The following is a 72089-nucleotide window of genomic DNA, read 5'->3' as shown; positions in this document are numbered from 1 at the left end:
AATGTAATGAGCGCTTTTCCCATGGAGTAAACGACAAAACCACTGAACCCAATCACACCAAATTTGGCCACAAAAGATATAGTCGTCCAAGCTATGTCTTTCAAACATAAAACCTAGATTAAAAAAAAGTGAAAGTACAAAGGACGAGGAAGAGCCGTTCTCCCCCGGCTGCCAGTGAGATAGGTAGACCCCAAACAACAAAACCACTGAACCCAATCACACCAAATTTGGCCACAAAAGATATAGTCGTCCAAGCTATGTCTTTCAAACATAAAACCTAGATTTAAAAAAAGTGAAATTACAAAGGACGAGGAAGAGCCGTTCTCCCCCGGCTGCCAGTGAGATGGGTAGACCCCAAACAACAAAACCACTGAACCCAATCACACCAAATTTGGCCACAAAAGATATAGTCATCCAAGCTATATCTTTCAAACATAAAACCTGGAAAATTACAAAGGACGAGGAAGAGCTGTTCTCCCCGGGCTGCCAGTCAGATGGGTAGACCCCGCCCACTTTGGGCCCCACCCCCTTCGTGTCATAGCAACCCCCTCAGCCAGAAGTTTGGGGAGAATTCACCACAATGTATAGGAGTTGTAGGGACTGAGATGTATAGTTCACCTGCAATCTAATAGCCCTCTGAACTCCCTTAACCCTTTCCTACCCTTTCCTATGGCACACAGCAATCAGCAACTGATCATACTAGAGAGAGAGGTTTCGGGAGAATTCACCACGATGTATAGGATTCGTAGGGACTGAGATGTATCGTTCACCTACAATCTAATAGCCCTCTGAACTCCCTTAACCCTTTCCTACCCTTTCCTATGGCACACAGCAATCAGCAATTGATCATCCTAGAGAGAGAGGTTTGGGGAGAATTCACCACAATGGATAGGAGTTGTAGGGACTGAGATGTATCGTTCACCTACAATCTAATAGCCCTCTGAACTCCCTTAACCCTTTCCTACCCTTTCCTATGGCACACAGCAATCAGCAACTGATCATCCTAGAGAGAGAGGTTTCGGGAGAATTCACCACGATATATAGGATTCGTAGGGACTGAGATGTATAGTTCACCTACAATCTAATAGCCCTCTGAACGCCCTTAACCCTTTCCTACCCTTTCCTATGGCACACAGCAATCAGCAACTGATCATCCTAGAGAGAGAGGTTTCGGGAGAATTCACCACAATGTATAGGATTCGTAGGGACTGAGATGTATCGTTCACCTACAATCTAATAGCCCTCTGAACTCCCTTAACCCTTTCCTACCCTTTCCTATGGCACACAGCAATCAGCAACTGATCATCCTAGAGAGAGAGGTTTGGGGAGAATTCACCACGATGTATAGGAGTTGTAGGGACTGAGATGTATAGTTCACCTGCACTCTAATAGCCCTCTGAACTCCCTTAACCCTTTCCTACCCTTTCCTATGGCACACAGAAATCAGCAACTGATCATATTAGAGAGAGAGGTTTGGGGAGAATTCACCACAATGTATAGGAGTTGTAGGGACTGAGATGTATCGTTCACCTACAATCTAATAGCCCTCTGAACTCCCTTAACCCTTTCCTACCCTTTCCTATGGCACACAGCAATCAGCAACTGATCATCCTAGAGAGAGAGGTTTGGGGAGAATTCACCACGATGTATAGGAGTTGTAGGGACTGAGATGTATAGTTCACCTGCACTCTAATAGCCCTCTGAACTCCCTTAACCCTTTCCTACCCTTTCCTATGGCACACAGAAATCAGCAACTGATCATATTAGAGAGAGAGGTTTGGGGAGAATTCACCACAATGTATAGGAGTTGTAGGGACTGAGATGTATCGTTCACCTACAATCTAATAGCCCTCTTAACTCCCTTAACCCTTTCCTACCCTTTTCTTATGGCACACAGCAATCAGCAACTGATCATATTAGAGAGAGAGGTTTGGGGAGAATTCACCACAATGGATAGGAGTTGTAGGGACTGAGATGTATCGTTCACCTACAATCTAATAGCCCTCTGAACTCCCTTAACCCTTTCCTACCCTTTCCTATGGCACACAGCAATCAGCAACTGATCATCCTAGAGAGAGAGGTTTGGGGAGAATTCACCACGATGTATAGGAGTTGTAGGGACTGAGATGTATCGTTCACCTACAATCTAATAGCCCTCTGAACTCCCTTAACCCTTTCCTACCCTTTCCTATGGCACACAGCAATCAGCAACTGATCATCCTAGAGAGAGAGGTTTGGGGAGAATTCACCACAATGTATAGGAGTTGTAGGGACTGAGATGTATAGTTCACCTGCACTCTAATAGCCCTCTGAACTCCCTTAACCCTTTCCTACCCTTTTCTTATGGCACACAGCAATCAGCAACTGATCATATTAGAGAGAGAGGTTTGGGGAGAATTCACCACAATGGATAGGAGTTGTAGGGACTGAGATGTATAGTTCACCTGCACTCTAATAGCCCTCTGAACTCCCTTAACCCTTTCCTACCCTTTCCTATGGCACACAGAAATCAGCAACTGATCATATTAGAGAGAGAGGTTTGGGGAGAATTCACCACGATGTATAGGAGTTGTAGGGACTGAGATGTATCGTTCACCTACAATCTAATAGCCCTCTGAACTCCCTTAACCCTTTCCTACCCTTTCCTATGGCACACAGCAATCAGCAACTGATCATCCTAGAGAGAGAGGTTTGGGGAGAATTCACCACAATGTATAGGAGTTGTAGGGACTGAGATGTATAGTTCACCTGCACTCTAATAGCCCTCTGAACTCCCTTAACCCTTTCCTACCCTTTTCTTATGGCACACAGCAATCAGCAACTGATCATATTAGAGAGAGAGGTTTGGGGAGAATTCACCACAATGGATAGGAGTTGTAGGGACTGAGATGTATAGTTCACCTGCACTCTAATAGCCCTCTGAACTCCCTTAACCCTTTCCTACCCTTTCCTATGGCACACAGCAATCAGTAACTGATCATCCTAGAGAGATCTTATTATTATTATTATTATTATTATTATTATTATTATTATTATTATTTATATATTACATGATTGTTGTTTATGTACAACCTATTCACAAAAGTAATCATTAAGCTATTCACAAAATAAATTCCAAAAATAGTTACCAAAAGGATTCACCAAATTATTCGCAAAAAATATATATATTCCCAAAAACATTTTTAGAAAATCACAAAAATATTCACATAAAATATTTACAGAAAATATCCCAAATATCAGGTGAGAAAGGCGGGTATAAAAATGTTGTAAATAAATAAATAAAAATAATTGTGAAACTATGCACAATGAAATGCATTTACAAAAAATAACCATGGAAATATTCACAAAAATATTCACAGAAATATAAATATATATATACACACACACAAAAAAATACTTTTCTCCACGAAGAGACACAAAGAGATTATGTATCCATTATTAGTATTACATTGCATTATTATCATTATTATATAATGTATACATAATAATTATATAATATATTATATAATTATATAATAATTATACATTATTATTATTATTATTATTATTATTATTATTATTATTATTATTATTATTATTATTATTGAGCCGCTGCTTCTCCTTTCCGCAAGGGAGACTCAGAAGGCATTTCAATACAATTTAAAAATATGTAAATATATTAAATATGTAAACAAAACAAAAAAACAACAACTCAGTTTAAACCCATGTTAAATTCCAACAAAGATATATTTTGGAATCACAAATATCATTACTATTTTCTATATATATGTATATATAATCATTCAGCTATTCACAAAATAAATTACAAAAATATTCAGCAAAAGGATTCACAAGTTTATTCGCAAAAGATATGCCCAAAAATATTCAAAATATTCCCAAATATATTCACAAAAATATTCCCAAATATATTCCCAAAAACGTTAAAAAAAATAATCACAAAAATATTCCCATAAAACATTTACAGAAAAACATTCCCAAAAAATATATTCACAAAAATAATCATACATACAAAAATATTTTTCTCCACAAAGACTGTGTATTCATTATTAATATTACTATGAATTATTATCATTATTATATATTAATAATATATTATATTATATATAATATAATATATTAAATATTATTATATTATATATTTTTGGGAATATTTTTGGGAATATATTTTGCAAATAATTTGTTTTTGTTATAATATAATTGGTTATATTATAACAATACAAATTATTTGCAAAATATATTCCCAAAAATATTCCCAAAAATCTTTTTTTAAATCACAAAAATATTCACATAAAATATTTACAGGAAAGCATTCCCAAAATATATATTCACAAAAATAATCACGAAACTATGCACAATGAAATACATTCACAAAAACAACCATGGAAATATTCACAAAAATATTCCCAAATATATTCACAAAAATATTCCCAAATATATTCCCAAAAACATTTTTTTAAAAATCACTAAAATAATTACAGAAAAACATTCCCATATATATATATATTTGCATTGCATTGCCTAAGAGACACAAAGAGACTATGTATCCATTATTAGCATTACATTGCATTATCATCATCATTATATGTATACATAATAATTATATAACATACACACACACACAAACACACATACAAATATTTGCATTGCATTGCATTTTTTGCATTGCATGGCATTTTTGGCATGGCATGTTTTGCATTTTTTTTGGCATGGCATTTATTGCATTGCATTTTTTGCATTGCATTTTTTTTGCATCGTATTTTTTTACATTGGATTTTCTGCACTGCATTTTTTGCATTGCATTTTTTTGCATCGTATTTTTTTTACATTGCATTTTCTGCACTGCATTTTTTGCATTGCATTTTTTGAATGGCATTTCTTTGCATTGTATTTTTTTGGCATTGCATTTTTTGCATTGCCTTTTTTGCATTGTATTTTTTTGCATTGCATTTTTTACGTTGTATTTTTTTGGCATGGATTTTTTTTTTCATTGCAGTTTTTGCATGGCATTTTTTTGCATTGCATTTTTTGCATTGTATTTTTTTTTTGGCATTGCATTTTTTTTGCATGGCATTTTTTGCATTGCATTTTTTGCATTGTATTTTTTTTGGCATTGCATTTTTTTTGCATGGCATTTTTTTGCATTGCATTTTTTGCATTGCATTTGTTGCATGTGCATGCTGCCCCTCCCTCCCTCCCTCCCTCCCTCGCTCACTCACTCACTCCCTGGCTCACTCACACTCACCTGCAGCCCCCTCCTCCTGAGGATGCTGGGCTCGTCCATGGCCTGGGCATTGCCCATCCAGCCCTGCAAAAAATAAGAAGAAGGGGGCACATCATATCCGGGTCTATTTGGGAAAAAGGGATGCAAAAGGGGGGAGAGAGGGAGTTCCCCTCCGCCATTGGCCGGCTGGGGAGTCAGCTGACGCCGCCTGTCAATCACAGGGAGGCGGGGGGGGGCGTGGAGGCATTTCCTGCAAAAGGAAATGGGAAAGAGGGGGGAATCCTGAAGGGCATCTAGTCTGACCCTCTCACACCCCTCCTTGAGTTAGAAATAGATAGAGATAATAGGGAAAGATGCATAGAGAGGAATCATAGATTGATTAAGTGATGATAGTACAGTAATAATAATAATAATCTACAACAAACAAATCTCAGCTATCAAGCATCTAAGAAATCGCACAAAATTTCGCATCTGATGTACATGGATGACCTGAAGCTGTATGGGAAAACAGAAACTGAAACACTGTCCGAATTTTTAGCACTGATTTCAGCATGGAGTTTGGTTTGGACAAATGTTTGACAGTGGCATTGAAGAAGGGAAAAATCATGGAAAGTGAGGGCATAAATATGCCCAATGGCCAAACAATAAAGTGTCACCAGCCAGAAGCAGTCAAAGAAGAACATGCCCTGGCAGAATATGTAAAGCAAAGTGAAGAACCTGCTTGGATTGAAGTCAAAAATCAGAAACTCCTCAAAGCACAGCAGACAAAAAACCAGTACAAGAAAACCGCACTACAAACTAGAGCTGACAGCAGACACAACAAAACATTGCATGGAAATAATAATAAAGAATCCTGGCAGAAGATGGAAAGCAAAGTGAAGAACCTGCTTGGATTGAAGTCAAAAATCAGAAACTCCTCAAAGCACAGCAGACAAAAAACCAGTACAAGAAAGCGGCACTACAAACTAGAGCTGACAGCTGGCACCACAAAACATTGCATGGAAAGGGTTGTTGTATGTTTTCCGGGCTGGGGCTAACAGTGGAGGCTCTCTCCGCTCCCCCAATTCAAACCTGCGGCCTTTCGGTCCAGAAGTTCAGCAGCTCAGCGTTTTAACGCGCTGAGCCATCAGGGGATATTATTTCCTAAAGGTTGTGAATATACAATATTTCTGATTGTGTTTTTTTTTTTTTGTCTGTTGGAGGCAAGTATGAATGCTGCAATTAGGAAAAATGATTAGGATGTAATGGCCTTACAGCTGTAAAGCCTGGCTGTTTCCTCCCTGAGTGAATTTTTTTGTTGGGAGGTGTTAGCTGGCCCTGATTGTTTCCTGTGTGGAATTCCCTTGTTTTCAGAGTGGTGTTGTTTGCGATATTGTATGTGCTTCTACTGTCTGTGGCCCTGAGAAAACAGAGGATTTTCCAGACTTTGATGATGGGAATCCTTTGTTGGGAGGTGTTAGCTGGCCCTGATTGTTTCCTGTGTGGAATTCCCCTGTTTTCAGAGTGTTGTTCTTTATTTGGTGTTCTGATTTTAGAGATTGTATTGTTCTGTTTTATTATACCAGAGTAATTTTTATATATTCTGATTTTAGTGTTTTTGAATACTTGGAGCCAGATTGTATTCATTTTCACAGTTCACAGCAACACAATAATAATAATAATAATAATAATAATAATAATAATAATAATAATAATAATAATAATGACTTTGGTAATACACAGTGCTTCACTCCCTTCTCAGCTTCCTTTCTGGAAGAATCCTTTCTTGGGAGGTGTTAGCTGGCTCTGATTGTTTCCTTTGTGGAATTCCCAATTTCCCTGCTTTCAGAGTGTTGCTCTTCCTGGTTTTAGATATTATATTGTTCTGTATTATTCTACCACAGTAATTATTTCATATTACAGTAGAATCTCACTTATCCAACATTCGCTTATCCAATATTCTGGATTATCCCACACTTTGCCTTTTAGTAGTGAGTGTTTTTGTAGTCAGTATTTTAAATTCATCGTGATATTTTGGTGGTAAAATTGTAAATACAGTAATTACTACATAGCATTACTGCACATGGAACGACTTTTTCTGTCCAATTTGTTGTATAACATGATGTTTTGGTGCTTAATTTGTATAATGATTACCTAATTTAATGTTTAATCAGCTTTTCCTGAATCCCTTCTTATTATCCAACATATTCACTTATCCAGCGTTCTGCCAGCCTGTTTATGTTGGATAAGTGAGACTCTATTGTATATTTATAATCTTATATTATCTGCTTAGAAGTGGATTATATGAGGCCCCTTCTTCACAGCCGTATAAAATGCACACTGAAGTGGATTATATGGCAGTGTGGACTCAAGATAATCCAGTTCAAAGCAGATTATATAAGATTATAAATGGGTAATATAGCTGTGTGGAAGGGCCTTGAGTCTACACTGCCATATAATCCAGTGCAAATCAGATAATCTGTATTTTATAGGCAGTGTGGAAGAGGCCTAAGTGAGGCCTAACTCTGCCTGTCCCCTGGGCTGAGTGGGTTGCTAGGAGACCAAGTGGGCGGAGCTTAGCCTTCTAACTGGCAGCAATTGGATAAAAACAATTATTCATCTCCCTCTAATTAGGAATTTATTTTTCTTTTCTTTTTGTTGTATGAACGTAGAGGCATGGATGAGGGGTTGTGCTGCCCAAGTTTAGTGTTTCTGGGATGTGTAGTTTTGTTGTTTTGTCCTAGGCTGAAATTTTGTTGTTTTGTCGGTCGCCGGGACTCCACAACTCTTTTATATATATAGATATATAGTATGTATTAGGCATGTCTGATTGATGGAAAAAATGTTTCAGTTCTCGTTTCTAAAGTAGAGGATGCCAGCGCTTCGATATAGAAAGTATTTCCGAATTTTTCACCCAAAAATTTCGGATATTTCTGAAAATTCGTAATGATTCTAAATGTTTCTAAAATGGCGGACGCGCATGTGCAGTCGCCAAAAAAAAAAAAAAAAGGAAACTGGGGGGGACTTATACCGGGCTCTCCCGCCCTCATTTCTTGAGCTATCCTTATCAAATTTGGTACAGTGGGAGATCACAATCAACACTGTTTGCTCAACAAATTGCAGAACATTTCCTGACTTTTTGGGGGAAAAAATTTAACGAAATATTAAGACACATTTAGAGAATGGGCCAACGATGGTTCAAATTACATTGCTGGTTGCGCCCAGGGACAACGTCTCGGAACTCGATTCAAAAAGCGAGAACAATCCGAAATAATTCCGATATAAGAATCAAAATGATTTTTTGGACAACCCTAATATGTATATATAACTTGTAAGCCGCCCTGAGTCCCCTTCGGATGGCATATCAATGTCGCTAATAAATAAATAAATAAATAAATATAGGCCATCTGATGATGATGGGCCTGGGGGAGGACGGACCCCGGATGATGGGATCTGCAGTACCTTCTGGGGCGGCAGTGGAGACGGTGCAGGCCGGCCCCTTTGTGTCCCTCTTTGTTTTCCTTCTCTGGGGACAAAGGGCCCCATTGATCCTGATCCAAATGTGACTCATGCCGAGAGCGAGAGCGAGAACGAGAGAGAGCGAGAGAGAGAGAGAAGAAGGGGATGAGGAACAAACGAGGCCTCTGTCCTTGCCAGGCCTTTGTTGTGCTTGGGCGGGAGTCGTAGTTCCTGCAAGGCCTACATGCCGCAAGGGGGGTGGGCTGGAAAACTACAACTCCCATTGCAATGTGGAGCAAGCAGAGCATCCTGGAGAGACCCTTGGGACGAGGATCCATCCCGGAAAGAGATGATAGATAGATAGATAGATAGATAGATAGATAGTAGATGATAGATAGATAGATAGATAGATAGATAGATAGATAGATAGTAGATGATAGATAGATAGATAGATAGATAGATAGATAGATAGATAGATAGATAGATAGATAGATGATAGATATATGATAGATCAGGGATAGATAGATAGTAGATGATAGATCAATAGATAGATAGATAGATAGATAGATAGATAGATAGATGATAGATAGATAGATAGATAGATAGATGATAGATAGATAGATAGATAGATAGATAGATAGATAGATAGATAGATGATAGATAGATAGATAGATAGATAGATAGATAGATAGATGATAGATATATGATAGATCAGGGATAGATAGATAGTAGATGATAGATCAATAGATAGATAGATAGATAGATAGATAGATGATAGATAGATAGATAGATAGATAGATGATAGATAGATAGATAGATAGATAGATGATAGATAGATAGATAGATAGATAGATAGATAGATAGATAGATAGATAGATGATAGATATATGATAGATCAGGGATAGATAGATAGTAGATGATAGATCAATAGATAGGTAGATAGATAGATAGATAGATGATAGATAGATAGATAGATAGATAGATAGATAGATAGATAGATAGATGATAGATATATGATAGATCAGGGATAGATAGATAGTAGATGATAGATCAATAGATAGATAGATAGATAGATAGATAGATAGATGATAGATAGATAGATAGATAGATAGATGATAGATAGATAGATAGATAGATAGATGATAGATAGATAGATAGATAGATAGATAGATAGATAGATAGATAGATGATAGATATATGATAGATCAGGGATAGATAGATAGTAGATGATAGATCAATAGATAGGTAGATAGATAGATAGATAGATGATAGATAGATAGATAGATAGATAGATAGATAGATAGATAGATAGATAGATGATAGATATATGATAGATCAGGGATAGATAGATAGTAGATGATAGATCAATAGATAGATAGATAGATAGATAGATAGATGATAGATAGATAGATAGATAGATAGATAGATGATAGATAGATAGATAGATAGATAGATAGATAGATAGATAGATAGATGATAGATAGATAGATAGATAGATAGATAGATAGATAGATGATAGATATATGATAGATCAGGGATAGATAGATAGTAGATGATAGATCAATAGATAGGTAGATGGATAGATGGATGGATGATAGATACGTGATAGATGAGGGATAGATAGAGAGATAGATAGACAGACAATAAGATAGATGGATGATAGATACATGACATGAGGGATAGATAGATAGATCAATGGATGATAGATGGATGGATGATAGATACGTGATAGATGAGGGATAGATAGAGAGATAGATAGACAGACAATAAGATAGATGGATGATAGATACATGACATGAGGGATAGATAGATAGATCAATGGATGATAGATGGATGGATGATAGATACGTGATAGATGAGGAATAGGTGACAGATAGATAGATGATACATAGATAGATGATAGATAGATAGATGATAGATAAATAGATGATTGATAGATAGATGATAGATGATAGATAGATAGATAGATAGATAGATGATACATAGATATATAGATGATAGATAAATAGATGATAGATGAGAGATAGATAGATAGAGGGTAGATAGATGATAGATCAATTGATGATTGATAGATAGATGATAGATAAATAGATGATAGATAGATGATAAATAGATGATAGATAGATGATAGATAGATAGATAGATAGATAGATAGATAGAGGGTAGATAGATGATAGATCAATTGATGATTGATAGATAGATGCTACATACATAGATAGATGATAGATGATTGATAGATAGATGATACATAGATAGATGATTGATTGATTGATAGATAGATGATAGATACATAGATAGATGATAGATAGATGATAGATAGATGGTAGATAGGTAGATAGTTGATAGATAGATAGATAGATAGATAGATAGATAGATAGATAGATAGATGATACATAGATATATAGATGATAGATAAATAGATGATAGATGATAGATAGATAGATGGTAGATAGATGGTAGATAGATGATAGATAGATGATTGATTGATAGGTAGATAGATAGATAAATAATACGTAGATAGATAAATGATAGACAGACAGATAGATGATAGATAAATAGATGATAGATAGATGCCTTTTATGTGTTTTTAATGTAATTTTTTATCCTGTATTGTTGTTTTAATTGATATATTGCATTACTGTTTTATCTGTTTTATATTGTGATAGTATTATGTTGCTTACATTTTGTCCTTGTGTTGTTTGGGCCTCTGCCCCATGTAAGCCGCCCCGAGTCCCCACGGGGAGATGGTGGCGGGGTATAAATAAAGTTTTATTATTATTATTATTATTATTATTATTATTATTATTATTATTATTATTATTATTATTTTATTATGACACAGCAAACAAGATAGATATGCTGGATTTCGTATCACAAAATCACAAGTCGAACACTTCCCAAGCGTCTAGGACTGTGTGATGTATTTTCGGATGATGCTGCAGATCCCAGTAGGGTGGCCTTTTGCAGTTGGCAGATGGTGATTTTGTGAATGTCTATTGTTTCCAAATGCCAGCTGAGATCTTTTGGCACGGCACCCAGTGTGCCCATCACCACCGGGACCACCTGCACTGGTTTCTGCCAGAGTCTTTGAAGTTCCATCTTGAGGTCCTGAGAGCGGCTGAGTTTTTCCTGTTGTTTTTCATCAATGCGACTGTCACCTGGGATGGCAACATCTATGATCCAAACCTTGTTCTTTTCCACAACTGTGATGTCTGGTGTGTTGTGTTCCAGAACTTTGTCAGTCTGGATTCGGAAGTCCCACAGGATCTTTGCGTGCTCATTTTCCAAGACTTTTGCAGGTTTGTGATCCCACCAGTTCTTTGCTGCTGGGAGGTGGGACTTGAGGCATAAGTTCCAATGAATCATTTGGGCCACATAGTTGTGCCTCTGTTTGTAGTCTGTCTGTGCGATTTTCTTACAGCAGCTGAGGATAGGATCAATGGTTTCATCAGTTTCCTTGCAGAATCTGCATTTTGGGTCATCAGCTGATTTTTCGATCTTGGCCTTAATGGCCTTTGTCCTGATGTCTTGCTCCTGGGCTGCAAGGATCAGGCCTTCTGTCTCCTTCTTCAGGGTCCCATTCGTGAGCCAGAGCCAGGTTTTCTCCTTATCAGCTTTTCCTTCAATTTTGTCAAGGAACTTTCCATGCAGTGTTTTGTTGTGCCAGCTGTCAGCTCTAGTTTGTAGTGCGGTTTTCTTGTACTGGTTTTTTGTCTGCTGTGCTTTGAGGAGTTTCTGATTTTTGACTTCACTCAAAGCAGGTTCTTCACTTTGCTTGACATCTTCTGCCAGGGCATGTTCTTCTTCTTTGACTGCTTGTTTTACTTGTAAGAGTCCTCTGCCCCCTGATCTTCTAGGCAGATATAGCCGGTCAACATCACTGCGAGGGTGCAGTGAATGATGAATGGTCATGAGTTTTCTTGTTTTTCTGTCCAAATTGTCCAGTTCCGTCTGTGTCCAGTTTATGATGCCAGCAGTATATCTTATGACAGGTATGGCCCAGGTGTTTATGGCCTTGATGGTGTTGCCTCCATTGAGCTTGCTTTTGAGAATTTTTCTGACCCTTTGTGTGTATTCTTTGCTGACCACAGTCTTCACATGTTCATGCTTGATGTTGTCCAGATGTAGTACGCCCAGATATTTATAGGCCTCTGGCCTTATTGTTTGGCCATTGGGCATATTTATGCCCTCACTTTCAATGATTTTCCCCTTCTTCAATGCCACTTCAATTATTATTATTATTATTATTATTATTATTATTATTATTATTATTATTAGATAGGTAGATCTGAGTCAGGGCATGGTCCAGAGCGACTCCCAGGTGTGTTGTTGTGCTGCAATGCTACAGTGGGATTCCTTCCCTGGTCATCCTCAGAGCCTGAGAAGCTTGACTCTTCTTAAGCACACATCTGTATTTTAGATGGATTAGGAATCAGCTGGTTTTCCTTGTAATAGGCAGTAAGAGCACCTCAAGCTTCCGAGAGCTTCTGTCCAACCATTTCACCGTTTTCTGCTCGGGCGGTGATGGCATGATCATCAGCATAGATGAAATTCTGTGTCTGTATTTTAGATGGATTTGGGATCCGCTGGTTTTCCTTGTAATAGGCAGTAAGAGCACCTCAAGCTTCCGAGAGCTTCTGTCCAACCATTTCAACGTTTTCTGCTTGGGCGGTGATGGCATGATCATCAGCATAGATGAAATTCTGTGTCTGTATTTTAGATGGATTTGGGATCCGCTGGTTTTCCTTGTAATAGGCAGTAAGAGCACCTCAAGCTTCCGAGAGCTTCTGTCCAACCATTTCAACGTTTTCTGCTTGGGCGGTGATGGCATGATCATCAGCATAGATGAAATTCTGTGTCTGTATTTTAGATGGATTTGGGATCAGCTGGTTTCCCGGTAATAGGCAGTAAGAGCACCTCAAGCTTCCGAGAGCTCAAGCGTAGATGAAACTCTCTGTCCGAAGGTGGCTGGTCATGTGTGTAAATGTTAAACATGGCTGGTCCTGGGAGTTCTGTGGGCCAGGTTTGGTTCAATTCAATTGGTGGAGTTCAGGATGCTCTTTGATTGTAGGTGAACTACACATCCCAGCAACTACGGATCATAGATAGTAGGCATGTTCGATCGATGAAAAAAATGTTTCAATTCTCGTTTCTAAAGTAGGGGGCGCTGGCGCTTCGATATAGAAAGTATTTCCGATTTTTTTCACCCAAAAATTTCGAATATTTCCGAAAATTCGTAATGATTCTAAATGTTTCTAAAATGGCGGATGCGCATGCGCAATCGCTACACCCCGGGCTTGTATGGCAATCTTCCATGTGGACGCAGAGGACGTTAGCCCCCACCTTTGCGTCCATCGCGGAAGCTTCTGATTGGACAGGGAGCGGCAGCCATGTTAGGCTGCGCTAAGCTCCCATTCAAGGTAGGTTGCAGAAACAAAACAAAAATTAAAATATTTTTTTAAATATATATTTTTTAAAAAATTGGGGGAGGGGAATTAATGAAACATTAAGAGACAATTAGAGAATGGGCCAACATTGGTTCGAATGACATTGCTGGTTGCGCTGTGAGACAATGTCTCGGAATGCGTATCAAAAAGCGAGAACAATCCGAAATAATTCCGATATACGATTCAAAACGATTTTTTGGACATGTCTAATAGATAGATAGACGCCAAATCCCATTTCATGGCATTGTTTTTGGCAACGGAAAAGACAGCCAGGCTGGTTGTTGCTCCTTCTGCTTCTGACGCTGGAAGCTCTGACTCATCCTCCTCCTCCTCCTCCTCCACCTCCGCCACTCAAGGATGATTGACGCCACTGCTTCTTCTTCTTCTTCGGCTTCCGTTTGCGGCTTCTCTCTCCCTCTACCCAAGTCCTCTATCTACATGACCCATCGTCCCCTTCCATTGATATTAATGGAAGTCCTCTATGAACATGACCCATCGTCCCCTTCCATTGATATTAATGGAAGTCCTCTATGAACATGACCCATCGTCCCCTTCCATTGATATTAATGGAAGTCCTCTATGAACATGACCCATCGTCCCCTTCCATTGATATTAATGGAAGTCCTCTATGAACATGACCCATCGTCCCCTTCCATTGATATTAATGGAAGTCCTCTATGAACATGACCCATCGTCCCCTTCCATTGATATTAATGGAAGTCCTCTATGAACATGACCCATCGTCCCCTTCCATTGATATTAATGGAAGTCCTCTATGAGCATGACCCATCGTCCCCTTCCATTGATATTGATGGAAGTCCTCTATGAACATGACCCATCATCCCCTTCCATTGATATTGATGGAAGTCCTCTATGAACATGACCCATCATCCCCTTCCATTGATATTGATGGAAGTCCTCTATGAACATGACCCATCATCCCCTTCCATTGATATTGATGGAAGTCCTCTATGAACATGACCCATCATCCCCTTCCATTGATATTGATGGAAGTCCTCTAAGAACATGACCCATCATCCCCTTCCATTGATATTGATGGAAGTCCTCTACGAACATGACCCATCGTCCCCTTCCATTGATATTAATGGAAGTCCTCTATGAACATGATCCATTGTCCCCTTCCATTGATATTAATGGAAGTCCTCTATGAGCATGACCCATCGTCCCCTTCCATTGATATTGATGGAAGTCCTCTATGAGCATGACCCATCGTCCCCTTCCATTGATATTGATGGAAGTCCTCTATGAACATGACCCATCATCCCCTTCCATTGATATTGATGGAAGTCCTCTATGAACATGACCCATCATCCCCTTCCATTGATATTGATGGAAGTCCTCTATGAACATGACCCATCATCCCCTTCCATTGATATTGATGGAAGTCCTCTACGAACATGACCCATCATCCCCTTCCATTGATATTGATGGAAGTCCTCTACGAACATGACCCATCGTCCCCTTCCATTGATATTGATGGAAGTCCTCTATGAACATGACCCATCGTCCCCTTCCATTGATATTGATGGAAGTCCTCTATGAACATGACCCATCGTCCCCTTCCATTGATATTGATGGAAGTCCTCTATGAACATGACCCATCATCCCCTTCCATTGATATTGATGGAAGTCCTCTACGAACATGACCCATCGTCCCCTTCCATTGATATTAATGGAAGTCCTCTATGAACATGACCCATCGTCCCCTTCCATTGATATTGATGGAAGTCCTCTATGAACATGACCCATCGTCCCCTTCCATTGATATTAATGGAAGTCCTCTAAGAACATGACCCATCATCCCCTTCCATTGATATTGATGGAAGTCCTCTATGAACATGACCCATCGTCCCCTTCCATTGATATTGATGGAAGTCCTCTATGAACATGACCCATCATCCCCTTCCATTGATATTGATGGAAGTCCTCTAAGAACATGACCCATCATCCCCTTCCATTGATATTGATGGAAGTCCTCTACGAACATGACCCATCGTCCCCTTCCATTGATATTGATGGAAGTCCTCTACGAACATGACCCATCGTCCCCTTCCATTGATATTGATGGAAGTCCTCTACGAACATGACCCATCGTCCCCTTCCATTGATATTAATGGAAGTCCTCTATGAACATGATCCATTGTCCCCTTCCATTGATATTAATGGAAGTCCTCTATGAGCATGACCCATCGTCCCCTTCCATTGATATTAATGGAAGTCCTCTATGAGCATGACCCATCGTCCCCTTCCATTGATATTGATGGAAGTCCTCTATGAACATGACCCATCATCCCCTTCCATTGATATTGATGGAAGTCCTCTATGAACATGACCCATCATCCCCTTCCATTGATATTGATGGAAGTCCTCTACGAACATGACCCATCATCCCCTTCCATTGATATTGATGGAAGTCCTCTAAGAACATGACCCATCATCCCCTTCCATTGATATTGATGGAAGTCCTCTACGAACATGACCCATCGTCCCCTTCCATTGATATTAATGGAAGTCCTCTATGAACATGATCCATTGTCCCCTTCCATTGATATTAATGGAAGTCCTCTATGAGCATGACCCATCGTCCCCTTCCATTGATATTAATGGAAGTCCTCTATGAGCATGACCCATCGTCCCCTTCCATTGATATTGATGGAAGTCCTCTATGAACATGACCCATCATCCCCTTCCATTGATATTGATGGAAGTCCTCTACGAACATGACCCATCATCCCCTTCCATTGATATTGATGGAAGTCCTCTAAGAACATGACCCATCATCCCCTTCCATTGATATTGATGGAAGTCCTCTACGAACATGACCCATCGTCCCCTTCCATTGATATTGATGGAAGTCCTCTATGAACATGACCCATCGTCCCCTTCCATTGATATTGATGGAAGTCCTCTATGAACATGACCCATCATCCCCTTCCATTGATATTGATGGAAGTCCTCTACGAACATGACCCATCGTCCCCTTCCATTGATATTAATGGAAGTCCTCTATGAACATGACCCATCGTCCCCTTCCATTGATATTGATGGAAGTCCTCTATGAACATGACCCATCGTCCCCTTCCATTGATATTAATGGAAGTCCTCTATGAACATGACCCATCGTCCTCTTCCATTGATATTAATGGAAGTCCTCTATGAGCATGACCCATCGTCCCCTTCCATTGATATTAATGGAAGTCCTCTATGAACATGACCCATCGTCCCCTTCCATTGATATTAATGGAAGTCCTCTACGAACATGACCCATCATCCCCTTCCATTGATATTAATGGAAGTCCTCTATGAACATGACCCATGTCAATGGAAGAGGTTGATGTCCATAGAAGCCTTCCATCAATATCAATAGACGGGGACCATGGGTGAAGTTCGCAGAGGTCTTCTAATATGGATGGAAGGGCACCATGGGCCATGTCCATCAAAATCAATGGAAGGGGACCATGGGTGATGTTCAGGGAGGTCTTCCAATGTGGATGGAAGGGCACCATGGGCCATGTCCATCAATATCCATGGAAAGGGATGATGGGTCATGTTGGTAGAGGCCTTCTATTGATATCAATGGATGGGGGTGATGGGCCATGTTCATTGATGTCAGTGGAAGGGGACGATGGGTCATGTTCATCAATATCAATGGATGGATTGATGTTCATAGAAGCCTTCCATCAATATCAATGGACGGGGACCATGGGTGATGTTCATAGAGGTCTTCTAATATGGATGGAAGGGCACCATGGGTCATGTCCATCAAAATCCTTGGAAAGGGACGATGGGTCATGTCGGTAGAGGCCTTCCATCGATATCAATGGAAGAGGTTGATGTTCATAGAAGCCTTTCATCAATATCAATGGAAGTGGACGATGGGTCATGTTCATCCGTATCAATGGAAAAGGTTGATGTTCATAGAAGCCTTCCATCCATATCAATGGATGGAGGTGATGGGTCATGTTCATCAATACCAATGGACGGGGACCATGGGAGATGTTCGTAGAGGCCTCCTAACATGGATGGAAGGGCACCATGGGCCATGTCCATCAAAATCCATGGAAAGGGACGATGGGTCACGTTGGTAGAGGCCTTCCATCGATGTCAATGGAAGAGGTTGATGTCCATAGAAGCCTTCCATCAATATCAATAGACGGGGACCATGGGTGAAGTTCGCAGAGGTCTTCTAATATGGATGGAAAGGCACCATGGGCCATGTCCATCAAAATCAATGGAAGGGGACCATGGGTGATGTTCAGGGAGGTCTTCCAATGTGGATGGAAGGGCACCATGGGCCATGTCCATCAATATCCATGGAAAGGGATGATGGGTCATGTTGGTAGAGGCCTTCCATTGATATCAATGGATGGGGGTGATGGGCCATGTTCATTGATGTCAGTGGAAGGGGACGATGGGTCATGTTCATCTGTTTCAATGGAAGAGGTTGATGTTCATAGAAGCCTTCCATCAATATCAATAGAAGGGGACGATGGGTGAAGTTTTTAGAGGCCTTCTAACATGGATGGAAGGGCACGATGGACCATGTCCATCAATATCAATGGATGGGGACCATGGGTGATGTTCAGAGAGGTCTTCTAATATAGATGGAAGGGTACCATGGGCCATGTCCATCAAAATCCATGGAAAGGGACGATGGGTCATGTTCATCCGTATCAATGGAAGAGGTTGATGTTCATTGGGGCCTTCCATTAATATCAGTGGATGATAGGCCATGTTCATGTCAGTGGATGATGGGCCATGTTCATGTCAGTGGAAGGGGACGATGGGTCATGTTCATCCCTTTCAATGGAAGAGGTTGATGTCCATCAATATCAATGGAAGGGGATTATGGGTGAAGTTCGTAGAGGCCTCCTAACATGGATGGAAGGGCACCATGGGCCATGTCCATGTCAAAATCCATGGAAAGGGACGATGGGTCATGTTCGTAGAGGCGTCTATCAATATCAATTGAAGAGGATAACGGGCCATGTTCATAGAGGCCTTCCATTAATATCAATGGAAGGGGTTGATGGGTCATGTTCATCAATATTAATGGAAGAGGTTAATGTTCATAGAAGTCTTCCATCAATATCAATGGACGGGGGCGATGGGTCATGTTCCTCAATACCAATGGATGGGGACCATGGGTGATGTTCCTCAATACCAATGGATGGGGACCATGGGTGATGTTCCTCAATACCAATGGATGGGGACCATGGGTGATGTTCCTCAATACCAATGGATGGGGACCATGGGTGATGTTCCTCAATACCAATGGATGGGGACCATGGGTGATGTTCCTCAATACCAATGGATGGGGACCATGGGTGATGTTCCTCAATACCAATGGATGGGGACCATGGGTGATGTTCCTCAATACCAATGGATGGGGACCATGGGTGATGTCCCTCAATACCAATGGATGGGGACCATGGGTGATGTTCCTCAATACCAATGGATGGGGACCATGGGTGATGTCCCTCAATACCAATGGATGGGGACCATGGGTGATGTCCCTCAATACCAATGGATGGGGACCATGGGTGATGTCCCTCAATACCAATGGATGGGGACCATGGGTGATGTTCCTCAATACCAATGGATGGGGACCATGGGTGATGTCCCTCAATACCAATGGATGGGGACCATGGGTGATGTTCCTCAATACCAATGGATGGGGACCATGGGTGGTGTTCCTCAATACCAATGGATGGGGACCATGGGTGATGCCTTCTAATATGGATGGAAGGACACCATGGGGCATGTCCATCAAAACCCATGGAAAGGGACGATGGGTGATGTTGGTGGAGGCCTTCCATTGACATCACGGGAAGGGGGCGATGGGCCTCTGAGTCTTCTTCGTCCGGCGCAGCGTCTTAACCCCGATTCTCTTTCCTGTTTTGACTCATCTGGGCCTCCTTTGGTTTCTGGGGTTTTCTTCTTGAAGCGGGGAAAGAGAAAGAGAAAAAGAAAGAACGAGGGAGGGAGGGAGGGAGGAGAGGAGGGTGGCCTCTTTGGGTGGCCCAGAAAAGGAGAAGAGGAGACGGCCATGGCGCCTCGGGCAGCCTGGGCTTTGGTGGCGGCAGCGCTGGCCACGTGCGCCGGGGGTGAGTGGATCGGGGCCCCTCCACCCCTCCATTTTCTCCTTCCCTTCTTCCCTTCTTCCTCTTGCTCCCATCCCTTTCTCCCCAAGGCTTCCTCTTGGCAAGGGTTATGGGCCCGGTTCTGCGCAACATCATCCATGACTTAGATCAGATGCGGCCCTCCAAGGTCATTGACCTGGCCCCCGCCCTCAGTTTTATAATATAATATTTTTATATCAGTGAGGAAGGAAGGCGGCGGTTTCGAGATAAGAATGCTCGAGGGGCAGATCAGGGGAGATAAACGAAACCGACACAATAATAATAATAATAACGACAAGTAGTAAAACCAAGAGAGATAAGAAAAGCCATTCACAACATTGAGGTGCGGGAAACAGACCGCGAACTAGACTGTGGCATTGCTATCTATATCTATAAAAGAGTGATGGCATCACGGCAGCGGACAAAACAACAAAAGTAAACACCCCACAACCTCGAAAATTGACAGCACAACCCCTCATCCATGCCTCTAGGTTGATACAACAAAAAGAAAAGAAAAATAAAGTCCTAATTAGAGGGAGAGGAAGAATTGTTTTTATCCCATTGCTGCCAGTTAGAAGGCTAAGCTCCGCCCACTTGGTCTCCTAGCAACCCACTCAGCCCAGGGGACCCTTTTCCTTAACTACCACCAATTCCTCAATACTTTATTTTTGTCTTTGTTTTCTTCTTTCCCTCCCAGGGAATGTGGTTGAGGAGGGGCCCCGGGGCCTGCGCTGCTCCAAGCCCTGCTGCCACATCCACTGCAAGATCCAATGCTCCTGGGAAGACCCCGGGGCCAAGAGCGGGGCCCCCGCCACCCTCCACTTCTGGTGAGTTGGAGTTCCCCAAGGACCCCCCCCCCCCCCCCGCCGGTGGGAGTGGAGTTGTGCAATGCCTTCTGCAAGGCCCCACTGGACTTATCATTATTATTATTATTATTATTATTATTATTATTATTATTATTATTATTAATTACTATATTATCATTATTACAAGGCCCTCTGTACTTATTATTATTATTATTATTATTATTATTACTACTACTACTACTACTATCATTATTGGAAGGCCCCTCTGTAATTATTATTATTATTATTATTATTACTACTACTACTACTATCATTATTGGAAGGCCCCTCTGTAATTATTATTATTATTATTATTATTACTACTACTACTACTACTACTACTATCATTATTGGAAGGCCCCTCTGTAATTATTATTATTATTATTATTATTACTACTACTACTACTACTATCATTATTGGAAGGCCCCTCTGTAATTATTATTATTATTATTATTATTATTATTATTATTATTACTACTACTACTACTACTATCATTATTGGAAGGCCCCTCTGTAATTATTATTATTATTATTATTATTATTATTATCATTATTGCAAGGCCCTCTATACTTATTATTATTATTATTATTATCATTATTGCAAGGCCCCTCTGTATTTATTATTATCATTATCACTATTGCAAGGCCCTCTGTACTTATTATTATTATTATTGTCATTATTATTATTATTATTGTCATTATTATTATTTTTAATTACTATATTATCATTATTGCAATGCCCATCTGTTATTATTATTATTATTATTATTATTATTTATTACTATATTATAATTATTGCAAAGCCCATCTGTATTATTATTATTATTATTATTATTATTATTATTTACTATATTATCATTATTGCAAGGCCCCTCTGTATTTATTATTATTATTATTATTATTATTACTACTATCATTATTGCAAGGCCCCTCTGTACTTATTATTATTATTATTATTATTGTCATTATTATTATTAATTACTATATTATCATTATTGCAAGGCCCTCTGTACTTATTATTATTATTATTATCATCATCATTATTGCAAGGCCCTCTGTACTTATTATTATTATTATTATTATTATTATTATCATCATTATTGCAAGGCCCTCTGTATTTATTATTATTATTATGATTATCATTATTGCAAGATGTAGTTTTGCAAGGCCACTGAAGAACAAATGTTGTTTGTACTTGCCTTAATGCCGGGGGATCCTGGGAGTTGTAGTTTTGCAAGGCCTTTCTCCCCGTTCCCTTTCCCGCTCTCTTCCAGCCGTGGGAAGACTGGCCACGATTGCCGGTCCTTCAAGGTGGGCCACTCCACCTCCTGGGCCGTTCTGCAGGACCACGTCTACGCCCGGGAAAACTCCACCGTCTTCGTGGAGAGGCCGGCCACGGACGGGCAGAGAAGCCTCCGGTCCGAGATCCGGACGTATGTGCTCAAAATGACCGGTGAGAAACCTTTCAAGTTCGGACTCCATCCCGGAGCGGACGGGGCTCAACTATCATCGTCATCCCTATTGTGCCTTTCGTTGCAGTGCGATTCCCGCCGCTGGAAGAAAGCGAAATCCGCTTTGGGCGCACGAACACATCCTTGCGGCTGACCTGGCCGGAGACCTACGGGTGTGACCGGTCAGAGCAGGAGGTCCGGTTCCGGCCACAAGGAGTGGACAATTGGACGCAGGTATGGAATCGGTGGGCTCGGAGCCATATCCGGATGGGAGGGATTCCCAGTGGTTTCGAAACAAATTCTATTCGCTTGGAAGTCGCGTTGAAGCCATTTACATTAATCAGGTATTCCTGGACTACAGTAGAGTCTCTGTGCCCAGGTCATTTGAGAAAGACATTGTTTCCCTGTGTTCCAAATGTAGTCTAGATCCAGCATCCGGTGGGTTCAATGGGTGCGGGTGAACTACAACTCCCATATGCAAGTCCCATCATCCATGGTCCATCCCCCTCCATACAGTGCCAGTCTGTAGAGCGGGTCATCGGGGGTCTGTGTCCCAAGTTTGATACTGATCTGTCGTTGGTAGGAGTCACAGTGCTCTCAGGAAGTGAGCCAAGGTACTGCAAGTCCCATCATCCATAGTCCATCCCCCTCCATACAGTGCCAGTCTGTAGAGCGAGTCATCGGGGGTCTGTGTCCCAAGTTTGATACTGATCTGTCGTTGGTAGGAGACACAGTGCTCTCAGGAAGTGAGCCAAGGTACTGCAAGTCCCATCATCCATGGTCCATCCCCCTCCATACAGTGCCAGTCTGTAGAGCGGGTCATCGGGGGTCTGTGTCCCAAGTTTGATACTGATCTGTCGTTGGTAGGAGTCACAGTGCTCTCAGGAAGTGAGTCAAGGTACTGCAAGTCCCATCATCCATGGTCCATCCCCCTCCATACAGTGCCAGTCTGTAGAGCGAGTCATTGGGGGCCTGTGTCCCAAGTTTGATACTGATCTGTCGTTGGTAGGAGTCACAGTGCTCTCAGGAAGTGAGCCAAGGTACTGCAAGTCCCATCATCCATGGTCCATCCCCCTCCATACAGTGCCAGTCTGTAGAGCGGGTCATTGGGGGTCTGTGTCCCAAGTTTGATACTGATCTGTCGTTGGTAGGAGTCACAGTGCTCTCAGGAAGTGAGTCAAGGTACTGCAAGTCCCATCATCCATGGTCCATCCCCCTCCATACAGTGCCAGTCTGTAGAGCGGGTCATTGGGGGTCTGTGTCCCAAGTTTGATACTGATCTGTCGTTGGTAGGAGTCACAGTGCTCTCAGGAAGTGAGCCAAGGTACTGCAAGTCCCATCATCCATGGTCCATCCCCCTCCATACAGTGCCAGTCTGTAGAGCGGGTCATTGGGGGTCTGTGTCCCAAGTTTGATACTGATCTGTCGTTGGTAGGAGTCACAGTGCTCTCAGGAAGTGAGTCAAGGTACTGCAAGTCCCATCATCCATGGTCCATCCCCCTCCATACAGTGCCAGTCTGTAGAGCGAGTCATTGGGGGCCTGTGTCCCAAGTTTGATACTGATCTGTCGTTGGTAGGAGTCACAGTGCTCTCAGGAAGTGAGCCAAGGTACTGCAAGTCCCATCATCCATGGTCCATCCCCCTCCATACAGTGCCAGTCTGTAGAGCGAGTCATCGGGGGTCTGTGTCCCAAGTTTGATACTGATCTGTCGTTGGTAGGAGTCACAGTGCTTTCAGGAAGTGAGCCAAGGTACTGCAAGTCCCATCATCCATGGTCCATCCCCCTCCATACAGTGCCAGTCTGTAGAGCGAGTCATCGGGGGTCTGTGTCCCAAGTTTGATACTGATCTGTCGTTGGTAGGAGTCACAGTGCTCTCAGGAAGTGAGCCAAGGTACTGCAAGTCCCATCATCCATGGTCCATCCCCCTCCATACAGTGCCAGTCTGTAGAGCGAGTCATCGGGGGTCTGTGTCCCAAGTTTGATACTGATCTGTCGTTGGTAGGAGTCACAGTGTTCTCAGGAAGTGAGCCAAGGTACTGCAAGTCCCATCATCCATGGTCCATCCCCCTCCATACTGTGCCAGTCTGTAGAGCGGGTCATCGGGGGTCTGTGTCCCAAGTTTGATACTGATCTGTCGTTGGTGGGAGTCACAGTGCTCTCAGGAAGTGAGCCAAGGTACTGCAAGTCCCATCATCCATGGTCCATCCCCCTCCATACAGTGCCAGTCTGTAGAGCGGGTCATCGGGGGTCTGTGCCCCAAGTTTGATACTGATCTGTCGTTGGTGGGAGTCACAGTGCTCTCAGGAAGTGAGCCAAGGTACTGCAAGTCCCATCATCCATGGTCCATCCCCCTCCATACTGTGCCAGTCTGTAGAGCGGGTCATCGGGGGTCTGTGTCCCAAGTTTGATACTGATCTGTCGTTGGTGGGAGTCACAGTGCTCTCAGGAAGTGAGCCAAGGTACTGCAAGTCCCATCATCCATGGTCCATCCCCCTCCATACAGTGCCAGTCTGTAGAGCGGGTCATCGGGGGTCTGTGTCCCAAGTTTGATACTGATCTGTCGTTGGTAGGAGTCACAGTGCTCTCAGGAAGTGAGTCAAGGTACTGCAAGTCCCATCATCCATGGTCCACCCCCTCCAGGGTGTAGAGCGGGTCATCGGGACTCTGTGTACCAAGTTTGGTCTCGATCAGTCATTGGTGGGGGTTACAGTGGTCTCTGGAAATGAATGAAGGTACTGCAAGTCCCATCATCCTAGGTAAGTCCTCCCCCAATCTGCACCAGGATGTAAAGGAGGCCACAGAGGTTCTGCGTGCTAAGTTTGATCCAGTTCCATCACTAGTGGGTGTCACAATGGTCTGTGGGAGTTGAAGCGATTGAAAGTACTGCAAATCCCACCATCCATAGTCCACCCACCCCCCACACCACACCAGGGTGTAAAGTGGGCCACATTGCATCTGTGTGCCGAGTATGGTCGAGTTCCCTCATTCGTGGACATCGCAATGGTCTGTGGGAGGTGATTCGGGTGAAGCTACTGCAAATCCCATAATCCTTGGTCCATTCTCCCCCAAACTGCTGCAGCATGTAAAGTGTGTCATGTGGGATATGTCTGCCAAGTTTGGTTCAATTCTGTCATTCCTGGCAGTGGCAGTGGTCTCAGGAAACGAGTGAAGGTACTGCAAATCCCATAATCCTTGGGCCATTCTCCCCCAAACTGCTGCAGCATGTAAAGTGTGTCATGTGGGATATGTCTGCCAAGTTTGGTTCAATTCTGTCATTCCTGGCAGTGGCAGTGGTCTCAGGAAACGAGTGAAGGTACTGCAAATCCCATAATCCTTGGGCCATTCTCCCCCAAACTGCTGCAGCATGTAAAGTGTGTCATGTGGGATATGTCTGCCAAGTTTGGTTCAATTCTGTCATTCCTGGCAGTGGCAGTGGTCTCAGGAAACGAGTGAAGGTACTGCAAATCCCATAATCCTTGGGCCATTCTCCCCCAAACTGCTGCAGCATGTAAAGTGTGTCATGTGGGATATGTCTGCCAAGTTTGGTTCAATTCTGTCATTCCTGGCAGTGGCAGTGGTCTCAGGAAACGAGTGAAGGTACTGCAAATCCCATAATCCTTGGGCCATTCTCCCCCAAACTGCTGCAGCATGTAAAGTGTGTCATGTGGGATATGTCTGCCAAGTTTGGTTCAATTCTGTCATTCCTGGCAGTGGCAGTGGTCTCAGGAAACGAGTGAAGGTACTGCAAATCCCATAATCCTTGGGCCATTCTCCCCCAAACTGCTGCAGCATGTAAAGTGTGTCATGTGGGATATGTCTGCCAAGTTTGGTTCAATTCTGTCATTCCTGGCAGTGGCAGTGGTCTCAGGAAACGAGTGAAGGTACTGCAAATCCCATAATCCTTGGGCCATTCTCCCCCAAACTGCTGCAGCATGTAAAGTGTGTCATGTGGGATATGTCTGCCAAGTTTGGTTCAATTCTGTCATTCCTGGCAGTGGCAGTGGTCTCAGGAAACGAGTGAAGGTACTGCAAATCCCATAATCCTTGGGCCATTCTCCCCCAAACTGCTGCAGCATGTAAAGTGTGTCATGTGGGATATGTCTGCCAAGTTTGGTTCAATTCTGTCATTCCTGGCAGTGGCAGTGGTCTCAGGAAACGAGTGAAGGTACTGCAAATCCCATAATCCTTGGGCCATTCTCCCCCAAACTGCTGCAGCATGTAAAGTGTGTCATGTGGGATATGTCTGCCAAGTTTGGTTCAATTCTGTCATTCCTGGCAGTGGCAGTGGTCTCAGGAAACGAGTGAAGGTACTGCAAATCCCACATCAACCATAGAGTCTCAATATGGTTCTCAGCTCTTCCTTTCCTGAAGGCTTTTAACTATATTTCCTCAAAGAGGTATCCTTCTCCAAAACACAGTTCCCAAAACTGTCTCTATCTTCACACTTCAAAATCCAGTCCCCTAATTGAATAATAATAATTCTGTGGCTGCATAGCCCCAACTGTCACCTTGGCTCCGCCCATGTACATTTGCTAAGCAACCAATCAGACTCCCAGCATTTTAACCGGCATCCTTTTTGTTAAAAATTCGCTTTCAGGGAAATTGTGGCCCCGGAAAGAACGATGGGATCGGCAACACAGCAGAAGGTACGTTTTGAAACACTTTAATAAATAATAATAATAATAATAATAATAATAATAATAATAATAATAATAACAACAAAGTTCTGGAACACAACACACCAGACATCACAGTTGTGGAAAAGAATAAGGTTTGGATCATGGATGTCGCCATCCCAGGTGACAGTCGCATTGATGAAAAACAACAGGAAAAACTCAGCCGCTCTCAGGACCTCAAGATTGAACTTCAAAGACTCTGGCAGAAACCAGTACAGGTGGTCCCGGTGGTGATGGGCACACTGGGTGCTGTGCCAAAAGATCTCAGCCGGCATTTGGAAACAATAGACATTGACAAAATCACCATCTGCCAACTGCAAAAGGCCACCCTACTGGGATCTGCAGCATCATCCAAAAATACATCACAGAGTCCTAGACACTTGGGAAGTGTTCGACTTGTGATTTTGTGAAACGAAATCCAGCATATCCATCTTGTTTGCTGTGTCATACAACGTCGTTGTGTCAATAATAATAATAATAACAATAATAATAAAATAGTAGTACAGTAGAGTCTCACTTATCCAAGCTAAACGGGCCGGCAGAAGCTTGGATAAGCGAATATCTTGGATAACAAGGAGAGATTAAGAAAAAGCCTACTAAACATCAAATTAGGTTATGATTTTACAAATTAAGCACCAAAACATCAGGTTATACTACAAATTTGACAGAAAAAGCAGTTCAATACACTGTAATGCTACGTAGTAATTACTGTATTTACTAATTTAGCACCAAAATATCACGATATATTGAAAACATTGACTACAAAAATGGCTTGGATTATCCAGAGGCTTGGATAAGCGAGGCTTGGATTAGTGAGACTCTACTGTAAATAAATAATAAAATAATAATAGTAATTAATTTATACTAAAATAATAAAGTAAATAAGAATAAGAATAAATGAATAATAAAACAATAACATAAATAATGATTAATAAAATAATAAATAATCACACTTTAAATAATAATAATAATAATAATAATAATAATAATAATAATAATAATAATAAACTGGACACAGATGGAACTGGACAATTTGGACAGAAAAACAAGAAAACTCATGACCATTCATCCTTCACTGCACCCTCGCAGTGATGTTGACCGGCTATATCTGCCTAGAAGATCAGGGGGCAGAGGACTCCTACAAGTCAAACAAGCAGTCAAAGAAGAAGAACATGCCCTGGAAGAAGATGGAAAGCAAAGTGAAGAACCTGCTTTGAGTGAAGTCAAAAATCAGAAACTCCTCAAAGCACAGCAGACAAAAAATCACTACAAGAAAACCGCACTACAAACTAGAGCAGAATCAGTACAAGAAAACCGCACTACAAACTAGAGCTGACAGCTGGCACCACAAAACACTGCATGGAAAGTTCCTTGACAAAATTGAAGGAAAAGCTGAGAAGGAGAAGACCTGGCTCTGGCTCACGAATGGGACCCTGAAGAAGGAGACAGAAGGCCTGATCCTTGCAGCCCAGGAGCAAGACATCAGGACAAAGGCAATTAATAATAATAATAATAATAATAATAATAATAATAATAATAATAATAATAATAATAATAATAATAATAGAAGACCTGGTTCTGGCTCACGAATGGGACCCTGAAGAAGGAGACAGAAGGCCTGATCCTTGCAGCCCAGGAGCAAGACATCAGGACAAAGGCAATTAATAATAATAATAATAATAATAATAATAATAATAATAATAATAATAATAATAATAATAGAAGACCTGGCTCTGGCTCACGAATGGGACCCTGAAGAAGGAGACAGAAGGCCTGATCCTTGCAGCCCAGGAGCAAGACATCAGGACAAAGGCCATTCAGGCCAAGATCGAAAAATCAGCTGATGACCCAAAATGCAGACTGTGCAAAGAAACCGACGAAACCATTGATCATATCCTCAGCTGCTGTAAGAAAATCACACAGACAGACTACAAACAGAGGCACAACTATGTGGCCCAAATGATCCATTGGAACTCATGCCTCAAGTCCCACCTCCCAGCAGCAAAGAACTGGTGGGATCACAAACCTGCAAAAGTCTTGGAAAATGAGCACACAAAGATACTGTGGGACTTCCGAATCCAGACTGACAAAGTTCTGGAACACAACACACCAGACATCACAGTTGTGGAAAAGAAAAAGGTTTGGATCATGGATGTTGCCATCCCAGGTGACAGTCGCATTGACGAAAAACAACAGGAAAAACTCAGCCGCTATCAGGACCTCAACACTGAACTTCAAAGACTCTGGCAGAAACCAGTACAGGTGGTCCCGGTGGGTGCCGTGCCAAAAGATCTCAGCTGGCGTTTGGAAACAATAGACATTGACAAAATCACGATCTGCCCACTGGAAAAGGCCACCCTACTGGGATCTGCCGCATCATCCAAAAATACATCACACAGTCCTAGACACTTGGGAAGTGTTCAACTTGTGATTTTGTGATATGAAATCCAGCGTATCTATTTCATTTGCTGTGTCATAATAAAATAATAATAATAATAACAATAATAATAATAATAATTGTTGTGCCAGCTGTCATCTCTAGTTTGTAGTGCAGTTTTCTTCTACTGATTCTTTGTCTGCTGTGCTTTGAGGAGTTTCACACAGTCCTAGACACTTGGGAAGTGTTCGACTTGTGATTCTGTGAAACGAAATCCAACATATCTATCTTGTTTGCTGTGTCATAATATCATTAATATTATTAATAAATTATTATTATTATTATTATCATTATTATTATTATTATTGTTATTATTATTAATGTATGGCCTCAATGCTGAAGTGGATGAAGCCTGAAGCCAAGTCCCTTTCCCTTCCAGTGCTGTGTTTCCTGGATGAGGACGTTCCGTACGAGGTGCAGGCCCGCCACCGGATCTCCCACTGGAGCAGCCCTTGGAGCAAGTGGAGCGCAGCCGTGACCGTGCCACGAGGTGGGTGAGCCAAGGGGCACCCAGAGGGCACCTAGACCCACCTCGTTCCCCCGTTTTGGCATTAAACACATGCTGCTCGGTCTTTTTCAGCCATCGCCAGAAGTCCGACGGTGAATCTCACGGCGGGACGGCTGCGAGGAGATGGGACGAGGAACGTCACTCTGGAATGGGAGGTAACAGAGGTTGATAATAATAATAATAATAATAATAAAACTTTATTTATACCCCGCCACCATCTTTATTTATACCCCGCCACCAGGTTGATACATGGAGCCTCCAGGCTCAGGAGCAGTCTGCCTATCTTTTATGGCGATCTTCCACGTGGATGCAGAGGACCCTAGTCCCCACCTTTGCATCCATCGTGGAAGCGTCTGATTGGCCCGGGAGCGGCAGCCATTTTAGGCTGCGCTAGGCTCCCATTCAAGGTAGGTTGCAGGAAAAAAAATTTTTTTTAATATATTTTAAAAAATTTTGGAGGGGGGAAAATTTAACGAAACATTAAGACACATTTAGAGAATGGGCCAACGATGGTACATTGCCGGTTGCGTCTCGGAACGCGGTTCAAAAAGCGAGAACAATCCGAAATAATTCCGATATAAGAATCAAAATGATTTTTTGGACAACCCTACTATCTATCTATCTGTCTATCTATCCTGGACGAGGACGTTCCATACGAGGTGCAGGCCCGCCACCGGATCTCCCACTGGAGCAGCCTTTGGAGCGAGAACAATCCAAAATAATTCCGATATAAGAATCAAAATTATTTTTTGGACAACCCTACTATCTATCTGTCTATCTGTCTGGCCCTTTCTTTCTCTCCCGCAGAGGCTGGGCCCTGATTACGGAGAGGTCAACTTCACCCTGACGTTTGACCTGCTGCACTGCCGGGGGTGTGTGACCGACTGGGTGACCACAGTGAGCGGCCGGACCTCATTCGAGGCTGACCTTTCGGGCGCCGCGTACAACATCTCCCTGCAGGCCGCCAACAAGGCCGGAGGCGCACCGGTCAGCTCAGTTCTGCTCCCTCCGGCCCGAGAGGCAGGTACGTGATCCTGTCCATGGCCAAATCTGTTAATGTGGTATTTGTGAGTTGTTAGTGTTTAAATGCAATTTGTGCCATGCTTGTATTGCAACTGATTGCATCATCCAGAATGTACCATAGTGTGGAAAGAGTTAATGGCCAAGAAGCTATGATGTCCTTGATGTGTGGCTGGAACTAGGGAGTATCCAGACACAAGTGTTTGTGCATAACGATTGCATCAGTTCAGTTCTGTTCAGTTGAGTTCTGTCTGCCTAGAGTTCAAGTCAAGTTCTGTTGGAGAACAGAACAGCCCTGTGTTCGTCTGTCGTCTGCAAGTCTGTTTGTGTTGATTATTGCTGCATACAGTAAAACTTTGTAAATAGTTTTACCAACGTCTCTGAGTGTCTCTTCGTTCTGCGTTCCACTGCTTCCATCCAACCACTGCTGCGCTGCTAATACAGTAGAGTCTCACTCTAGAGGTCTGCTCTAGAATCCGGACACGGTTGTTTGGTTTCCGAGGCTGTTCCCCATTCTCATTGTATGTGGTTTCGGACACCAGGTCCCATTGTGTTGAACGTCAGCGTCTCCGGCCCACGCTTCACGGCTCGCTGGCGAGCCCCGTTGGATGCAATCGCCTTCTGCTTTGAGAGCCATGCGCTGGGAGAATCCCCTCCGGAGACCCCGTGCACCGACCAGTATTTGGAGGCCGGGAACGTCTACGAGAATTTGGGTGAGTCGTAGAATCATAGATTTGTGTATGTATATATACTAGCTGTGCCCGGCCACGCGTTGCTGTGGCTAGGACTTACTTTTTCTTTTCTTTTTGTTGTATAAACGTAGAGGCATGGATTAGAGGTTATGCTGTCAATTTTCGAGGTTGTGGGGCATTTAGTTTAGTTGTTTTGTCCAGTGCCATGATTCCATTACCTTTATTTATATATATATAGATAATAATAATAATATGAATAGTATATGTATGTATGTACTTTTTCTTTTCTTTTTGTTGTATGAACATAGAGGCATGGATGAGAGGTTGTGCTGTCAATTTTCGAGGTTGTGGGGCATTTAGTTTAGTTGTTTTGTCCGGTGCCATGATTCCATTACCCTTTTATATATATATAGATAATAATAATAATATTAATAGTATATGTATGTATGTACTTTTTCTCTTTTTTTGTTGTATGAACGTAGAGGCATGGATGAGAGGTTGTGCTGTCAATTTTCGAGGTTGTGGGGCATTTAGTTTAGTTGTTTTGTCCGGTGCCATGATTCCATTACCCTTTTATATATATATATATAGATAGATAATAATAATAATATGAATAGTATATGTATGTATGTACTTTTTCTTTTCTTTTTGTTGTATGAACGTAGAGGCGTGGATGAGAGGTTGTACTGTCAATTTTTGAGGTTGTGGGGCGTTTAGTTTAGTTGTTTTGTCCGGTGCCATGATTCCATTACCTTTATTTATATATATATCCGATGTCCGATCAATGAAAAAAATGTTTCAATTCTCGTTTCTAAAGTAGGGGGCGCTGGCGCTTCGATATAGAAAATATTTCCTATTTTTTCACCCAAAAATTTCCGAAAATTCATAATGATTCTAAATGTTTCTAAAATGGGGGACGCGCATGCGCAATCGCTACACACCGGTCTTGTATGGCAAACTTCCATGTGGAAGAACGTTAGCCCCCACCTTTGCGTCCATCGTGGAAGCTTCTAATTGGCTGGGGAGAGGCAGCCATGTTAGGCTGCGCTAAGCTCCCATTCAAGGTAGGTTGCAGAAACAATTTTTTTTAATATTTTTAAAAATATATTTAAATTTTTTTGGGGGGGGGGAATTAACGAAACATTAAGAGACAATTAGAGAATGGGCCAACAATGGTTCGAATTACATTGCTGGTTGCGCTGTGAGACAATGTCTCGGAATGCGTATCAAAAAGCGAGAACAACTCAAAATAATTCCGATATACGATTCAAAATGATTTTTGGACATGTCTAATATATATGTCCAAAATATACATGTCCAAAAATCATTTTGAATCGTATATCGGAATTATTTTGAGTATATATATATATATAGGAGTATATATATATATAGGAATTATTTTGAGTATATATATATATAGGAGTAATTGTGTTCGTTCCTCCCACTAAACAACAAAAGTACAAGCCCCAGAACCTAGAAATTTGGCAGCACAACCCACCATCCTAATTAGAGGGAGAGAAATAATTGTTTTTATCCAATTGCTGCCAGTTAGAAGGCTAAGCTCCGCCCACTTGGTCTCCTCGCAACCCATTCAGCCGAGTGTTAATAAAAGAATAAAAAATAAAATAAATACAAATAATACAATAAAAATAATAATAAAAACTAAAAAATTAATACAATAAAATACTATAATAACAAAATAACTAAAAATAATACAACAAAATAATAAAACATAATAAATAAAAAGATAAGTTACAATAAAATTTAAAAAATACAAATAACGTCAAATAAAAATTCCACAACAATTTTTAACCAATACCACCACCACTTTGCCACAGCAACGCGTGGCCGGGCACAGCTAGTCTATATATATATATATATACACACACAGTAGAGTCTCACTTATCCAAGCTAAACGGGCCGGCAGAAGCTTGGATAAGCGAATATCTTGGATAATAAGGAGGGATTAAGGAAAAGCCTATTAAACATCAAATTAGGTTATGATTTTACAAATTAAGCACCAAAACATCATGTTATACAACAAATTTGACAGAAAAAGTAGTTCAATACGCAGTAATGTTATGTAGTAATTACTGTATTTACGAATTTAGCACCAAAATATCATGATGTATTGAAAACATTGACTACAAAAATGCGTTGGATAATCCAGAACGTTGGATAAGCGAGACTCTACTGTACATGTGTGTGTTTGTGATAAATGTATTAATATATTATTCAATATATGGAATGATTGAATAATCATATTAATATATCATTAAATATTCTATATATGTATATGTATATATATTAAATATACCATTAAATATATTAAATATATGGAATGATCAAATAATCATAAATATAATACATGTATAATATTAAATATATTATATATCTCATTAAATATATTAAAATATCATATATCTACTTAATGATAGTAATCATGATAATAAATAGATATAGAAGGGACCTCTAAAGGCCATCTAGACCAACCTTCCTTATTTGCATTCAAATAAGGTGGGAAAGCACTATCAAAGCATCCCTGATAGATGTCCATCCAGACTCAATAATAATAATAATAATAATAATAATAATAATAATAATAATAATAATAATAATAGAGTTGAAAGGGACCTCTATAGGCCATCTAGACCAACCTTCCTTATTTGCATTCAAATAAGGTGGGAAAGCACCATCAAAGCATCCCTGATAGATGTCCATCCAGACTCAATAATAATAATAATAATAATAATAATAATAATAATAATAATAATAATAGAGTTGAAAGGGACCTCTATAGGCCATCTAGACCAACCTTCCTTATTTGCATTCAAATAAGGTGGGAAAGCACCATCAAAGCATCCCTGATAGATGTCCATCCAGACTCAATAATAATAATAATAATAATAATAATAATAATAATAATAATAATAATAATAGAGTTGAAAGGGACCTCTATAGGCCATCTAGACCAACCTTCCTTATTTGCATTCAAATAAGGTGGGAAAGCACCATCAAAGCATCCCTGATAGATGTCCATCCAGACTCAATAATAATAATAATAATAATAATAATAATAATAATAATAATAATAATAGAGTTGAAAGGGACCTCTATAGGCCATCTAGTCCAACCGCTTTCTGCCTTCATGTGGGAAGAGCAGCATCAAAACCATCTCGACAGATGGCCATCCAGCCTCAATAATAATAACACTAATACTATGGGGAACGCCAGGCGAGTCACACTGTCTCAGCCTCTCCTCCGCTTCCGCTTTGCAGGGACGTTGCAGCCCAACCAGTGTTACCACCTGGCTGTCCACGGCGTGGCCGAAGACTCCGGCCGCTGGTCCACTTTCGAGTCCGTCCACGTTTTTCATCGGAACGGTGAGTCTGAATAAAAAGCAGTAAAGAAAGCGATCATCCAAACGCAAAGGCAGTCCGGAGAATATAGTTCAAAGTCTCCAATATAGCAAATCAATCCTGAAAACAGGGCAGCATGAACTTCAGAACTCAATCCAGGCAAGAGCAAATGGAAGAATATTTTTCCAAGAGCATAGACAAGACAGGAACTCGTTTCCAAAACCAACGTTGCTTCGTCTGAAATCTTTCCCCATTTCTCCCTATTTAACCATGCTTAAGAAAACATTCCTCTGACCTTGAGTTCCCACACGTTTATCAGCTATCCTAAGAGAACGCCTGGGATGATGAACTCTTAACCTTAAACCTTGTATCCCTATCTAAGGAAGACTCCTCTGACTCACTGCCAGAGACACCTGGGACTTGTTGATGTTCTGATGTTCTAAATCCTGTGAAAGGTCACCTTTATCACTGGCTTCTGCTTCACTGCTAGTCTGTGGCCTCTCTAACAGAGCCTTCAACATTTCCCTCATCAACATTGCCATGGTCACTTTTGAGTCCGTCCACGTTTTTCATCGGAACGGTGAGTTCCGGAGGGTCCGGCTGCATGCAAAAAGTTGACCGAACTTGCAAAACTTTGCAGGAATTTGATAAATAACAACAACAACAACAAATAGGTGTAAAATTATGACTGTTAATTTGTGGCTTTATATAGTAGTAGTACTAGTAATATGTACAATTACTACTATTAATGGGTGGTTTCATATAATAATTGTTGCACCTCATCACTGATTCACCTTGCTCTTGACACACGCTCCACCACAACAGACTTGGTTTAAATAGTTTATTTATAAAAGATAGCAAAGTCTGAATAAAAAGCAGTAAAGAAAGCAATCATCCAAATATAGTTCAAAGTCTCCAATATAGCAAATCAATCCTGAAAACAAGGTAGCATGAACTTCAGAACACAATCCAAAATCAAAGATCCAGGCATGAGCAAATGGAAGAATACTTTTCCAAGAGCATAGACAAGACAGGAACTCGTTTCCAAAACCAACGTTGCTTCAGAACACAATCCAAAATGCAAGATCCAGGCATGAGCAAAAGCAAGAATACTTTCCCAAGAGCATAGACAAGACAGGAACTCTGCTTCCAAAACCAATGTCTGAAATTTTTCCCCGTTTCTCCCTTATTTAACCATGCTTACAGGCTAAGAAAGCATTCCTCTGACCTTGAGTTCCCACACATTTATCAGCTATCCTAAGAGAATGCCTGGGACGATGAACTCTTAACCTTAAACCTTGTATCTAAGGAAGACTCCTCTGACTCGCTGCCAGAGACACCTGGGACTTGTTGATGTTCTGATGTTCTAAATCCTGTGAAAGGTCACCTTTCTCACTGGCTTCTGCTTCACTGCTCGTCTGTGGCCTCTCTAACAATTCAGAGCCTTCAACATTTCCCTCATCAACATTGCCATGGTCAGCCTGCATAGACCCAAATCCCCCTTCATCATCAGACTCAACCACAATAATAATAATAATCATAATAATTATCATCATTATCTTGTGTTTCTTCTGTACAGCTTCCCTGGAGGTCCCCGTGCGCCTGGAGGTGCTGAGTGCGGGGTCACATTGGGCCCGGGTCCGCTGGGAGCCCCCCCGCGCCCTGTCCGGATGCCCCGGGGCCGCCAAGAAGTACATCCTCTGTTGCCGGAAAGATGGGGAGCCCCAGACAGAGACCGCCTGTGAGTGGGCCGCATGGGCAGAAGCAATGCTCACAATATTAGAATGGCCTCCAATGTTGATATTATTATTATTATTATTATTATTATTATTATTATTATTATTATTATTATTATTATGACACAGCAAACAGAATGCATATGCTGGATTTCGTATCACAAAATCCCAAGTCGAACACTTCCCAAGTGTCTAGGACTGTGTGATGTATATTATTATTATTATTATGACACATCAAACAAGATAGATCTGCTGGATTTCGTATCACAAAATCACAAAATCACTTCCCAAGCGTTTAAGACTGTGTGATGTATTTTCGGATGATGCGTGCAGATCCCAGCAGGGTGGCCTTTTGCAGTTGGCAGATCGTGATTTTGTCAATGTCTATTGTTTCCAAATGCCGGCTGAGATCTTTTGGCACGGCACCCAGTGTGCCCATCACCACCGGGACCACCTGCACTGGTTTCTGCCAGAGTCTTTGAAGTTCAGGCTTGAGGTCCTGAGAGCGGCTGAGTTTTTCCTGTTGTTTTCTGTCAATGCGACTCTCACCTGGGATGGCGACATCAATGATCCAAACCTTTTTCTTTTCCACAACTGTGATGTCTGGTGTGTTGTGTTCCAGAACTTTGTCAGTCTGGATTCGGAAGTCCCACAGTATCTTTGCATGTTCATTTTCCAAGACTTCTGCAGGTTTGTGATCCCACCAGTTCTTTCCTGCTCTGAGGTGGGACTTGAGGCATAAGTTCCAATGGATCATTTGGGCCACATAGTTGTACCTCTGTTTGTAGTCTGTCTGTGCAATTTTCTTACAGCAGCTGAGGATATGATAAATGGTTTCGTCGGTTTCCTTGCACAGTCTGCATTTTGGGTCATCAGCTGATTTTTCGATCTTGGCCTGAATTGCCTTTGTCCTGATGTCTTGCTCCTGGGCTGCAAGGATCAGGCCTTCTGTCTCCTTCTTCAGGGTCCCATTCGTGAGCCAGAGTCAGGTCTTCTATTATTATTATTATTATTATTATTATTATTATTATTATTATTATTATTATTAATAATGGCCTTTGTCCTGATGTCTTGCTCCTGGGTTGCAAGGATCAGGCCTTCTGTCTCCTTCTTCAGGGTCCCATTCGTGAGCCAGAGCCAGGTCTTCTCCTTATCAGCTTTTCCTTCAATTTTGTCAAGGAACTTTCCATGCAATGTTTTGTGGTGCCAGCTGTCAGCTCTAGTTTGTAGTGCGGTTTTCTCGTGCTGATTCTGCTCTAGTTTGTAGTGCGGTTTTCTTGTACTGATTCTGCTCTAGTTTGTAGTGCGGGTTTCTCGTACTGATTCTGCTGTAGTTTGTAGTGCGGGTTTCTCGTACTGATTCTGCTCTAGTTTGTAGTGCGGTTTTCTCGTACTGATTCTGCTCTAGTTTGTAGTGCGGTTTTCTTGTACTGATTCTGCTCTAGTTTGTAGTGCGGTTTTCTCGTACTGATTCTGCTCTAGTTTGTAGTGCGGTTTTCTTGTACTTATTCTGCTCTAGTTTGTAGTGCAGTTTTCTCGTACTGATTCTGCTCTAGTTTGTAGTGCGGTTTTCTTGTACTGATTCTGCTCTAGTTTGTAGTGCAGTTTTCTCGTACTGATTCTGCTCTAGTTTGTAGTGCGGTTTTCTTGTACTGATTCTGCTCTAGTTTGTAGTGCAGTTTTCTCGTACTGATTCTGCTCTAGTTTGTAGTGCGGTTTTCTTGTACTGATTCTGCTCTAGTTTGTAGTGCGGTCTTCTCGTACTGATTCTGCTCTAGTTTGTAGTGCAGTTTTCTCGTACTGATTCTGCTCTAGTTTGTAGTGCGGTTTTCTCGTACTGATTCTGCTCTAGTTTGTAGTGCGGTTTTCTTGTACTGATTCTGCTCTAGTTTGTAGTGCGGTTTTCTCGTACTGATTCTGCTCTAGTTTGTAGTGCGGTTTTCTCGTACTGATTCTTTGTCTGCTGTGTTTTGAGGAGTTTCTGATTTTTGACTTCAATCAAAGCAGGTTTAATCAAATAATAATAATAATAATAATAATTATTATTATTATTATTCCTTCCCTCCCCAGACTACGAGGCCAACGCTTCCAGCAGGGAGCTCACCTTCCGGGACCTGGACCCGCAGGCGGCCTACCTGGCAGGGGTGTGGGTTTCCACGGGCGAGGAGGAGGAAGAGCCCACCTGCCAGCCCCACGTCCTCTTTGCAACCCTTCCAGGTTGTATCCCCTATTGTTTATTTATTCATTTATTTACAGTATTTATATCCTGCTCTTCTTTCTCAGGGCGGATCGCAATGCACATACACATGGCAAACATCCGATGCCGTTATTAGACGTACGACATATATAGACAGACACAGAGGCAATTTAACATTTTCCAGCTCCCGGCTTCCTGAGGGTATTCTCTATGCGGCCACAGGGGGCGCTGCCGCTTCACCATCCACTTGTGACACCGAGTCCTTGGTGGAGTGCTTCCTCATTCCTTTCCGCACCCACGCTGCTGGAAGGTTTTATGGTGTCGTAAACTAGTTAAATTAGCCTCCCCGCATAAAGCGGTACCTAAATTTCCTACTCGACAGATGCAACTGTCTTTTGAGCTGCATAGGTTAATAACGAGCTAGACTATTAATGGTCAGAAGCTCACTCAGACCCAAACTGGCTTCGAACTCATGACCTCTTCGGTCAGTAGTGATTTATTGCAGCTGGCTACTAACCAGCTGCGCCACAGCCCGGCCCTTTATCCAGTCCCAATCGGTCTGTTTGTGGGGAATCTCCTTTTGGACATAACTAACAAGGGTTATGGGCCCAGCGCACTGCGTGACTCGTAAATTGGCAAATTAGGAGACTGCAGGCTTTCATGGCCGGGATCACAGGATTGTTGTGTGTTTTCCGGGCTATATGGCCATGTTCCAGAAGCATTCTCTCCTGACGTTTCGCCCCCATCTATGGCAGGCATCCTCAGAGGTTGTGAGGAATATATCTCCATGTTCCAGAAGCATTCTCTCCTGACGTTTCGCCCACATCTATGGCAGGCATCCTCTGAGGTTGTGAGGAATATATCTCCATGTCCCAGAAGCATTCTCTCCTGACGTTTCGCCCCCATCTATGGCAGGCATCCTCTGAGGTTGTGAGGAATATATCTCCATGTTCCAGAAGCATTCTCTCCTGACGTTTCGCCCCCATCTATGGCAGGCATCCTCTGAGGTTGTGAGGAATATATCTCCATGTCCCAGAAGCATTCTCTCCTGACGTTTCGCCCACATCTATGGCAGGCATCCTCTGAGGTTGTGAGGAATATATCTCCATGTCCCAGAAGCATTCTCTCCTGACGTTTCGCCCCCATCGATGGCAGGCCTCCTCAGAGGTTGTGAGGAATATATCTCCATGTTCCAGAAGCATTCTCTCCTGACGTTTCGCCCCCATCTATGGCAGGCATCCTCAGAGTTTGTGAGGAATATATCTCCATGTTCCAGAAGCATTCTCTCCTGACGTTTCGCCCCCATCTATGGCAGGCATCCTCAGAGGTTGTGAGGAATATATCTCCATGTTCCAGAAGCATTCTCTCCTGACGTTTCACCCACATCTATGGCAGGCCTCCTCAGAGTTTGTGAGGAATATATCTCCATGTTCCAGAAGCATTCTCTCCTGACGTTTCACCCACATCTATGGCAGGCCTCCTCAGAGGCTGTGAGGAATATATCTCCATGTCCCAGAAGCATTCTCTCCTGACGTTTCGCCCACATTTATGGCAGGCATCCTCAGAGGTTGTGAGGAATATATCTCCATGTTCCAGAAGCATTCTCTCCTGACGTTTCGCCCACATCTATGGCAGGCCTCCTCAGAGGCTGTGAGGAATATATCTCCATGTTCCAGAAGCATTCTCTCCTGACGTTTCGCCCCATCTATGGCAGGCATCCTCAGAGGTTGTGAGGAATATATCTCCATGTTCCAGAAGCATTCTCTCCTGACGTTTCGCCCCCATCTATGGCAGGCATCCTCTGAGGTTGTGAGAGATGCAACTGTCTTTCGAGTTGCTTAGGTCAACAGTGAGCTAGGCTATTAATGGTCGGGAGCTCAATCCGACCCAGGCTGGATTCGAACTCATGATTTATTGCAGCTGGCTACTAACCAGCTGCACCACTTTTAATTACTTATTATTATTATTATTATTATTCCAATATTCCTTCCCCACTTCCCTAAAACTACGTCTCCCTTTTTCTTCGCCAGACTCTCAGCAGACGGCGCTGGCCTTGAGCTTCCTCTCTTTGGGGATCTTCGTTGCCTTCCTGATGGCAGCCGGCGGGTTTCACTTCAGCAAAAAGAGGTGAGTGATAATATTACTAATAATTCATTATTATTATTATTATTATTATTATTTTATTATGTCACAGCAAACAAGATAGATATGCTGGATTTCGTATCGCAAAATCACAAGTCAGACACTTCCCAAGTGTCTAGGACTGTGATGTATTATTATTATTATTATTATTATTATTATTATTATTATTATTATTATTATTATTGTAACACAGCAAACAAGATAGAAATGCTGGATTTCGTATCACAAAACCACAAGTCGAACACTTCCCAAGTCCCACAGTATCTTTGCGTGCTCATTTTCCAAGACTTTTGCAGGTTTGTGATCCCACCAGTTCTTTGCTGCTGGGAGGTGGGACTTGAGGCAGAAGTTCCAATGAATCATTTGGGCCACACAGTTGTGCCTCTGTTTGTAGTCTGTCTGTGCGATTTTCTTACAGCAGCTGAGGATATGATCCATGGTTTCGTCGGTTTCCTTGCACAGTCTGCATTTTGGGTCATCAGCTGATTTTTCGATCTTGGCCTGAATGGCCTTTGTCCTGATGTCTTGCTCCTGGGCTGCAAGGATCAGGCCTTCTGTCTCCTTCTTCAGGGTCCCATTCGTGAGCCAGAGCCAGGTCTTCTCCTTGTCAGCTTTTCCTTCAATTTTGTCAAGGAACTTTCCATGCAATGTTTTGTTGTGCCAGCTGTCAGCTCTAGTTTGTAGTGCGGTTTTCTTGTACTGGTTTTTTGTCTGCTGTGTTTTGAGGAGTTTCTGATTTTTGACTTCAATCAAAGCAGGTTCTTCACTTTGTTTGACATATTCTGCCAGGGCATTTTCTTCTTCTTTGACTGCTTGCTTTACTTGTAAGACCAGTTATTATTATTATTATTATTATTATTATTATTATTATTATTATTATTTTATTATGTCACAGCAAACAAGATAGATATGCTGGATTTCGTATCACAAAATCACAAGTCAGACACTTCCCAAGTGTCTAGGACTGTGTGATGTATTTTCCAAGACTTTTGCAGGTTTGTGATCCCACCAGTTCTTTCCTGCTGGGAGGTGGTAATTGAGGCATAAGTTTCAGTGAATCATTTGGGCCACATAGTTGTGCCTCTGTTTGTAGTCTGTCTGTGCTTTTCCTTCAATTTTGTCAAGGAACTTTCCATGCAATGTTTTGTTGTGCCAGCTGTCAGCTCTAGTTTGTAGTGCGGTTTTCTTGTACTGGTATTATTATTATTATTATTATTATTATTATTATTATTATTATTATCAGCTTTTCCTTCAATTTTGTCAAGGAACTTTCCATGCAATGTTTTGTTGTGCCAGCTGTCAGCTCTAGTTTGTAGTGCGGTTTTCTTGTACTGGTATTATTATTATTATTATTATTATTATTATTATTATCAGCTTTTCCTTCAATTTTGTCAAGGAACTTTCCATGCAATGTTTTGTTGTGCCAGCTGTCAGCTCTAGTTTGTAGTGCGGTTTTCTTGTACTGGTATTATTATTATTATTATTATTATTATTATCAGCTTTTCCTTCAATTTTGTCAAGGAACTTTCCATGCAATGTTTTGTTGTGCCAGCTGTCAGCTCTAGTTTGTAGTGCGGTTTTCTTGTACTGGTTTATTATTATTATTATTATTATTATTATTATTATTATTATTATTTATCGAGGTCCTGCATTGTGCATGTGACAGGGCTCAGGCTGCATTGTAGTCTCCTAATATTATAGATAAGGAAAGGAACCCCCAAAGGCCATCTAGATGGTCTTGTAAAGTCATAGATAAGTCAAGGGAACCCCAAAGGCCATCTAGATGGTCTTGTAAGGTCATAGGTAAGTCAAGAGACCCCCAAAGGCCATCTAGATGGTCTCATAAGACCATAGATAAAGAAAGAGACCCCTCTTTGTGATATTATATTTTTTTCTCAGGAGAAAGCGATGAGTTTTAGTTTCAAATGCAGCTGACAGATCTACAAAGACAGCTCCTGTAATCTGTTGCCTTTCAAGTACAAGAGTAGCATCAAAAACCAGGAATAAATCAACAACATGAGATTCAGGAACATGAGCAACAGGAAATATGGAACTAGAAATCCCTTAACAGGCTTGACCTGTCAAGAGATGTATCCTCAAGAACCAACGCTGACCAGACTGGTGAAAAAGCCTTCTGGTCTTGCTAATATAGACAGAAAATCGTATCTTCTCCCCTGAGAAACTTATAAGGACACGTGTATTGACCTTCACAAACTCTGCTGAGCTGCCCTGTGTTGACAAAAGGCAAACCTCCTATCTATCTGCTCATTAGACTATCCACCTGGAATCTCCTCCTCTGAGCTCATCTCTGCTTCTGACCTTGCTTCACTAGCGAACTGGCCATCAAAAAGAACGACCCAAACAATGACCAATATCCGGTCAGCCTCACATCAATACCAGGCAAAATTCTGGAAAAGATCATTAAGGAAGTGGTCTGCGAACACTTAGAAACAATTGCTAATAGTCAACACGGATTTACCAAAAACAAGTCATGCCAGACTCATCTGATCTCTTTTTTCGATAGAGTTACGAGTTGGGTCGATACAGGGAATGCCGTGGATGTAGCGTACCTGGAGTTCAGTAAGGCCTTCGACAAAGTCCCCCACGACCTTCTGGCAAGGAAACTAGTCAAATGTGGGCTAGACAAAACGACGGTGAGGTGGATCTGGAATTGGCTAAGCGAACGAACCCAAAGGGTGATTCTCACCAATGCGTCGTCTTCATCATGGAAAGAAGTGACAAGTGGAGTGCCACAAGCAGGGCTCCGTCCTGGGCCCGGTTCTGTTCAGGATCTTTATTAACGACTTAGACCAGGGGTCCCCAAACTAAGGCCCGGGGGCCGGATGCGGCCCTCCGAGGTCATTTACCTGGCCCCCGCCCTCAGTTTTATAATACAATATATTGTATATACATATAATATTGATAATAATATTATAATGTAATACAATATAACACTAATAATAATACCATATAATAATATTAATTATATATTCTATATTACATATAATATTACTAATAATATTACAGTATAGTGGTATAGTTCAATATAGTAATATATAATGCTAATATTGTGCTAGGCTAATAATATAATATATTATATGTACATATAATATTGATAATAATATTATAATGTAATACACTATAACACTAATAATAATACCATATAATAATATTAACTATATATTCTATATTACATATAATATTACTAATAATATTACAGTATAGTGGTATAGTTCAATATAGTAATATATAATGCTAATATTGTGCTAGGCTAATAATATAATATATTGTATGTACATATAATTTGTAAGCCACTCTGAGTCCCCTTTGGGGTGAGAAGGGTGTGATACAAATGTAGTAAACAAATGCAGTAAATAATAAATAAATAAATAAATTTTAGACTTGTGTGCCTTCAAGTCATTTCAGACTTTGGGCGAGCCTAACAACAACAACAACAACAACAACAACAACAACCCTAATTAACTTGACTATCTCATTAGCCAGAAGCAGGACCACACTTCCCATTGAAAACCTGATAAATGTATGTTGGTTAAAATTGTTTTTATTTTTAAATATTGTATTGTTCTTTCGTTGTTGTTGTTGTTGTTTTTGCACTACAAATAAGACATGTGCAGTGTGCATCGGAATTTGTTTGTATTTTTTTTCAAATGATAATCCGGCCCCTCAACAGTCAGAAGGATTGTGGACCGGCCCTCGGCTTCAAAAGTTTGAGGACCCCTGACTTAGACGAAGGGTTAGAAGGCACGATCATCAAGTTTGCAGACGACACCAAACTGGGAGGGAGAGCCAACACTCCAGAAGACAGGAGCAGAATTCAAAACGATCTTGACAGACTAGAGAGATGATTGGCCGAAACTCACAAAATGAAGTTCAACAGGGACAAATGCAAGAGACTTCACTTCGGCAGAAAAAATGGAAATCAAAGATACAGAATGGGGGACGAGGCCTGGCTTGAGAGCAGTGTGTGCGAAAAAGACCTTGGAGTCCTCGTGGGGAGGAAGGGGAACATGAGCCAGGAATGTGATGCAGCAGCTAAAAAAGCCAACGGGATTCTGTCCTGCATCAAGAGGGGAATAGCGTCTAGATCCAGGGAAGTCCTGCTCCCCCTCTTTCTATTCTGCCTTGGTCAGACCACGTTACCTGGAATCACACTGGGTCCAATTCTGGGCACCACAGTTGAAGGGAGATGTTGACAAGCTGGAAAGCGTCCAGAGGAGGGAGACTCAAATGATCAAAGGTCTGGAGAACAAGCCCTATGAGGAGCAGCTTAAAGAGCTGGGCATGTTTAGCCTGCAGAAGAGAAGGCTGAGAGGAGACATGATAGCCAGGTACAAATACGTGAAGGGAAGTCCTAGGGAGGAGGGAGGGAGCTTGTTTTCTGCTGCCCTGGAGACTTGGACACAAGGGAACAAGGGCTTCAAACGACAGGAAAGGAAGGAGATTCCGTCTGAACATCAGGAAGAACTTCCTCACTGTGAGAAGGGCTGTTCACCAGTGGAACTCTCTCCCCGGGGCCGTGGTGGAGGCTCCTTCCTTGGAGGCTTTGAAGCAGAGGCTGGATGGCCATCTGTCGGGGGTGCTTTGAATGCGATTTCCTGCTTCTTAGCAAGGGGTTGGACTAGATGGCCCATGTGGTCTCTTCCAACTCTACTATTCTATGATTCTATTGGTGTTGGTGTTGGTGATGATGGTGATGCTAATGGAGGTGGTGGTGATGGTGATGGTGGTGATAATGGAGATGAAGATGGTATTGGTGATGATGTTGATGTTGGTGATGATGGAGATGGTGGTGATGGAGATGGTGATGGAGATGAAGATGGAGATGGTATTGGTGATGATGTTGGTGTTGGAGATGATGGTGATGGTGATGGTAATGGAGATGGTGATGGAGATGGAGATGGGGATGGAGATGGAGATGGGGATGGAGATGGAGATGAAGATGGAGATGGTATTGGTGATGATGTTGATGTTGGTGATGATGGTGATGGTAATGGAGATAATGGTGATGGTGATGGAGATGGAGATGGAGATGGGGATGGAGATGGAGATGGTATTGGTGATGATGTTGGTGTTGGTGATGATGGTGATGGTAATGGAGATAATGGTGATGGTGATGGTGATGGAGATGGAGATGGAGATGGAGATGGGGATGGAGATGGAGATGGTATTGGTGATGATGTTGATGTTGGTGATGATGGTGATGGTAATGGAGATAATGGTGATGGTGATGGAGATGGTGATGGAGATGGAGATGGGGATGGAGATGGAGATGGTATTGGTGATGATGTTGGTGTTGGAGATATGATGGTGATGTTAATGGAGATGATGGTGATGGTGATGGAGATGAAGATGGAGATGGTATTGGTGATGATGTTGGTGTTGGAGATGATGGTGATGGTGATGGTAATGGAGATGGTGATGGAGATGGTGATGGAGATGGAGATGGGGATGGAGATGGAGATGGGGATGGAGATGGAGATGGTATTGGTGATGATGTTGGTGTTGGAGATATGATGGTGATGTTAATGGAGATGATGGTGATGGTGATGGAGATGAAGATGGAGATGGTATTGGTGATGATGTTGGTGTTGGAGATGATGGTGATGGTGATGGTAATGGAGATGGTGATGGAGATGGAGATGGGGATGGAGATGGAGATGGGGATGGAGATGGAGATGAAGATGGAGATGGTATTGGTGATGATGTTGATGTTGGTGATGATGGTGATGGTAATGGAGATAATGGTGATGGTGATGGAGATGGTGATGGAGATGGAGATGGGGATGGAGATGGAGATGGTATTGGTGATGATGTTGGTGTTGGAGATATGATGGTGATGTTAATGGAGATGATGGTGATGGTGATGGAGATGAAGATGGAGATGGTATTGGTGATGATGTTGGTGTTGGAGATGATGGTGATGGTAATGGAGATGGTGATGGAGATGGAGATGGAGATGGGGATGGAGATGGAGATGGGGATGGAGATGGAGATGGAGATGGTATTGGTGATGACTCTCTGCCCCGGGCCGTGGTGGAAGCTCCTTCTTTGGAGGCTTTTAAGCAGAGGCTGGATGGCCATCTGTCGGGGGTGCTTTGAATGCGATTTCCTGCTTCTTAGCAAGGGGTTGGACTGGATGGCCCATGAGGTCTCTCCCAACTCTACTATTCTATGATTCTATGATTGTATGATCAGACAGGGACCACTCAGTTTCAGGACTTAAAATCTCTTGCTGGTCTGCAGACCCAGAATCCCCAGCAAACATCAAGCTACAGGTCCAGAATCAGGTGCAGGCACAATCAAAGGCTGACCTATGGCATTGATATAGGATATATTGATATTAATCCTGCTTTTCCTGCAGGATCTGGGCCTCCCTGTGGCCTCCGTTGCCGGATCCGAGTGGCACCGAAGCGGTCAAGATCCTGCCAGCATTGGGTCAAGGCCAGGTCAGCAAGCTATCTATCTATCTATCTATCTATCTATCTATCTATCTATCTATTTAAAAGAGTGATGGAATCCTGGCGACCACCAAAACAACAAAACTAAACCCCCCACAACCTCGAAAATTGACAACACAACCCATCATCCACGCCTCTAGGTTGATACAACAAAAAGAAAAATAAAGTCCTAATTAGAGGGAGAGGAATAATTGTTTTTATCCAATTGCTGCCAGTTAGAAGGCTAAGCTCCGCCCACTTGGTCTCCTAGCAACCCACTCAGCCCAGGGAACAGGCAGAGTTAGGCCTCACTTAGGCCTCTTCCACACTGCCTATAAAATACAAATTATCAGATTTTAACTGGATTACATGGCAGTGTAGACTCAAGGCCCTTCCACACAGCTATATAACCCATTTATAATCTTATATTATCTGCTTTAACTGAATTATATGGATTCCACACCTTTACCGTTTACCTTAACTACCACCAATTCCTCAATACTTTATTTCCCATACCACCATACTTCACAGCAACGCTTGGCCGGGCACAGCTAGTATGTATATATGGAAGATAAGAAACTGTGTCCAGATGGAAATATTAGAAATAATAATAATAATAATAATAATAATAATAATAATCTATATATATATATATAATAATCAGTCAACCGTGCATATAACTGACCTGTGAGACCAGGTTTGCAATAAGGCATGAATGGATATGTATTATTATTGTTGTTGTTGTTGTTATTATTAATTTGTGGTTGTTCCATTGTCTGTGGAGATATAGAGATTGTGTGATTTGTCGACTCTGGAACACACCACATATTAGTGTCCAGGCCTGTAGCGAGGGGGCGGTTTTAGGGGTTCAACCCCCCCCCCCCCGAAATTTTTCAGGTTATTAAAAAAACCTGGTTTACTCATGAATTTTAACTGGTTAACCAAATCCCCATGCTAAGTCTATGAGACACAAAACATTAAGAGTCCCTCCAGGCACTATTTCAAGCAGATATTGACAAGTTTGTAGCGGGGAGAGGTGTGTGCTAGGGGTTCAAACCCCCCCCCCCCCCGAAATTTTTCAGGTTATTAAAAAAACCTGGTTTACTCATGAATTTTAACTGGTTAACCAAATCCCCATGCTAAGTCTATGAGACACAAAACATTAAGAGTCCCTCCAGGCACTATTTCAAGCAGATATTGACAAGTTTGTAGCGGGGAGAGGTGTGTGCTAGGGGTTCAAACCCCCCCCCCCCCCCGAAATTTTTCAGGTTATTAAAAAAACCTGGTTTACTCATGAATTTTAACTGGTTAACCAAATCCCCATGCTAAGTCTATGAGACACAAAACATTAAGAGTCCCTCCAGGCACTATTTCAAGCAGATATTGACAGGTTTGTAGCGGGGAGAGGTGTGTGCTAGGGGTTCAACCCCCCCCCCCCCCCGAAATTTTTCAGGTTATTAAAAAAACCTGGTTTACTCATGAATTTTAACTGGTTAACCAAATCCCCATGCTAAGTCTATGAGACACAAAACATTAAGAGTCCCTCCAGGCACTATTTCAAGCAGATATTGACAAGTTTGTAGTGGGGAGAGGTGTGTGCTAGGGGTTCAACCCCCCCCCCCCCCAAAATTTTCAAAACCCCTCCCGAAATTTTTTTCTGGCTACGGCCCTGTTAGTGTCCATATGAGAAGCAATCCGTGTCGAGATGTAAACCGCAGAATTCTAAAGACTACCTGAGTGTAAATATAGATAGATAGAGAGAGAGAGAGAGAGAGAGAGACAGATGGATGAATATAGATCTCTTTCTTTCTCCACTCTCCCCACTCTCTTCCAGTTTTGCCTCAGCCCTCACCATATCCATGCACCCTTCTCCTCCTTCCTGAAACGGTTCTTTGTAGTACAGTGGCTGTTGCTTGTTTGTCCAGCAGATGGCGCTGTTTGTGAACCTAAACATGCTTTTACCTGTCTCAGGTGTGGCAGGTGTGTAATAGTAGGTTTTTGGATACCTTAAAACATCCACCAGTTCAATTGCTACGTTGTGTCCAGATTTTGAAGCAATCGGTGAAATAGATTGAGAGATATGAAGTCCCTCACAAACTGACATGCTGTTTGTGAACCTAAGCATGGTTTTACCTATCTCAGGTGTGACAGGTGTGTAATAGTAAGATTGTGGATACTTTAAAACACCTGCCAGTTTGATTGCTACATTGTGTCCAGGATTTCGAAGCAGTCAGTAAAGTAGTTTGGGAGATATGAAGTCCCTCACAAACTGACATGCTGTTTGTGAACCTAAGCATAGTTTTACCTATCTCAGGTGTGACAGGTGTGTAATAGTAGGGTTTTGGATACCTTAAAACATCCACCAGTTCAATTGCTACGTTGTGTCCAGATTTTGAAGCAATCGGTGAAGTAGTTTGGGAGATATGCGGTACCTCACAAACGGACATGCTGTCTGTGAACCTAAGTATAGTTTTACCTATCTCAGGTGTGACAGGTGTGTGATGGTAGGTATATGAATATCTTAAAACACCTGCCAGCTCAATTGCTACATTGTGTCCAGATTTCAAAGCAATCAGTGAAGTAGTTTGAGAGATATGAAGTCCCTCACAAACAGGCATTCTGTTTCTAAACTTAAGCATAATTTTACTTGTCTCAGGTAGGAGCCTATACATATATAATAATATAATACAAATAAAATGCATAATAATAATATAAAACTAATATAATAACAATAACATATAACATATTATATATAATATAATACATAATAATATATAACAATATATTAATATATAATATTAATATAATATTATAATATACTAGCTTTGCCCGGCCATGCGTTGCTGTGGCTTATGGGAATCCTTTGTTGGCCAGGTCGAATAGCAGTGAATAGCCTTGCAGTCTCAAAGCCTGGCCGTTTTCTGGAGTAGCTGGAGCTTTTTGTTGTATGAACGTAGAGGCATGGATGAGGGGTTGTGCTGCCAAGTTTAGTGTTTCTGGGATGTGTAGTTTTGTTGTTTTGTCCTAGGCCGAAACGTCACTACCCTTTTATATATATAGATTACAATAAGTCTCAGAATATAATATATGTAATAATAATAAATGTAATAATAACAATAATAATAATAATAATAATAATAATAATAATAATAATAATAATTGGAGCCTCCAGTGGCCTAGTGGATAAAAGCCTCGTGACTTGAAGGTTGGGTTGCTGACCTGAAGGCTGCCAGGTTCGAATCCCACCTGGGGAGAGTGCGGATGAGTTCCCTCTATCAGCTCCAGCTCGGGACATGAGAGAAGCCTCCCACAAGGATAGTAAAACATCAAAACATCCGGGCAACGTCCCCTGGGCAACATCCTTGCAGACGGCCAATTCTCTCACTCCAGAAGCAACTCCGGTTGCTCCTGACACGGAAAAAAAAAACTTTTCTCAGGTGTGACAGGTATGTAATAATAGGTTTGTGAACACCCGCCAGTTCAATTGCTACGTTGTGTCCAGATTTCGAAGTAATCGGTGAAGTAGTTTGGGAGATTATGAAGTCCCTCACAAACTAACATACTGTTTGTGAACCTAAGCATAGTTTTACCTATCTCAGGTGTGACAGGTGTGTAATGGTAGGTTTGTGCATACTTTAAAACACCCACCAGTTCGATTGCTACGTTGTGTCCAGATTTTGAAGCAATCAATGAAGTAGTTTGAGAGATATGAAGTCCCTCACAAACTAACATGCTGTTTGTGAACCTAAGCATAGCTTTACCTATCTCAGGTGTGACAGGTGTGTAATAGTAGGTTTGTGGATACCTTAAAACATCCACCAGTTCGATTGCTACGTTGTGTCCAGATTTTGAAATAATTGGTGAAGTAGTTTGGGAGAGATGAGGTCCCTCACAAACGGCCATTACATTTTTATTTATATAGATTATTAGACATGTCCAAAAAATCGTTTTGAATCGTATATCGGAATTATTTTGGATTGTTCTCGCTTTTTGATACGCATTCCGAGACATTTTCTCACAGCGCAACCAGCAATGTCATTCGAACCATTGTTGGCCCATTCTCTAATTGTCTCTTAATGTTTCGTTAATTCCCTCCCCCCCCCAAAAAAAATTTTTAATATATTTTTTAAAATATTTTTTTTTTAAAATTGTTTCTGCAACCTAACATGGCTGCTGCTCCCCGGCCAATCAGAAGCTTCCACGATGGATGCAAAGGTGGGGGCTAACGTCCTCTACGTCCACATGGAAGATTGCCATACAAGCCCAGTGTGTAGCGATTGCGCATGCGCGTCCGTCATTTTAGAAACATTTAGAATCATTACGAATTTTCGGAAATATCCGAAATTTTTGGGTGAAAAAAATCGGAAATACTTTCTATATCGAAGCGCCAGCGCCCCCTACTTTAGAAACGAGAATTGAAACATTTTTTTCATCGATCGGACATGCCTATAGATTATGATTATCATTGTTGTTTTGTTGTTGTTTTGCTTCTCCCAGATGCACCGTCCCTGGGTAATGCCCTTGGAAGCCCGTGACCCCCCGGAGCCTTTCGTAGTGGTGAAAGGAGAAGGAGGAGAAGAAGGAGAAGGAGGAGACGGAGGGGGAGAAGAAAAGAGGCCCTTGGAGAAGGGTGTCCTTCTGGAAGAGGCCCCCGCTCCCCCGGAGTACAAGTCCCAGGGCCTTCCTCTCCTGGGCCCCCCCGAGGAAGAGGAAGGGGGAGAAGGGCCCCCCAATGTGGGCAACGAGGGGCCCCAAGCGGACCTTGGCTGAATGTGGCCCACAAACGCTTCTCTCGATCTGTGGAACCCCCCGCCGCAGGATCATCAATCTCCAGGGACTCCTGGATGGACACTCCCCCCCTGCCTCGTTTGACCAGAATTGTTTTTTTTTTATGATGATGAGGAGAAGGATGACTTTGTCAGCGTGGGGGTCAGGGTGCGAGCCGGGTGGGTTTCTTCAAACTCCGTCAATCATCTTCTCCAGCACCCTGACGAATTGGTTGCAATCGGCTGCCTCGCCAATTCCTGTTCAATGTCAGACTCAAAGACATCTCTAGTCTAAAGTCCAAACATTTATTTATTAAACATTTATCTATAATACATGTTTACAAAGCATTGCAAAAGCCATCGCTCTGAGCTGGCATCCTTCTCTAGCCTCTCGCCTCGGCAAGCACAGCTCAACACACACAGAGAGATAAGAAAACACATTCCTCAGTCCGGAGGAAGTTCTGACCTCCAAAGGCCGGAAACCAGGCCCCATAGGTCATAGCGGTCACAACAGGCTGTCAGTCAAAACTGGCCTGCTGTTAATTAAAACGTGTTCAATGCCCTGGATTCGTATTCGTTCCTTTGTGGTTTCCAGTTTCGGGAAACAGTCGGAAGGAGACCCCGCCCACCATCCCGATTCCCTTTCCGTCCCCATGACTTCACAGGGGGCCAATCCACCTGGCAACATACACATCCCACAACCTCATGGAGGGCCACTTTGCCAAACAGTAACAGGGGGCCACTTCACCTAGCGGCAGACAATTGCCGTGACATCACGGAGGGCCACTTCACCTAGCGACCACCACTGCCCAGCAACAGGCAAATCCCCCCCACAGCATCACATAGAGCCATGTCGCCTAGCAACAATCACAGAGGGCCACTTCACCCAGAAACAGACAAAAACCCATGACAACACATGGGGTCACTTCACCTAGCAACCATAGAGAGGGCCACTTCCACTACTAACCACAGAGAGGGTCACTGCACCCAGCAACAGAGAAAAACCCATAACACATGGGGTCACTTCACCTCGCAACCATGAAAGAGAGCCACTTCTCCTAGTAACCATAGAGAGGGCCACTTCACCCAGCAATGGGCAAACTCCCCTTAGCACCACCACATCGGGCCAAAAAAACCCCTACAGCATCACAAAGGGCCACCTCACCTAGCAACCACCACAGAGGGCCACTTCGCTCAGCAACAGGCAAAAAACCCCGCAGTATCACAGAGGGCCACTTCACCCAGTAACAGGCAAATCCCTGCAGCATCACAGGTGGCCACTTCACCAGACGCTGCTCACGGGACACTGTGGGTCAAGATCTCTCCGGCCGCCCCCTTGACCAGAGAGGCAGGCGGCTGGAGTGAGCCAAGCCTCCCACCCCATGGCCTGAGACGCCCACTCGGATTGGCTGCCTGGTCGATGACATCACAGTCTCCGGCCACGAGGTCACATTCCGCCCGCCGTCCGGTCACCGTAGAGCGGCCTGGAACGAAGGAAGACCACCTTCAAGGGCCACCACGTTGACCCCCGACTTCAATGACCACCGTTGGGATCCCTGACTTATTAGATGACCACCTTGACCCCCAACCTCGTAGATCTTGACCCTTAACATATTAGACCCTCACCTTGACCCCTAACTTCAAAGACCCCCATCTTGACCCCTGGCTCATTAGATCCCCATCTTGACCACTGACTTGATAGACCACCAACCTGATCCCCAATTCCAAAGACCCTCATCTTGACCCCTGACTTCATAGACGATTGTCCAGATCCATAAATTATTAGATGACCATCTTGACCCCTGACTTATTAGACCACCAATCTGACCCCCAATTCCAAAGGTCATCATCTTGACCCCTGGCTTAATAGACCACCATCTTGACCCTTGCCTTCAAAAATCATCATCTTGATCCCTGGCTTAATAGACCACTGTCCAGATCCATAATTTATTAGTGGACCATCTTGACTCCAAGTCCAGATCCTTAATGTATTAGATGACCATCTTGACCCCTATCTTCATAGACCACCCTCTTGATCCCCAACTTCAAAGACCTCCATCTTGACCCCCAACTTCAAAGATCATCACCTTGACCCCTGACTTCATAGACCACTGTCCAAATCCCTAATGTATTAGATGACCATCTTGACTCCTGACCTCACAGACCCCCATCTTAGACCCTAACTTCAAGGACCTCCATCTTGACCCCTGGCTTAATAGACCACCATCTTGACCCTAACTTCAGACCTTCATCTTGACTCCTGACTTCATAGACCACTTGTCCAGATCCATAAATTATTAGATGACCATCTCGACCACAAGTCTGGATCCCTAATGTATTAGATGACCATCTTGACCCCTGACTTCATAGACCTCTATCCTGACCCCTGATTACAAAGGTCATCACCTTGACCCCTGACTTCATAGACCAGTCTGGATCCATAATTTATTAGACGACCGTCTTGAACCCTAATCTTGACTCCTAACTTAATAGACCCTCATCTTGACCCCCAACATCAAAGATCATCACCTTGACCCCTGATTTTCTAGACCACTGTCTGGATCCATAATTTATTAGATGACCGTCTTGACCCCTAGTCTTGACCCCTGACTTAATAGACCCTCATCTTGACCCCAACATCAAAGGTCATCACCTTGACCCCTGACTTTGTGGACCACTGTCTGGATCCATAATTTATTAGATGACCGTCTTGAACCCTAGTCTTGACCCCTGACTTAATAGACCCTCATCTTGACCCCCCAACATCAAAGGTCATCACCTTGACCCCTGACTTCATAGACCAGTCTGGATCCATAATTTATTAGACGACCGTCTTGAACCCTAATCTTGACTCCTAACTTAATAGACCCTCATCTTGACCCCCAACATCAAAGGTCATCACCTTGACCCCTGACTTTGTAGACCACTGTCTGGATCCATAATTTATTAGATGACCATCTTGACCCCTAGTCTTGAGCCCTGACTTAATAGACCCTCATCTTGACCCCCAATATCAAAGGTCATCACCTTGATCCCTGACTTAATAGGCTGACCTCTTGACCCCAAACGTCCCAGACATCCCTGATTCTCCTTGACCCCTTGACCGCTTGACCCCGATGGCCCGTGTCCCGCCCCCGCTGCCCATGGAGGCCTTCCTGTGGGCCTCCCACTTCCGCCTGGGCCACGACCTCCGCCCGGGCCGCTCCCCGTGGTCCTTGACCTCCCGCTTCCGGGAGGACTTCCCCCCACGCTGGGGGTCCTTCCGCCCGCCCCCGGCCCGGCTGCCCCCCTCGGTGGACGTCCTGAACCAGGACATGGGACCCCGCTGGGACCCCCGCTCCGAGGCGACCCTCTCCTTCCCCCCGCGGCCCCTCGAGCCCCGGCCGGAGATCCGCCTGACGGACACGCGGCCCTGGATGCACCGCGACCCCTCGGCCCTGCCCATCCCGCCCTCCCTGACCCACCAGAGCTACCCCTGCCCCCCCACGGTGTCGGTCCCACGGAGGAAGGTGGACAAGTGGGAGGACAACCTGCCCCGTGGGGACCCGGACAAGCTGCCCCTGCCCCCCTCCCTCACCCGGGAGGCCTTCCGGGGGCACGCGGGGGTCACGCGGCCGGACAAGGCCCCCTCCGCCCATCTCGGTGCGCCCCACCAGACCCCAACATGCTTAGGGAGCCTCTTAGAGCGAGCGTTGTTAGGACTGTTCCCTGGGCCTTTATTGGTGTCTGAGCACGTAGTAAATACATAGATATAGAATAATCGATCTAAGAGAGGCTTACCTTCAGGTCGCAATAGAGACGTAGTAGATACATAGATATAGAATAATCGATCTAAGAGAGGCTTACCTTCAGGTCTCAATAGAGACGTAGTAGATACATAGATATAGAATAATCAATCTAAGAGAGGCTTACCTTCAGGTCACAATAGAGATGCAGTAGATACATAAATATAGAATAATCGATCTAAGAGAGGCTTACCTTCAGGTCACAATAGAGACATAGTAGATACATAGATATAGAATAATCGATCTAAGAGAGGCTTACCTTCAGGTCACAATAGAGACATAGTAGATACATAGATATAGAATAATCGATCTAAGAGAGGCTTACCTTCAGGTCACAATAGAGACATAGTAGATACATAGATATAGAGTATTCTATCTAAGAGAGGCTTACCTTCAGGTCTCAATAGAGACGTAGTAGATACATAGATATAGAATAATCGATCTAAGAGAGGCTTACCTTCAGGTCTCAATAGAGACGTAGTAGATACATAGATATAGAATAATCAATCTAAGAGAGGCTTACCTTCAGGTCACAATAGAGATGCAGTAGATACATAAATATAGAATAATCGATCTAAGAGAGGCTTACCTTCAGGTCTCAATAGAGACATAGTAGATACATAAATATAGAATATTCAATCTAAGAGAGGCTTACCTTCAGGTCTCAATAGAGACGTAGTAGATACATAAATATAGAATAATCGATCTAAGAGAGGCTTACCTTCAGGTCACAATAGAGACATAGTAGATACATAGATATAGAATAATCGATCTAAGAGAGGCTTACCTTCAGGTCTCAATAGAGACGTAGTAGATACATAGATATAGAATAATCAATCTAAGAGAGGCTTACCTTCAGGTCACAATAGAGATGCAGTAGATACATAAATATAGAATAATCGATCTAAGAGAGGCTTACCTTCAGGTCACAATAGAGACATAGTAGATACATAGATATAGAATAATCGATCTAAGAGAGGCTTACCTTCAGGTCACAATAGAGACATAGTAGATACATAGATATAGAGTATTCTATCTAAGAGAGGCTTACCTTCAGGTCTCAATAGAGACGTAGTAGATACATAGATATAGAATAATCGATCTAAGAGAGGCTTACCTTCAGGTCTCAATAGAGACGTAGTAGATACATAGATATAGAATAATCAATCTAAGAGAGGCTTACCTTCAGGTCACAATAGAGATGCAGTAGATACATAAATATAGAATAATCGATCTAAGAGAGGCTTACCTTCAGGTCTCAATAGAGACATAGTAGATACATAAATATAGAGTATTCTATCTAAGAGAGGCTTACCTTCAGGTCACAATAGAGACATAGTAGATACATAGATATAGAATATTCAATCTAAGAGAGGCTTACCTTCAGGTCTCAATAGAGACATAGTAGATACATAGATATAGAATAATCGATCTAAGAGAGGCTTACCTTCAGGTCACAATAGAGACGTAGTAGATACATAGATATAGAATAATCGATCTAAGAGAGGCTTACCTTCAGGTCTCAATAGAGACGTAGTAGATACATAGATATAGAATAATCGATCTAAGAGAGGCTTCCCTTCAGGTCTCAATAGAGACATAGTAGATACATAGATATAGAATATTCAATCTAAGAGAGGCTTACCTTCAGGTCTCAATAGAGACGTAGTAGATACATAGATATAGAATAATCGATCTAAGAGAGGCTTACCTTCAGGTCACAATAGAGACGTAGTAGATACATAGATATAGAATAATCGATCTAAGAGAGGCTTACCTTCAGGTCTCAATAGAGATGCAGTAGATACATAAATATAGAATATTCTATCTAAGAGAGGCTTACCTTCATGTCCTAATAGACACCTAAGTGGGGAGGGAGGTGGAAAGGTAGAGATAGTGCTATTCTATTGTTCTTGCATTTCTTTGTGCTGTTCATCCTGTTTTTCTGACATCTTTAGCATTTCTTAGAATATGTCCTTAAATCCGATTTCATCAAGGGTGGAGTCACGTCTTATTAGCGTTCTCTGGCTGGCTTGTAGTTTTGATTTGTAAGCAGCCATACCGTTTCTCAGTTCTATCACACTGGTTCTATGCAGAACTATTCCCTGGGCCTTTATTGCAAGAAGAAAGGGTGCCTGAGCACGCACAGAGTGCTATTACCCATTAGGGCTATTCCCTGGGCCTTCTGTGCATGCGTAGGAACTCTTGGCCCTCCAAACAACCCATCTGAGCATACACTGAGTGCTATTGCCTCTTAGGGCCATTATCAGGGCCTATATTGCAATGGGAAAGGGCGCCTGAGCATGCACAGAGTTCTGCAGTCTCTTAGTGCTATGACCAGAGTTATCTGTGCATGTTTAGGCACTCTTGGCCCTCCCAACAATACATCTGAGCATGCACAGAGTGCGATTACCTCTTAGCGGAATTTTCTGGGCCTTTAATACAAAGGAAAAGGGTGTCTGAGCATGCACAGAGTGCTTCTGCCCTGTAGTGTTATTACCTGGACCTTTAATGCAAGGGGAAAGTATGCCTGAGCATGCGCAGAGTTTTGTGGCCTCTTAGGGCTATGGCCTGGGACTTCTGAGCATGCTCAGGCGCAATAAAGGTAATGGCCCTAAGAGGCTGTAGCACTCTGCACATGCTCAGGTGCCCTTTGCCCTTACAGCAAGTCCCAAGCCATGGCAATAAGAGGCAGCTGCACTCTGTACATGCTCGGGTGCCTTTTGGTAAGGGCAGTGGGCATCTGAGCATGTGCAGAGTGCTATGACCTCTTAGGGCTGGGGCCTGTGAGTCTGAGCATGTGAAGAGTGCTTTTCCTCCTCCCTCGGCAGGGGAAGACGCTGCTCTGAGAGGCGACAGCCGTTATTACTACGAGACGTCCTACAAATCGCAATACACGGGCAAAGGTGGGGCCCCGGCCCAGCCATATAAAGAGGTGAGCCTTCTAGTAGTAGTGTTATAGTTGTTGTTGTTGTTGTTGTTGTTGTTGTTGGCTCTTCCTACCTACAATGCCCTAATAGCCCTTTGCTGCCCCCAGTGGGCACCTGAAGAACTGCACCTGTGCTTCTTCATTAAAACTCATTCAACTCAAATCATGGCCTTTGCCGCCATCCAGTGGCCACTTGTAGAAATTGCAGCTTTTTATGCTTGGACTCCTTGTAAGATTCCTATGTTTTATGATAATCAGTATTATTATTATTATTTTATTATGACACAGCAAACAAGGTAGACATGCTGGATTTCGTATCACAAAATCACAAGTCGAACACTTCCCAATGTTTTGTTGTGCCAGCTGTCAGCTCTAGTTTGTAGTGCAGTTTTCTTGTACTGATTCTTTGTCTGCTGTGTTTTGAGGAGTTTCTGATTATTATTATTATTATATTATGACACAGCAAACCAGATAGATATGCTGGATTTCGTATCACAAAACCACAAGTCGAACACTTCCCAAGTGTCTAGAATTGTGTGATGTATTTTCGGATGATGCTGCAGATCCCAGTCGGGTGGCCTTTTGCACTTGGCAGATCGTAATTTTGTCAATGTCTATTGTTTCCAAATGCCGGCTGAGATCTTTTGGCACGGCACCCAGTGTGCCCATCACCACCGGGACCACCTGCACTGGTTTCTGCCAGAGTCTTTGCAGTTCAGTCCTGAGGTCCTGAGAGCGACTGAGTTTTTCCTGTTGTTTTTCGTCAATGCGACTGTCACCTGGGATGGCGACATAACTGATCGAAACCTTTTTCTTCTCCACAACTGTGATGTCTGGTGTGTTGTGTTCCAGAACTTTGTCAGTCTGGATTCGGAAGTCCCACAGTATCTTTGCCTGCTCATTTTCCAAGACTTTTGCAGGTTTGTGATCCCACCAGTTCTTTCCTGCTCTGAGGTGGGACTTGAGGCATAAGTTCCAATGGATCATTTGGGCCACATAGTTGTGCCTCTGTTTGTAGTCTGTCTGTGCAACTTTCTTACAGCAGCTGAGGATATGATCCATGGTTTCGTCGGTTTCCTTGCACAGTCTGCATTTTGGGTCATCAGCTGATTTTTCGATCTTGGCCTGAATGGCCTTTGTCCTGATGTCTTGCTCCTGGGCTGCAAGGATCAGGCCTTCTGTCTCCTTCTTCAGGGTCCCATTCGTGAGCCACAGCCAGGTCTTCTCCTTGTCAGCTTTTCCTTCAATTTTGTCAAGGAACTTTCCATGCAATGTTTTGTTGTGCCAGCTGTCAGCTCTAGTTTGTAGTGCGGTTTTCTTGTACTGATTCTGCTCTAGTTTGTAGTGCGGTTTTCTTGTACTGATTCTGCTCTAGTTTGTAGTGCGGTTTTCTTGTACTGATTCTGCTCTAGTTTGTAGTGCGGTTTTCTTGTACTGATTCTGCTCTAGTTTGTAGTGCGGTTTTCTTGTACTGATTCTGCTCTAGTTTGTAGTGCGGTTTTCTTGTACTGATTCTGCTCTAGTTTGTAGTGCGGTTTTCTTGTACTGATTCTGCTCTAGTTTGTAGTGTGGTTTTCTTGTACTGATTCTGCTCTAGTTTGTAGTGCGGTTTTCTTGTACTGATTCTGCTCTAGTTTGTAGTGCGGTTTTCTTGTACTGATTCTGCTCTAGTTTGTTAGTGTGGTTTTCTTGTACTGATTCTGCTCTAGTTTGTAGTGCGGTTTTCTTGTACTGATTCTTCTCTAGTTTGTAGTGCGGTTTTCTTGTACTGTCTTTTTGTCCGCTGTGCTTTGAGGAGTTTCTGATTTTTGATTATTATTATTGGGAAAGTCATTATCCTTTGTGTTTGTTAGGAAAGACGTCACTTCTATCAGGATTTCTCAGGATCTGGACCCAACTTCAGTGATATGACCTCACATCCCAAAACAAACAAGGCCTTCTACTAATCCGGGCACCACTGGGTCCCCAAGGTTGTAATAATAATATATGATGACGACTTTCTGGATTCCCTTTTTGTGCAGATCATGGATTCCATTCCTTTTGGGGACCCCCATTGCCACGACATGGAGAGCGAGCAGAAGCAGGCCTTCGCCCCGTGGCCTCCTAGCAGTCAGCGGTAAGACAAAGGGTTCCCTGAAGGCCATCTAGACTGAGCTTGGGGGATTGACTACATGATCTTCGGAGGCCCCTTGAATGGAATTTGTCTTCATGGCCTTGGGGTTGGCCTAGATGACCTTTGGAGGCCCCTCGAATGGGGGTTGTCCTTCTTGGGGTTGGTCTAGATGACCTTTGGAGACCAGTTGGACATTCTTGGTCTTGGGGTCGGTCTAGATGACCTTTGGAGTCCAGTTGGTCCTTCTTGGCCTTGGGGTTGGTCTAGATGACCTTTGGAGACCAGTTGGTCATTTTTGGTCTTGAGGTTGGTCTAGATGACCTTTGGAGACCAGTTGGTCCTTCTTGGTCTTGGGGTTGGTCTAGATGACCTTTGGAGACCAGTTGGTCATTTTTGGTCTTGAGGTTGGTCTAGATGACCTTAGGAGACCAGTTGGTCCTTCTTGGTCTTGGGGTTGGTCTAGATGACTTTTGGAGACCAGTTGGTCATTTTTGGCCTTGGGGTTGGTCTAGATGACCTCTGGGGACCCCTTCTTGCCCGTCCTCTCCCTCCAACAGGTATGACCGCATGGAGGCCGTGGCAAAGGTCTTCCAGACCAATGTCCAGCCAGGGGACGGACGCCGGAGTTTCTCCACCATTTCGTCCGGAGTGTACACGTGGAAGAATCCAGGTAAGATCTCCACGTTGTCCGTTCTGGGTTCTAGTCCGAACTTGGCCTATTTTGGGTTGCAACCATTCATCCTGGATTCTCTTTGTGACCTGCCATTCCTCAAGCCAGGGTGCAATAATAATAATAATAATGCTAATAATAATAATATAAAAATATCAATAATAAAGAATAATTGCAATAATAATAATATAAAAATAACAATAATAAATAATAATTGCAATAATAATAATAGTAATAAACTATTGCAAAAATAATAATATAAAAATAACAATAATCAATAATTGCAATAATAATAATAATATAAAAATAACAATATTAAATAATAATTGCAATAATAATAATATAAAAATAGCAATACAAATAATTGCAATAATAATAATAATAAATGATTGCAATAATAATCATAATAATATAAAAATAACAATAAATAATAATTGCAATAATAATAATATTAATAATAAATCATCCTTCCAGATCCTGTGTTCGTCCACGACGTCGAACAGAACAAGTCCAGCATCCGCCAAGGCGACCTAGAACCCGGACGGAACCCAGAACCCATCAGCAGCTACCAGTTTTACTTCCAAACGGTACAGTGATGCATCTACACTGGAGAGTTGATGAAGTTTGAAACCGCTTTAACTTCCAATTTAATTTCCCAAGTAGTAAGCCTTGCACAAATGGCAGTCAAGTTACAGTCAAGTGGTTGCAAATGGCAGCATCATCCTGCAACATCATAATAATAATAATAATAATAATAATAATAATAATAATAATAATAAGCAGTCAAAGAAGAAGAACATGCCCTGGCAGAATATGTAAAGCAAAGTGAAGAACCTGCTTGGATTGAAGTCAGAAATCAGAAACTCCTCAAAGCACAGCAGACAAAAAACCAGTACAAGAAAACCGCACTACAAACTAGAGCAGAATCAGTACAAGAAAACCGCACTACAAACTAGAGCTGACAGCTGGCACCACAAAACATGGCATGGAAAGTTCCTTGACAAAATTGAAAGAAAAGCTGATAAGGAGAAGACCTGGCTCTGGCTCACGAATGGGACCCTGAAGAAGGAGACAGAAGGCCTGATCCTTGCAGCCCAGGAGCAAGACATCAGGACAAAGGCCATTAATAATAATAATAATAATAATAATAATAATAATAATAGAAGACCTGGCTGTGGCTCACGAATGGGACCCTGAAGAAGGAGACAGAAGGCCTGATCCTTGCAGCCCAGGAGCAAGACATCAGGACAAAGGCCATTAATAATAATAATAATAATAATAATAATAATAATAATAATAATAATAGAAGACCTGGCTGTGGCTCACGAATGGGACCCTGAAGAAGGAGACAGAAGGCCTGATCCTTGCAGCCCAGGAGCAAGACATCAGGACAAAGGCCATTAATAATAATAATAATAATAATAATAATAATAATAATAATAATAATAATAGAAGACCTGGCTGTGGCTCACGAATGGGACCCTGAAGAAGGAGACAGAAGGCCTGATCCTTGCAGCCCAGGAGCAAGACATCAGGACAAAGGCCATTAATAATAATAATAATAATAATAATAGAAGACCTGGCTCTGGATCACGAATGGGACCCTGAAGAAGGAGACAGAAGGCCTGATCCTTGCAGCCCAGGAGCAAGACATCAGGACAAAGGCCATTAATAATAATAATAATAATAATAATAATAATAATAATAATAGAAGACCTGGCTCTGGATCACGAATGGGACCCTGAAGAAGGAGACACAAGGCCTGATCCTTGCAGCCCAGGAGCAAGACATCAGGACAAAGGCAATTCAGGCCAAGTTCAAAAAATCAGCTGATGACCCAAAATGCAGACTGTGCAAGGAAACCGACGAAACCATGGATCATATCCTCAGCTGCTGTAAGAAAATCGCACAGACAGACTACAAACAGAGGCACAACTACATGGCCCAAATGATCCATTGGAACTTGGATCATTATATATATATATCATTTATATAATCTTATAATATATTTAAATAATACTTTAAATAAAATTAAGAATTAATAATATAAAATAATATAATAGTATAGTATAAAAAAATATAATGTATACAATATAATATCTATATATATAAAAGGGTAATGAAATTTCATCCTAGGACAAACCAACAAAACTACACACCCCAGAAACACTAAACTTGGCAGCAAAACCCCTCATCCATGCCTCTACGTTCAAACAACGAAAAGAAAAGAAAAAGAAAGTCCTAATTAGAGGGAGAGGAATAATTGTTTTTATCCAATTGCTGCCAGTTAGAAGGCTAAGCTCCACCCACTTGGTCTCCTAGCAACCCACTCAGCCCAGGGGACAGGCAGAGTTAGGCCTCACTTAGGCCTCTTCCACACTGCCTATAAAATACAGAGTATCTGATTTTAACTGGATTATATGGCAGTCTAGACTCAAGGCCCTTCCACACAGGCTTTGAGACTGCAAAGCTATTCACTGCTATTCCACCTGCCCAACAAAGGATTCCCATAAGCCACAGCAACGCGTGGCCGGGCACAGCTAGTAATAATATATTATGATGGAATCTTGTAGAGAGAAGAAGCCGGGTATAAATAAACATTTTATTTTATTTATTTACATCACTTTTACCCCGCCTTTCTCTCCGAGGAGAGTCAAAGCGGCTTACAGAAAATAGGCAAAAATTCAATGCCTAAAAACAATGTAAAAACAACAATTCATATAAAACAATCTACAAAACAGCAGTTCATATAAAACAGATACCACTGCAAAATAAAATCACATTATAAAAAATTTTAAGAATGTCCAAGATTGTATTGCAGTTGCTGCTCTCAGCACTCAGAGGCTGGTTGCCATGGAGAAGTGGGCGGAGTTTTAAAAAGAGCAGAGTTTTAAAAAAGAGAGCCAGTCTGTGCTCAATGAGGCACAGGGAAGACTGATCCTAGGTTAAGGGGATCAGGGAAACTCAATTGGTCATTTTGAGTCAGTTTAAAATAAGTTTGGTGACTTATTTAATGTAGTCTGTGTCCTGGTGAGGAACAGAGAATCTGTGATCGTATATCACAGGGGTGACTGCGGTTTTAAAAGTAGCAGAGAAAGAAGTTCTAACTACTTTAAGTAAAATAAGTGACACTTTAGGGAGTTTGACTCATCTTATTCTAGCACTGTAACTGTTAATAAAATACCTCTAAGTGAGAACAATATTGTAACCACTAAGCTTGTTCTTGTTTTTCCAACATCGAAGCCTCTGTTGCATATATTATAAACCAAGAAACCTTGTTCTTGTAAATAGTGCAACCATATTACTTTGCTACAAAGAAAACCCTCCTGTAATGAAGTACAAATTTTTGGTTTACAAACGTTATGTGTAATTGTGTGTTTTGCTTTAGAAGCAGTTGATGCTCTCAGCACTCAGAGGCTGGTTGCCATGGAGAAGTGGGCGGAGCCAACTGCCGTTTTGCTGAAGAAGTGCAGAGTTTAACAAAAAGAGCCAGTCTGTGCTCTGATGAGGCACAGGGAAGACTGATCCTAGGTTAAGGGGATCAGGGAGACTCAATTGGTCATTTTGAGTCAGTTTAAAATAAGTTTGGTGACTTATTTGATATAATCCGTGTCCTAGTAAGGAACGGAGAATCTGTGATAGCATATCACAGGGGTGACTGGTATAAAAGTAGCTGAGTTTAACTACCTTAGGTAAAAGAAGTAATATTTTAGAGAGTTGATTCATCTTATTCAGGTATTGTAACTGTTAATAAAGATACCTCGTGAGAAACATCATTGTAACCACTAAGCTTTGTGCCTGAATAAACTTGTTCTTGTTTTTCCAACATATATATTTTGAATCAAGTACGCTATCATCTAAAGTAAAGAAGTAAAAGAAGAAAGAAGTAAAAGTAACAGGTCTCCTCCCTGAGTCTTTGGTGGCTAGATCATTTCAATTGGTTTTAAAGAAAGAGAGCCAGTCTGTGCTCTGATGAGGCACAGGGAAGACTGATCCTAGGTTAAGGGGATCAGGGAAACTCAATTGGTCATTTTGAGCCAGTTTAAAATAGGTTTGGTGACTTATTTGATATAATCTGTGTCCTAGTAAGGAACAGAGAATCAGTGATAAGATAATAAAAACATATAATATAATAAAAACATATAATAAAACATATTAATATCTTGGAAATAATAATATTAATATATTTATGCAAGACTGGGTGACTCCCTTGTCTCTCCTCCTCCTCCTTCCCAGCCGAAAGAAGAGGCTCCGGGGCCTCCCTTGTTTGCGGCCCCCGAGAAGCCCCTGCCGCTGAGCCTGGGAGACCCCCGCCTGCCCGCCTCCTTCGCCACCACACACAATTCGAACTACGTGCCGCCCGCGGACGAGGCCCACAAAGCCCCCTCCGCCCAGGGAGACCTGCTCCACAGCAACATCCCCTTCAACTACTACCGTAAGCCTTGAAGATTTATTATATTATTTTATTGCTATTATTACATTATATTATATTATATTATATATTATTATTTTATTATGACACAGCAAACAAGATAGACATGCTGGATTTCATATCACAAAACCACAAGTCGAACACTTCCCAAGTGTCTAGGACTGTGTGATGTATTATTATTATTATTATTATTATTATTATTATTATTATTATATTAGGACTGTGTGATGTATTTTGTATTATTATTATTATTGTTATTATTATTATTATGACACAGCAAACAAGGTAGACATGCTGGACTTCGTATCACAAAACCACAAGTCGAACACTTCCCAAGTGTCTAGGACTGTGTGGTGTATTATTATTATTGTTATTGTTATTATTATTTAATTATGACACAGCAAACAAGATAGACATGCTGGATTTCGTATCACAAAATCACAAGTCGAACACTTCCCAATGTTTTGTTGTGCCAGCTGTCAGCTCTAGTTTGTAGTGCAGTTTTCTTGTACTGATTCTTTGTCTGCTGTGTTTTGAGGAGTTTCTGATTATTATTATTATTTTATTGTGACACAGCAAACAAGACAGACATGCTGGATTTCATATCACAAAACCACAAGTCGAACACTTCCTAAGTGTCTAGGACTGTGTGATGTATTTTCGGATGATGCGCGCAGATCCCAGTAGGGTGGCCTTTTGCAGTTGGCAGATTGTAATATTGTCAGTGTCTATTGTTTCCAAATGCCGGCTGAGATCTTTTGATGTGCCCATCACCACCGGGACCACCTGCACTGGTTTCTGCCAGAGTCTTTGAAGTTCAGTCTTGAGGTCCTGAGAGCGGCTGAGTTTTTCCTGTTGTTTTTCTTCAATGCGACTGTCACCTGGGATGGCGACATCCATGATCCAAACCTTTTTCTCTTCCACAACTGTGATGTCTGGTGTGTTGTGTTCCAGAACTTTGTCAGTCTGGATTCGGAAGTCCCACAGTATCTTTGCGTGCTCATTTTCCAAGACTTTTGCAGGTTTGTGATCCCACCAGTTCTTTGCTGCTGGGAGGTGGGACTTGAGGCATAAGATCCAATGAATCATCTGGGCCACATAGTTGTGCCTCTGTTTGCAGTCTGTCTGTGCGATTTTCTTACAGCAGCTGAGGATACGATCAATGGTTTTGTCGGTTTCCTTGCACAGTCTGCATTTTGGGTCATCAGCTGATTTTTCGATCTTGGCCTTAATTGCATTTGTCCTGATGTCTTGCTCCTGGGCTGCAAGGATCAGGCCTTCTGTCTCCTTCTTCAGGGTCCCATTCGTGAGCCAGAGCCAGAGCCAGGTCTTCTATTATTATTATTATTATTATTATTATTATTATTATTATTATTATTATTAATGGCCTTTGTCCTGATGTCTTGCTCCTGGGCTGCAAGGATCAGGCCTTCTGTCTCCTCCTTCAGGGTCCCATTCGTGAGCCAGAGCCAGAGCCAGGTCTTCTATTATTATTATTATTATTATTATTATTATTATTATTATTATTATTAATGGCCTTTGTCCTGATGTCTTGCTCCTGGGCTGCAAGGATCAGGCCTTCTGTCTCCTTCTTCAGGGTCCCATTCGTGAGCCAGAGCCAGGTCTTCTATTATTATTATTATTATTATTATTATTATTATTATTATTATTATTAATTGCCTTTGTCCTGATGTCTTGCTCCTGGGCTGCAAGGATCAGGCCTTCTGTCTCCTTCTTCAGGGTCCCATTCGTGAGCCAGAGCCAGGTCTTCTATTATTATTATTATTATTATTATTATTATTATTAATTGCCTTTGTCCTGATGTCTTGCTCCTGGGCTGCAAGGATCAGGCCTTCTGTCTCCTTCTTCAGGGTCCCATTCGTGAGCCAGAGCCAGGTCTTCTATTATTATTATTATTATTATTATTATTATTATTATTATTATTAATTGCCTTTGTCCTGATGTCTTGCTCCTGGGCTGCAAGGATCAGGCCTTCTGTCTCCTTCTTCAGGGTCCCATTCGTGAGCCAGAGCCAGGTCTTCTATTATTATTATTATTATTATTATTATTATTATTATTATTATTATTAATTGCCTTTGTCCTGATGTCTTGCTCCTGGGCTGCAAGGATCAGGCCTTCTGTCTCCTTCTTCAGGGTCCCATTCGTGAGCCAGAGCCAGGTCTTCTATTATTATTATTATTATTATTATTATTATTATTATTATTATTATTATTATTAATTGCCTTTGTCCTGATGTCTTGCTCCTGGGCTGCAAGGATCAGGCCTTCTGTCTCCTTCTTCAGGGTCCCATTCGTGAGCCACAGCCAGGTCTTCTCTTCATCAGCTTTTCCTTCAATTTTGTCAAGGAACTTTCCATGCAATGTTTTGTGGTGCCAGCTGTCAGCTCTAGTTTGTAGTGCGGTTTTCTTGTACTGATTCTGCTCTAGTTTGTAGTGCGGCTTTCTTGTTCTGATTCTTTGTCTGCTGTGCTTTGAGGAGTTTCTGACTTTTGACTTCAATTAAAGCAGGTTCTTCACTTTGCTTTACATATTCTGCCAGGGCATGTGCTTCTTCTTTGACTGCTTGTTTTACTTGTAATTATTATTATTGTTATTACTTTTATTATATTATATTATATATTATTATTTTGCATTATCAATATTATATATTATTAGTATTACTATTATTATAGTAATAGAATATAGAATTGGGACAGTTCCTGGCACTGTCGTTCCCGGATGGAAATGTTTTGCACTTGGTTGTTTTGCACACAATTGGCCCTTGTTTTGCCCCCTTGATGTGCAGCTGCCGTGGGTGCTGATGCAGCACGAGGTCCTCAATGTTGCCTTGTTTCTCTCCCAGCTCCGAGAGCCCCGACCACGTCCACGCAGGACATGCTGGTCCCACATCCCGTGAAGAAGCATCGCCTCAGCCAAGAAGAACTCGAGCGGGTACGCAGAAGGAGACATGGATCGATCGATAGATAGAATAATCGATCTAAGAGAGGCTTACTTTCACGTCACAATAGAGATGTAGATACATACATAGAGCTAGAATAATTGATAGGTTGGTCAATAAGTTGATAGGTAGTTAGGTAAGTAAATGGATAGATAGGTTATAGGTAGGTAGGTAGATAGGTTGATAGATAGATAGGTAGGCAGATAGATAGGTTGATAAATAGGTAGGTAGGTAGGTTGATAGGTAGGTAGATAGATAAGTTGATAGATAGGTTGATAGACAGATAAGTTGATAGGTAGGTAGGTAGGTAGGTAGATAGGAAGATAGGTAGATAAGTTGGCAGATAGGTTGATAGGTAGGTAGATAGGAAGACAGATAGGTTTATAGGTAGGTTGATAGGTATGTTAATCGGTAGGTAAGTAGATAGGACAATAGGTAGGTAGGGTTGTTGTATGTCTTTCGGGCTGTGTGGCCATGTTCCAGAAGTATTCTCTCCTGATGTTTAGGTAGATAGGTAGGTAGGTAGTTACGTATACACATACATAGGTGGATGGATAGATACATAGATACATTGGTACAATATATAGATCTCTCTCTCTATCTGTTCACCATGTCTATCTGTCTATTCATCCATCAATCATCTATCTATCTATGTATCTATCTATTTACCTATCTGTCTCCCATATCTATCTATTTCTCTATCCATTCACCTATCATCTACCTACCTAGCTATTGTCACAGGCTTCTCTACCTATCCGTCATGTATCAGTCTATGTATCGATCGTTCATATCTATCTCTCTATCATCTATCTATCTATCTATCTATCTATCTCTGTATCCCTGTCCTTGAATCTCCTGTCTCTCCCCCGAACTGGGAGAGGGCCATGAGAGTGTGACCCTCGCATGTCTCCCTTGGCAGCTGCAGGGCACCCACCTGGTGTACCCCTGGCGCGGCCAGCGATGGTTCTCCACCGAGACCAAGGACCGCTTCTGGAACAAGTACTCGGGGCCCATCGTCCTGGCCAGTGGGGACTTCCAGAAGAGCAGCCTCCCCTTGGGAACCATGGACGACTACCTGCCCCGGCCCAAGAGGCCTGCCTGAGAGACACAGAGAGAGACATTAATAAAGCCATCCTTCACACTATATCAATATTAGGAGCGTTATGTATCCCGAAGGGCGTGTCAAGGAATCCGTAATGGCCGCAAAACATCACCATAAGTTCCTTCCATATACAATACATACATATACATATACATATATACACAGAGATGTGTGTGTGTGTGTCATTCATCTCTCTCTCTCTCTCTCTTTATATATATATATATATATATATATATATATATATATATAGTGTGTGTGTGTGTGTATGGACACCAACTATACATAAATGTACACACGTACACACCAATTTGATTCGTATTATATAGTCTAAATACACACATATGTATACTTAGTATGTGTCTGTGTGTGTGCATGGACACCAATTATACACACATACACACAAATTATATTAGTGTTATGTGGTCTAAATACACACACACACACATATACAAAGTCTGTGTCTGTGTATATGGACACCAATTATATACACACATACCCCAATTTTATTAGTATTATATAGTCTAAATACACACACACACAAACACACATGTATACATAGTATGTATCTGTGTGTGTGCATGGACACCAATTATTTACACACACACACACACCAATTATATTAGTGTTATGTGGTCTAAATACACACACACATATATACATACATAGTCTGTGTCTGTGTATATGGACACCAATTACGTGGTCTAAATACACACACATATGCATATACATTGTGTTGTCTGTGTGTGCGCATGGACACCAACTATATATGTGTACACATACACACCAATTATATTAGTATTATATAGTCTAAATATACACACACACATATATCCATTGTGTGTGTGTGTGTGTGGACACCAATTTTACATACATACACACACATACATACACACATACGCAAATTATATTAGTTTTATATAGTCTTAAATACACACACACACACATATATATATATACATAGTGTGTGTATGGACACCGATTATGTATATATATGTGTGTGTGTATTTAGACAATATAATACTAATATAATTGGTGTGTATGCATATGTGTATATGTCTCACCAATTATATATTTATACGACACCAATAATAATTATATATATTTAATTGTTACTATTGATGTGATATAAATATAAAATTTGTCTCATACATGTGTATGTGTGTGTGTGTGTGTGTGTATCTATATATAAAAAATGTACTTTGTGTTTTATTATGGAGTAAACAACAAAACCACTGAACCCAATCACACCAAATTTGGCCAAAAAAGACATTGTCATCCAAAATATGTCTTAAAAACAAAACAAAAATAGAAAAATAAAGTCCAAATTAGAGGATGAGGAAAAGCCGTTTCCCCCCCTAAATGCCAGTTAGAAGGGTATGCCCCGCCCACTTTGTCTCCTAGCAACCCACTCAGCCCAGGGGACAGGCAGAGTTAGGCCTCACTTAGGCCTCTTCCACACTGCCTATAAAATACAGATTATCTGATTTGAACTGGATTATATGGCAGTGTAGACTCAAGGCCCTTCCATACAGCTATATAACCCAGAATGCCAAGGCAGGATA

The 72089-nt window shown here is 42.0% G+C and overlaps 3 protein-coding genes across 5 annotated transcripts in view; 2 read left to right on the top strand and 1 right to left on the bottom strand.

Annotated features, from left to right (window-relative positions):
* The window catches only part of mast3 (microtubule associated serine/threonine kinase 3), an 84323-nt gene extending 78955 nt beyond the window's left edge, over nt 1-5368 (bottom strand). The window contains exon 1 of one of the 2 annotated variants that reach the window (XM_062960200.1): nt 5243-5368. In XM_062960200.1, the coding sequence (XP_062816270.1) occupies nt 5243-5299 (57 nt within the window). In that variant the 5' untranslated portion in view covers nt 5300-5368. The remainder of the gene's footprint in view (nt 1-5242) is intronic. The other variant, XM_062960203.1, reaches the window with a different exon arrangement.
* Nucleotides 5369-19903: 14535 nt separating this feature from the next.
* On the top strand, nt 19904-52869 carry il12rb1 (interleukin 12 receptor subunit beta 1). The gene is made up of 15 exons (XM_062960207.1): nt 19904-20234; nt 20947-21076; nt 22370-22548; nt 22635-22780; nt 27145-27193; nt 30040-30150; nt 30241-30323; nt 30976-31192; nt 31731-31901; nt 35159-35263; nt 36819-36980; nt 39046-39192; nt 41203-41299; nt 47697-47781; nt 52270-52869. Exons 1-15 carry the CDS (start codon nt 19919-19921, stop codon nt 52540-52542), a joined length of 2271 nt encoding a protein of 756 aa, XP_062816277.1. The 5' UTR covers nt 19904-19918; the 3' UTR covers nt 52543-52869.
* Nucleotides 52870-55654: 2785 nt separating this feature from the next.
* Nucleotides 55655-70726, top strand: saxo5 (stabilizer of axonemal microtubules 5). Of its 2 annotated transcripts, XM_062960215.1 has the most exons (8): nt 55655-56180; nt 59155-59258; nt 61274-61368; nt 61923-62035; nt 62510-62622; nt 66272-66470; nt 69330-69418; nt 70345-70569. In XM_062960215.1, the coding sequence occupies exons 1-8, from the start codon at nt 55655-55657 to the stop codon at nt 70525-70527; spliced, it is 1422 nt and encodes a 473-aa protein (XP_062816285.1). In that variant the 3' UTR covers nt 70528-70569. The 2 variants fall into 2 exon arrangements, with proteins under 2 accessions (XP_062816285.1, XP_062816286.1); XM_062960216.1 differs by lacking the exon at nt 62510-62622 and having other exon boundaries at nt 70345-70726.
* The last annotated feature ends 1363 nt before the right edge of the window (nt 70727-72089 follow it).

The sequence above is a fragment of the Anolis carolinensis genome, unplaced genomic scaffold (assembly GCF_035594765.1).
Source record: "Anolis carolinensis isolate JA03-04 unplaced genomic scaffold, rAnoCar3.1.pri scaffold_7, whole genome shotgun sequence".
Classification (NCBI taxonomy): domain Eukaryota; kingdom Metazoa; phylum Chordata; class Lepidosauria; order Squamata; family Dactyloidae; genus Anolis; species Anolis carolinensis.
The sequence above is the reverse complement of the archived record's forward strand: the minus strand, read 5'-3'. Positions and strand labels throughout refer to the sequence as shown.

Bases quoted from the DNA above. Each gene is read 5' to 3' on its own strand.
- saxo5 (XM_062960215.1), top strand. From the start codon at position 55,655: ATGGCCCGTGTCCCGCCCCCGCTGCCCATGGAGGCCTTCCTGTGGGCC. The intron at 59,259-61,273 runs GTGAGCCTTCTA...CTTTTTGTGCAG, and splicing joins CGGCCCAGCCATATAAAGAG to ATCATGGATTCCATTCCTTT. The intron at 69,419-70,344 runs GTACGCAGAAGG...CTCCCTTGGCAG, and splicing joins GCCAAGAAGAACTCGAGCGG to CTGCAGGGCACCCACCTGGT.
- il12rb1 (XM_062960207.1), top strand. From the start codon at position 19,919: ATGGGTGATGTTGGTGGAGGCCTTCCATTGACATCACGGGAAGGGGGC. The intron at 30,151-30,240 runs GTGGGTGAGCCA...GGTCTTTTTCAG, and splicing joins AGCCGTGACCGTGCCACGAG to CCATCGCCAGAAGTCCGACG. The intron at 31,902-35,158 runs GTGAGTCGTAGA...TCCGCTTTGCAG, and splicing joins GAACGTCTACGAGAATTTGG to GGACGTTGCAGCCCAACCAG.